Genomic DNA, 66,652 nt, shown 5'->3' on the forward strand with positions numbered 1-66,652 from the left:
ACTTCAACTACAATCTCTAGTCTCAAGTTGGTGTGAACAATGATCAGCACACAGACGAGCAAGTCTTGGCCCGGATATCTGCCGGCTACACGAGAACCCTATGAATAATTGCTGTAAAATACATTTTGTGCCATTAAATAGCACACTTAACTTAAAGCTGATAAACTTTTCCTGCAATATGTAAATGTATTCTTTGTCAGGCAAGACAGAAAATGTATCTGCCTGTACCCATGAAAGTCATTTCCTGTGGGTGGTTTAGAATATACATCAATAGCACAAATGTCACCACAAGTTTCCAGAGTCAAGGGGTAAAATCTTCAGCGATTTGCAAGCGGAAGCTGTCAAAGTGGAACAACAGCTGTTTCCTTACCTTCTGAGGCATGGATCACAGATAATAATAGAGGTCCTAATAGACTCATAGACTAAATTAAGTGCATATCAACCAAAAGCATTGTCAGCTAGCAGCCAATGGTGCTAAAAGCGCAAACAAGAGGACCAGAGAGACCTCATTCTCTGTTCAGGTAAACATTCCTCCTCTATATCTTTACAAAGATGTTAGTTGTTTGCTGCTATAGTAATGCTTTGGATTACAAACTAAGCACCTTTAAGAAAAGAATGTGTAAAACCACATTATACAAACCAAACAGCCGTTTCCTGTTTATCTGATGCTGGTATCTTTTTTTATAAAGCAGAGCACTGCCAGTGTTGGGAACCCAAGATATCATTGCACAGTACTCACCTGTGACATCATAAGGACAAAATGGTGATCAAATCCCCATGAGAAAAAGACTGGATATATATAAAAGGAAGCAGTTGAACAGCAGCATTCCTTCTTTCCAACCACTGGATGTCCTCAGTAAGCTTTGTTGATTTATTGTTTTTTATTTCATACATGAAATACTATCCTTTACCCTCTCCATGTTCCAAATGATTTATTTTATGTAAAGCCCTCACCAGTTGCCTGTTGGTTCACATCTCAACGTTTGCTTACTTTCTTGATCTGCTGTGTTTGCCTTACAGCCTGCTTAAACCTGTAAAATCTGTGCTGGGGTTTCTCGGTTGGATAATGTCCCCTTACTTTGGCTTCATGCCTGTTTAGTGCCACTCCACATGTAACTTATACCCTCATATCACACACTCCTAGATACTGACATAAAGACCTTTAACATAACTGATGATTATCTTTTGGGTTTGGCCGTTCCTCAGTCCCTTGTGCATTATGAATATGTTTGGCATTGCTGACATGGAGCCAGCTGGTCACAGAGGTCAACTGTATGGAATCCCAGAAGTGACATTACGCAATGAAAATCCTTAGTCAAATTGATATTTCACTCGAGACGCGTTTGAGACACGTTTGAATGCCAGATGTGAACATCAGTTAAACTCAGCTGGATCCAGGCGGTGTGTGGATACATCTGGACACAAGATAATGCGTCAGATCGGGGCCGGGTGGGATAGATAGCCTCGGATCTGCCGCATTTTTTACCTATGTTGCCACAGCACTGGCCACTAGGTGTCCTCGGTGAGTTGACTGTCTGATAGCCTTTTATGAATGTTTGCAGTCATAGATATACCTCAATAGATAAAATCCAACCAATCAACACATGATCTGAGGGCCTCTCTCAGGGGACACTGCAGAACTATAACAAAAACAGATGTCATAATATTGCGCAACTTTTCATGCTCTATATATTAAAATGTCAGAATATGAGGTTAACAGTGTAGGACAGGTGGAAGTGATAACTCTGGTCCATTAAGGTGTCCCAGAACATGCAAGTTGTGAGCCTGCATAACCCCATGCAGGGCCGTGACACACACACAGGGAATGCGTGCTGTTAGCGATGTTGTGAGTTGCTGTGGTCATGTACATTTACTCAAGAACGGTGCTTTAGTACAATTTTGAGGTATTTCTATTTCATGCTTATTAACTCTACTAAACTACATTAGGAAGCCAGGATTGTACCTTTTACTCCACTGCATTTAGTTAGTTAGTTACTTTGCAGATTTATTAATACAAAATCTAAAAACAACTAATAAAGTATTGTGCATTTGTATAGATTAAGCTACTCAGCAGGATGTTAACCCTGCCTTTACCAGCTCCAACATACATAATGCTACACATTAATACATATATATCATAATCCAGTGATATGCTTTATATTACTGAGCGTGCATTGCTGGTCGTTTTTTGCACTGTTGGCGTTGTTAGCACCGTTAGATGCTACCCGGCTCAGCCGTTGCTATGTTGAGAGTGTGGAGGTAATATGTATGCTCTGAATCCTGTATTGAGCCCCTTTAAACCAATGGGACACGGACATCAAGCCCCCAGGAAGACACCGGGCTTTGAAGCAAATTGCACATAGTCACCAAAGCGTGGAATAAGATAAGATAAGATAAGATAACATAAGATAAGATAATCCTTTATTAGTCCCGCAGCGGGGAAATTTGCAGGCTTACAACAGCGTAGAATAACATCTGATCTGTCAAGATCTGCCAAGTGACCCCTCTTTGCCATAAAAGACTTCTCCCCATAGTCTTAGATTGGAAAAGTCTGTAAAACGGTGAATTCTTTTTTGAGCACCTTTATAACTACTTTTACTTTTGGTACTTTTTACTTGTAACAGAGTATTTCTACAGTGTGATATTAGTACTTTGGGTAAAGTAAAATATCTGAGCACTTTTTCCACCACTGCATGACTGCTTTTTGGTGTAGTCACCAGTTTCCCTAGAGGTTACACTATTTGAAGGCCCTGTGGGCTAGTGCTACACCCACACAGGTGATTTCACTTGTTTTGGAGGAATAGTGCTCAGAGTGTGCAGAGTGTGTTTGCTGGACATCTTCCTCACTCTCCTGTTATCTGTGTTGAATCAGTTACGCCTTCATCATTGTTATTGGTTCATGGAGTGTGGTGACCTCACATAATGCCCAGCAAAATGAAACAGATTGTTGTATGCCATAACAGCAAAAAAACATGCAATAGGCCCTCCTCTCATGAAATATATATGAATAATATAACATATCATAAGTCAACTTTAAAAAGGAAAATGTGTGTGTTTTGAAGTTGTATATCAGAGCTTTCTCACTGACAAATAGCAGGCAGCTGCAGCTGGAAACATTGCTGCAGAGCAGCAAGATTGAAAACACTACAAGCAGGTTGTGGGCGTTAAAAATAAAACTATCAGCTCTCTAAATAGAGTTGGTGGAAATGCCTCTGATACAGCCTAAAAAGCTGGATCAGGTATCGGCCACTATGCTAGTCTATGCAACAATCCCATATCATCTTATCTTATTTTATGATGTCATGTATCAGCTCATTTACTCTACTCGGCTACTCACTGCTAATTGATATTTTTTCTTAGATTTATTTGGTTTTCAAAATACTGTTACACTATTGTTTTATAATGTTACTGTACAGTTATTTCACTGAATTGTGGCTACATTTTAACAATTAATTAGAGGAATTATATATTTCTAGAGATGTTTCTTCAAGTTATGACGGATTGTCAAACTAGATAACAAAAGAAATGTCTATGGCATTCTTTATCTGTATGCATTTGTCCATGTGTTACTTGAGCCAGGCCAAACAACAATGATATCAATCATATCGCTCATACAGGGTTTCAGTATACAACTGTTTATGGGACAGTTCACCCCAAAATGAAACATACGAATAAACGTATACCTAGCTAACGTTACAGCTCAGCCGAGGAGGACGCCAATAATGTTTACATCTCGCACTGTCATGAACCTCTACTCTCATGAGTGGATGAATTCATTGTTCTGCGCGGTGATACGATTGACAGTTGTAGTTCGGTAGAAAGAAAATAGTTCCGATATGCAACTTCAAGTATCTGCATTGGGAAGGAAACAGTTGGTGTAAAAAATGTTGTGTGCTCATCAATGTGAGTGTCAACTTTTACATTACACAGTCATTTTAGCCTTTGTAATTATCAATATATTGATTATTGCATCTGTAAAGTTCTCCATGATAGAAAACTACAGTCAAAGAATGCCTAAATCCTTTTAGAAATGAACCAGTTCCCTCTGGTCAAGAATTATGGCATCAGGTAATATATTACCATCCATTCTCTTCAGAGAAACCTTGTCAAAGACCGTTTCACTGTGATGACTCAGAGACAATGTAGCCTCAGGCTCATTCCTGTTAACCCTCTTTAATCTCACTTGTTAGGGACATGCTATAACAAGGTAGCGCTGTGTGCCATTTTTGGCGCCGCAGTGACTAAGAGGGCTACTCCTTTATGTAAAATGACTCTTCCATGGGGAGTATTGTTTTTTTAACCACACTTGAATATGTTCATCTAAACATCTGGTATTTGATTATGAAGTCACTCCTTTACTGCAATTAGCTTGTGATTCACTCCCTGAGAGTGTTTCGTTATAGCAGCCTGGTAGATTGCCTTGGTACTCGCTAATTCAGCCCAGACAAATGTGTTTTTGTTCATCTCATTGTGAGTACCTTTGTTTTTGGATAACAAGGCCTTTGGCCTGTTGGAGAACAATCAGAAGAATGTTTTTAAAGTGCACATAGTTATGTCAGACTTTAGTCCATTACTCACTAGCTGCTTGGCCAACAGACACACTGCTAGCTGTTGATAGGCCTGTTTGTAAATGCTACATGCTCAACTGCTGTGCTTGAGAATTAAATACATTTTTGCACGGCTGTGGCGTAGTGGAGAGCAAGGTAGTTCTCCAATCAGAGGATCGGTGGTTCGATACCCGGCTTCGGCAGTCGATGTGTCCTTGGGCAAGACACTTAACCCCAAATTGCTCCCGAAGGCTTGCCATCGAAGGCTTGCCATGGATGATGAATGTTAGTTAGAGTCTGATGGTGGCACCTTGCATGGTAGCCTGTCATCAGTGTGTGAATGGGTGAATGATATGTAATATACTACTGATTGTAAGTCGCTTTGGATAAAAGCGTCTGCTAAATGACTGTAATGTAATGTAATGTAACATACAGTAGTATGAGTGAGTGCTTTAGGTTATATCCCCCTGTGGACTATTTATTGGAAAGTCAATGGAATGGGGACTACATTAGTATGGTCTGAGGGGATATGCTACATAGGACTCTTAAGAAACCACCTAACAGTATAATTAGAAATGAGGCTAAAAGTGAAATAACTAAATGGACACGTGTTATGTTGCCTTCAGACAGTTCAGTCATCCACCATTGCTCTGGACTGACTTCCTGTCAGTTATCCTGGTTGGCACAGTGTGACCCTTCAAGCCTTAACAAGCTTAGGGTGGACATTACACCAAACAGAAAACAAAGCAAGGTATAAAGTTCTTTGACCGTTCTCTCATACTGTATCTCTGTCTAATGGTATGCTTTATTGTAGCAAACTGCGCTCATTTGTATTTCCACAACACCCTATTCAGAGCAGGAGGTAACCACAACAGCGCCCACACTGTGTCAGCGTCATGGTTAACTAACTGGCTGGTACAGTATTTGTTATTTGCTTTTTGCACTATTTTTGAAGCCCTTTATCTGACAGACATGCGCTGTTTTAAAAAACTAATACAAGTCAACAAGTCCAGTAAGTAAGCAAAGAAACTGGTATTTCCAACGATAGTCTTACTTACATAACAGTTATACCAAGTGGAATTACAAAATCTTTCCTCACATTAAATGTTTTTTAGTTTTTTTTTTAAAACCTTGTTGACAGACAACTGGCCAACCGAGGTGACAATCAAACCACCCCACCCAAAAAACAAGATTTTGAAAACTTTCAAAGTTCTAATAAAATAGTGAGAAAATAACCAATAAATAGAGTTAAAATGAAATGAGTGAAATCAAAAGTCCTACCTCCCTCTGTTACCATGACTGTCCACCAAGATGGCCCCGGTGATGACGGCGATGTTGGTTGAGTGGAGAAATCCTTGAATGAAGGTGAGACAGCATCTTGTGGATGAATGACAGGAGATGAGACGATGGAAGCACGATGACTCGAGTTCCAACTGAAGAGCTCGACAAAAAACAGCCAACACACGCGTCTAGTTTACAGTTGCTCATCACATGTCCATCATAAATGTCCGTTGACATCTCTTTAATGCAGTCTGCTCTACAATATCCTCTGTAAAAGTAGAGTTCCCATTTCAAATTTTTAGTTCTCTGCTAATGTTACTAGCATGCTAAATGAATAGATATCAAGCTACAACCACTAGCGTACCTTCGCCTGGAGAGGTCAACTCTCTGTTCAGTGTTGAACTCGAACTTGACCTTTATAGTTATTAAGCTCTTCACTTTCATCTAACCCCAGAGCTCTCCCACCGGACTGAACCTTTCCGTCTATGGCATTGAACGCATATGAAAAAAAATAAAAATAATAATTGTCTAATAAGGGAGAGAGTGCGACTCCTAGCAATATGCAAGTGCCGAGGAACGTGCGTAACTAAACCGCCGCCTTTTTTAAAAACACAGTAACATATTGCCATTTTGGGATTGAACCACCCTGCTCACACTATTTAGGCTATACATGTAATGTGAGAATTTAGGTAACATTAGCTACCACTGAACATACAACATGAGCATTTTTGGTAATTTAATGTGCGTTTCACTTAGCTAAAACAAAAAAATCCCAACCTCTGGGAGAGAAAAAATGCCAGCCAAGTTAGTTTATCCTGTCCGGGATATCTTTCATTTAAGATGATAAAGATGTTTTGCAGACGGATAGTTATTCTTTTTGGCGCCGCAGCTAGTGTGTGTATGTGCTTGTGTGAAACATACTTTCCTTCAGTGTGTCAGGTTGGCCTTCCCACATTAACTAGCCCACTTCAGGTCTGGAGGACTGCTGATTAGGGGTCCTGGCAGCAAAGGGATTATCATGCTGGGTCAGACTGTACCCTGCTGGTGTCCACAGAGGAATGCAGGCGAATCAACCAGTCAGCCAATCAGTCAGTCAGTCAGTCAGTTGATCATGCACTGAGTCGTCCCATCTGCCAGCGAGGCCCTCAGCCAGTCATCAGATGAGATTAGCTTGGCTTTTTTCTATCAGCATCAGTTCCTCTGGAGGAACTGTATGTTCCTCTCTTCTCAGTGCCGGCTCTAACACAGACAACATGATCATATCTGTGCTGGACGACAGAGCAGAGGACTTTTCTGACCTATTCTGTCTGTATTTCAGCAACACGGTCCATTCTGTTTAGGCAATCATAGTTAATAGATCCGGGAATTTTCATACGGGGGTGGGGGGTCACACGTAGCACTCTGTTTTGCGCCGGGTTACAGCCGTAAATTGAATCAGTGTAACTTAAACGTTTGGGAGTTGGAAAGAACCAAAGCTCAGAACGACATCAGGGGCCGAAGAGGAAAGAAGAAACACAGGCGTGGAACATCCACACACACACACACACACACACACACACACACACACACACACACACACACACACACACACACACACACAGTCACACACTGACTGTCAGATATTATACGTTAACTTCTATACTGTTAATGATTAAACAATAAGGCAGATGATGTAGCTGAATGAGCATGTGTACAGGGGGCAAAAATGACAATCGTAGCAAGGCGCATATGGTATTTAAAAAACAAACTCCAAAATCTGGTACATTTTGTCTGTCGCATTTTTACCTTTTTTGCTAAAAACAACTGTCTGTTGCTGCTGGAAACAAGGTTGAGTGAACAGAGACAGTACTTGCTGTCAAGGAATTTTCCTTATTGTATGTTAAACTTCCCTCATGTAGGTTAAAGGTAACTGTCTGTAGGTCAGGTCAACTGTCTGTGTGCCTGATAAGGCCGAGCTGGCTATGGCAGCTGGTAGGCCAACGTCAGCTAGACACCTTCTGTATTCGGTTTAGACTCAACAGGCTGGCGCCTGGTTGGAGACGCTGGATAAGAGAGACTGTACAGAGGCTATGTTGTTGCTAGCACAGCAACGATAGATGTATTTCCTTGTTAAGATCTTATATCCAATAGAGACCTCACACATGCCAGGCTGATGTAGAACTAACCCTATTTGGATATAGCGTAACTTAGCTGGTCTGGGGAGGGTTAAATACTGTGCTCAAGGACACCATCTTCAGAATTGGGTAGCAGTACGCTGTGATTCACACGTGGTGTTTGCCTGTTCTCCTTGATCGAGCAACAAAAAACAATAAATGTTACTGCCAAAACTTCTTCTGTCTCGAGGGAACTAGCTCTAAGATTTCCATCACACTTGCCACCAGAAAACCAAAAATATTTGCAAAACAACATGAGAACGCTGTGTGGAGCTGATCAGGAAATGCAGTCAGGTGTTAACTATCTCCTCTAGGTGTAAGCCTGTGGGGAGATCATGGGTTCCTGTGTGTGTGTGTGTGTGTGTGTGTGTGTGTGTGTGTGTGTGTGTGTGTGTGTGTGTGTGTGTGTGTGTGTGTGTGTGTGTGTGTGTGTGTGTGTGTGTGTGTGCAAATCTGTCTGTCTGTATGTCCACAACTAAAATCGAGTACTGCCTGAGCCATCAGCCCAATAAAATATGAAATACATATTTTATTAACTGTTTTATGCCCACATTGACCGCTGGGTCCACACTCCTCTTAAACGGCTGGTTGGCCGCAAGTGAGACCAAATTTTGGCCTTTGTCGTGGCACAACAACTGACACCCATAGAAAAGTTTGGTCTCATTCTGAACCAGAGCAACTTCAGATCCATTCTATACCAGATATGTCTTGATCCACTAAAGCTAGGCACAATATAAGATGAGCAAATCCCTGTATTTGTTATCTCTGCCTCCATCTCGACTGTAAGGGAGGCAGGAGGGACTACTGAGTGAGAGAGACACACACCTGGTTACCTGTAGGTTCACTGGTCCAGGTGGTGACCCCCTGCTTGAGTCAGAAGATGATACGTTCAGTATTGTATTAGAAACACCAGAAAAAAACGAGATCTGCAAGACTTAAGAAAATGGCATTTCCAACAATGAACCCTTTCAGCTTTGAACAATCATTGAGCTTTCCCTCTTGTGCCACTATCAGGACAGACTTTACATTCAAGCTCCACTATATAGTGTCCTATAGCGTCATTCAAATGAACCTTTAGTAAAAAGATATTATTGCGGAGATTGCTAATGGAATGCACTTAGATAGTCACCTTTCCAAAAAACCCTTTTCCACACTGTGCAAACACCTGCAGTATAAACTCAGTGGGCTTGCGTGTCAGTTCCAAAAACACCAGCGGGGAGCCATCTCATGACATTTCCCACCTATAGGAGGTGACAAGCCATCACTGTAGTCCTTTGAGTCCCGGGCTGTGAAACCTAACCCCCCCAGTGGGGAACCGCTTCACTCTCTTTCATCCACCTCGCTCTGGAAATGAGAATGACGTTCCTCTGGCACAGGGGAAACAATCCCCCACCTTGGCGAGTGCAGAGGTGCAACGCCGAGAGCCAATTGGCAAAATGAAATTCCAGTAGGCTACGTGACGAGTGGGAGGCGAGAGGCCAGGCTGTGTAGCCTGGGGGGTGGGGGGGTGGGGGGGGGGGGGTGCAGCTAACAGGCTCATGTGTCCCCGTCCAAACCCCTGAAAAAAACACAATCTACTTTAAGATCTGAGAAGACCTGGATAAAGATTCAGATCTGGTCTCAGTGGAATACAGCTGATCTTGTGCTCGGATGCATGTGTTTTTTTGACGATGTTGTGTGTGTCAGATTGTCTCCAGACACCTGTAGCACTTCCTCACTCACATGATCAGGTTATCCATCTCTCTCCAATCTCAACAGAGGAGGTTTTATTCAAACAACAAGCGTGGAAGAGGAAGCTCTGCAGCAGAAATGAGAACAATCCAGCGGAAGTGCATGTGTGTGTGTGTGTGTGTGTTCATGTTTGTATCTCCCAACAATAGACCTGTAGGTATGTCCCTCGTTGTCAGGGTGATAATGTCTTTTCCTGCCTGGCTGGAAGATGAAGGAGCTTTTTATCTGTGCAGCCACTGGAAACCTCATTTCCTGGTCCAGTTTTTTTCCATGTCCCGGCTGCCAGAGCTGAGTCTACAGGGAGAGGTGTAGAGGACTATGGGAGGGACATGGACAGAGGAAAGAAGGCGAGAGGACAGAGACGGGTGGAAGCAGAGGAGTATTTACATAAAAGCAACTTTATTTTTATTGACTCATTTGTTATTAATATATTTCAATTTAAATAATTTGCCACAAAGCAGAGGAATAAAAAAAGAGTTTGTGTGCCGGGTCTGAGGTTTAACTTCACATGGTTACGGTTCTCAGGATCGCAAATATCCCCAAAACACTTCCAGCTGCTTTCTGTCTGGATGCACTTGCTTTAGATAATCATGTCTCTGATGTCTACACCTGTGTAAGAGCAGAGAACCAAACAAAGAGGAACTCTCTACAGTCATGTTGCCGGAGCTAATGACAATGTTAACGTGCTGCTGTTGAGTTCTTTACTATAGCTGGTTTAGTCCCCCCCCCCCCCCCATAGAGCCATGCAGCGAAGCCCCTCTCTCCTGTGTTGATGACTTAAGAACAGAGGGGGGAAAAAACAGGTGGTGAAAAAAAGTTGTGCCAGGATAATTTTGCATTTCTGTTTGAGTCCAGGGGAGTTTTTATTTCTCCAGAAAGAGAACATGTTTTGGGAGTTAGCAAATGATGTAACATTCCTATCATGTCTTTCTTTTGTATATGCCTTGGCTGTCTGATCTATCTAGAACATGAGGTAGTGGCTGCTAAACAGCTTCTTGTTGCTGATATGGGTATTACAACAAAATACAATAACATCAAATAAAATCAGCAGCCAAATGTACTTTTCTTTGTTTTTGTCGATGAAAGAAGTCACTTGGAAATACTATCCTGGCAAAACTTTTTTTCTACATTGCAGACCTTTATTAACCACCTATTACACAAACTTTGATTTTTTTTTTTCTTTTTACCAGCACAGCAAACAAAAGAGCTCTATGAGTCAGAAAGTAGCTCATGATCAAGTCTGAAAATGCAAATATCGAAAGGCTCTACAGGAGGTGCAGAAACTACAAAAAAAAAAGCTGAATAGTAAATTAGCCCTAATGATGTCATGGAGTGGCCATGTTAATGACAAACCCAGTTTAACCTGCATGGCTTCTAGCTGGATTTGATGTTCAGAGGAAACGTTCTGTTCTGAGCAAAGTGAAAACGTGGGAGCATCATCAGAGCAGCAGGGTGCTGATGACGGGTCCCATCTTTGACATTGAGCTGGAAAAGAACAGGCACCAACATGCATCACTATAATTCAAATGTGGCTTATTTATTTATTTATTTATTGTCGAGAGGCATACATTACAGTGCAAACCATTCTTTGGCAAACGTACAATACACATGTCATGATAGGTACTATTATATCCACGTTGACCACTGGTGAAGGGGCGGTGTAGGTAAAGCATGTTCAGTCTTGCAGAGCAGTGCATTCCATTGACACTTGGGAGTTTTTTTGGGGGGTGAAAATAAAAATCTGAACTTATTCAACAGATTTATGAAGGTGACGACTGGTAACTTGGAGAGCTCACAGTGCTTTGACAGGCAAACCTTGGGACACTTGCCAAAAATGCATTTAGCCTGTAAATAGGAAAGAGACAGTCATTCATACACAAACGTTTATGATTATATATCAAAATACTAAATCCATTAAAACGCACACACCAGGAAATAATGGAGAGAAAAAAAACACAGTTTGATGTACAAACCTCTCCAGTATATTTAAACATTTGTTATGAAACCTAATAACCAGTGCGACGCCGGCCAAGTAATCTATCTGGAATCCCGGATGGAACATTCTGGAGAGCATTATTTCTGTTTGGTGACAGATGCTCGCTCAGGACGTCACCGCTTAAAGAAAACAGTGGAAAGGAACAGAGCAGCTGCAGCCTCTTCACCGCAACGAGGAGACAAACAGGAAGACAAAGACGCGACTCCTGTTGCACTCAGCGGGCCAGTGCATGGGGAGCAATGGGTGGTCTAAGTACAGTACAGGTGGAGGGCCCGGCTGACGGGGGTCAGTGGAGTAAATCTCACAATGGCAGACGGGAGACTTGTTTTGATTGACACTGTATCCTAATCATGAGCGGCCCTCCCCCAACATCACCCTCTCTTCCCCTCTCATATGGCTTCCATTACAGCGGAATGAGGGTCAGAGCGCCGGAGAGGCCTGCGCTCCACACATGCTCTGCCAAATGACGTCACCCTGGGGGCCCCCCAAAAAAAAAAAAAAAAAAAAAAAAAAAAAAAAAAAAAAAAAAATCTTCAACATGGCAAAGAAACATGAGCGGGACCAGCATTCCTCACCTCTATCAACACTGCAGGGGGAAATATCCAAATGCTGAACACACAGGAGGGAGAAAGAAAAAAAAAAAGAATAGATAAAAGCGGGAGAAGTCGGAGTCAAAGTGGATGCTGGACGAAGGAATGCGTGAGAGCGTGTCCTGGTCTAAACTGGAGGGGTAGAGCTGCAGGTCCACCACGGCAGAGAGGAACAGTCATGGTAGCACTCCTTCAGTTATGTGTAGTCGGTGGACTCAAGACTACACAGGAATAACAAACAGTGTGGAGCAGGCCACAGGGACAATACTGCTGTGGTAGAGCTAGCAGTATCAACATTCATACTTAGTTTCATAGATAGACATGTGCTATTCGGTCACTGGAGAAAGAACTAAATCAGACATTTGGCTTCAGGAGACAGAATGAAATACCGGGTCAAAGTTCAAAACATTACAGTGGTACAAAATGGATCATCTTTTACTGCTTTCTGAAAGCAAAATGAAACTTGGAAAGGGGCACAACAGTGCAAGAGCTGGTTTGAGTGTCCTGCAATGGGGAGTGCTCGGCGGCTCCACTTCACTCAAGTTCAGGACAGGCCAGCAGAGACGATGAGGAAGTCCACTAACAAGCGGTCCACGGATAGAGGAGCAGTGATCAGTAGACATCTCTCCTATCCTCTATCCTGCATTACAAACATGTTCCTAGGGCTTCACATTATCTCAAGCATTTTAATAAAAAAAATGGAGGGGGTAAAAAAACATATTCATAACATGATAAAAAGCACCTTGGATAAAAGATGAAGTAAATCTATTCATACAAAGTCTTTTAGTTTGAAGAACACCATCCTCTCAATTGTGATTTATCATAAAAAGGCATATACTGAGTGTTTATAGGTTGCTTTGCGTACAAAAGACAATACTTAAGGTTTGTATTTAGTGATTAAATCAAGAATAAAAAAGGGGAAATAGCACCAGTTTTCTGCATCTCTAACCTGAGAAACTTCTGTGAGACAACAGGGCTGCCACCTTTCAATCTACTTCCCTTTCCTGCTGGTCGACGGCATGTGGCCCTGCGTTTTTTGGTCACCGTGTGTTATTGGCAGGAGAACAAACACAGAGGCTGTTTGTTTCACTTCAGGAGCCTCAGTGGGCTCCGAGCAGGGAGAAGAGGTTTGTCCGTCCGTCGTGTTTACAATCCACCTATTCATCCGTCAATCCGTCCGCCCATCGGTTCAGAAATAAATCCATTTAGTGATCTCTGGCTGCTGGCCAGATTTCAAACCGAGCCTCAGGCTGCTGGCCCTGGTGGGGGCAACCATCCAAAAATGAAATCACCCCCTCCCCCAATAAACAAAAGTAATCATACAAAATGAAACAAAAAAAAAAAAAAAAAAAAAAAAAAAAAACTGAGGCTATTGGGTCTATGGAGGCTATCGGTGGCTGTGGATCGGCACACCTTCATGAGTCCCATCCGCTCTCTGGATGTCTGAGGGAGTGTGTGACTTCCAGCCACTAGAGTGTGTTCATGGTGGGGGGTGGGGTGGTGGTGGGGTGGGGTGGGGGTCCTGAGGGTTATTAGTGGCGGGTGTCCGCATGAGGCCGCTTCTCAACATCAGCCTGTTCACGGCACACTGGGCAGCAGGCGCCTTTTAGCTTGACGGGCCGTTTGCACTCGGCTGGTGGACAAGACTCCACAAAGCAGGTCACCTGGGTGTCCTGCGGGTGGGAGGGGAAGGGGGGGGGGCAAAAGAAGGGGCAACAGGTCAGTTCACTTATTAGATTAGACTGGATGGAATGTTTGTGATCTGGCCAGCTCCAGTGCAAATACCAAGATGCAGGAGGTAGAAAAGATGAACAGAGCCACTGCAAAGTATTACATATATAGCAAAAGTAAAAAACACACATCACACTTATGTTTACGGTCAGAAAAATGTGTCTCAATAAGAAATATAATGCCTTCTCAGATGTGTATAATGTGAACATAAAATGATTTCAGTGCGTGGTCATGAGTTGGCCCTGTCTTGTTTGGCACAGAACAGAGAGTGAAACGTTCTGCCTACAACTAGTAAAGAGCTTGGCGACATGGCTGAGCAGAACAATGATGTGCTTTGTTTCAGAGCAGCAACATGATGTGTTGAACCAAACGATTCTCTCCCAGACAATCCTTCTCATTGTGCTTCTCCCTGCCAAATCTAATTAGAAGAAAAATCCTCCAATTACAGTGAGGCGTGGAAGGTGGAAAGAGATAGTTTGAGGGAAGCCGAGTGGAAAAGAGAAAACATAACAAAGAGAGAACTGACAGGTGTGCCATCAGACGTGGTGGGCTTAATAAACTGCGAGAGAGAAACGACATCAAACCGTAAGAGGGACGGAAGGGGAGGGGTGAAAAAGAATCAGAGGCTGCCAGGTTTGGCATGGAGCTGCCGTCACCTCTGCCAGCAGTTGGCAATGAAGAAGTGTGAAAGACAAAGAATGAAAGGCGGAGAAGTGGCCGGCACACACAAACTCTGTGGGAGACTGATGCCAGGGGGGAGGGTAATGCCAGGAGGGGCTGGAGGAGGAGAAACACTAACAGGAGAAACTGGGGCATTTAAACTGGGCGGACCTGGACGGCCGACGTGGGGATCTTAAAACCTGATCAGTTCCTGTGGAAAGTGAGCGGATCAGAACCGTGTGTTTGTGTGGTGTGGATGAAGCGTTTGCACTGCACATTGATTTCTATGGAGAACCTACTCTGCATTCACATATGGTGCAGGAGTCCTTTTTCCAGCGGTCTCCATCGGTCCGCTCACGTCCCTCACTGTCAGTGCAGTCGGTCTTAGTCAGACGGGCCTCAAGTCTTTTAATCTGAAAGGACACAAAGACACGAGTGTTTACTCAGAGGAGCAGTGGTCTGTGGTCACCTCCACATCTCTCTCTATCTGTCAGCACATTCTTTCAAACCTTGAGTGACATACACACGAGAATGTGCACACTAGTACAATATCAAGAGCAAGATAATGCCATCTTGACCATATTACATTCATGTAAATATACAAAATTCCAATCTAAAAAAGTAAACACAACAATCCTGCATCTTCTAAAAAAATAACCATGGCTCGATAGTAAGTAAAAGAAATGAGGACAGCAAACAGCAAAGTGTTCAGCCTTAAAAAAGTGCATATTTAATATTGGTTGCATTTGTGATATTGAGATATGACTGTAAACAACGTTGCATGTGCGTTGGTGCGATTACTCGGGGGCTGTTTTAGAGTCCATGGTGAATCAAATAAAGTTATTGACTGTGGGGTGAATTGTTTTACTACCCCTTCGACATCAATAACAAATGTGAAAATTGATTTATTGGTCGAACAACCAGATGAAGTATTTAGTGAAGTCTTGGGAGGCCAAGTATTCAGGCCAAGCTGGTTAGCTTCCAGTTTAACCCTATGCTAACATGAATGGGGATCAAATATATCAGTAGTGGACTGAATTGATCATTGAACAATACATTTATCTGCAATTTATCTGCTGGTAACAGCTGCAAAATAGGTAATGACTGAAGCAGAGGCGTAATTATGAATTCCACCGCATTTCTTGGCAAGAGGCGCCCTCCATAGCTGGTTGAGCCAGAGATGATTGGTTGAGGTTGACATCAAGTAGTTAGTTTCCAATTGGTCAGGGCCTAGGACCTGAACAAATCAGATTGTACCTTGGCAAGCATGGATGCCTGGTCAATCGTAGTGCTTCAATGCTACTGATAATGCCAGGGGGAGCCTATGATGTAAGCGCATGTTTAACTTGGTTGTGATTGGCCAGTGAAGCCAACACCCTGTCATGCGCATCCCGAATGACGTGGTTTTAGAAACAAATCTGTGATTTTACTTTCACCGACTTTAAAAGGCTGCAGCTGAGCAGAAGAAAACGCCAGGCTGGTGATATCCGTAGCTATTAACTGTTCTGCTGACATGTTGATGAAAAACATGTCAGTGTGTGCGGGGCTTGACTGTGTCAGTGTGAACGGAGAGCGCAGGCATCCACCACGTTCAGAGATGAGACTCACCTGCTTTCGTAAACTTGTGATTGTCTTCTGCATGTCGGAGACAAAGTCCTGGAAGTCGTTGACTGATGGTTCAGTGCTTTTTTTGGAGGTCACAGTAACATTTGCAATACTTTCTACAGCTTCCTCCACCGGGCTGCAAAGACATGTACAAAAGTCTTGATTGAATCAAATGTATAAACATCTTGATTAGAACTTTGAGGCTAGAAAGTTGATGCTGAATTAATGCGTCAAACAGAAAACTTTGAGTTCAAAGCTTCAGATTCAGAGTGATCGTTTCAGTAACATGATGGTCACATATTGTCGCCACAGTGTCTTTCTAAGCGCTGCGGTCCTTCAGGTGAAACAGTAGTTTGGGATGCGTGTCAGGCTGGGTTACCTGGTCTCCTGGATGCTGTTGGCAGAGCTCTCCTCTCTGTAGCTGTGCTCAGCTGATCTGCGTCCTCTGAAGTGGTATGACAGGGCGTTGAACTGACCCTTGGTTCTGCAGTCTGTTGGGTCCAGCACAATACAACACACTGGGGTTCAACAACTGAGACTGACCAGAAGAGGAATCTTTACCGTTGTACCCGTAGACTGTATCAAATGTGGACTTCACTTCTATTCTGTTCTGATGAGCCGTTGTGAAGCTCACAGTGGGTGGCTCCGGACGTCTCCATCTTGGCAGTGAAGTTATATTTTCTTACTCAGTAATATAAAATAACAATAATTAAGAACTTATAGACCACACAGAACACGGTGCTCCGTCTCGCCTCTCTACGCACTATTATTTTAGTTCTGATCATCGTGTATCACTGGAGCTATATTTTGCATGGTTACTTTTAGTTTGTTTTGTATTTGTGGAACACCTCATACAATTGTTTTTAAACTGCTATACAAATAAAGTTATTATTAATAATAAAGGAAACTTGTGCAGAGGAATAAGGTTAATGTATTCCTTTTCTGCACTGACACACATACAGTCAGCCACCATAAACAAAACAGGAAACCATGACCGCTGATGACACTTTCTCTCCGCTTCAAAGTTCTGATGTGAGACTTTGAGGCTTATTGTACTACCATGACTCACTCTCAGGCTGCCGTCACTGCACCCAGATCAAAGGGAATAAAAGACACACACACACACACACACTATCACAGAACCCTGTTGTACTCTAGAACACACCTGGGGCATGCTGAGCATCAGCATAGAGCAACAGGAGACAGTCAACAGTAAAGCTGAGGGAGGACAGATGAACGGGACCAGGTCCAGTAGTCAGGCTGCTCCGCCTCAGAGTGCCTTTCATTTACCAGATCACAGTCAGTAAAAGACAAAGACTATCTAAACACAACAGGACGTCCTATCTGGTGCTGATAGACACGCAAGAGCACACCAATGCACGCTCCTGTCCTGCCTGCACACACACACAAGTTCCCAGTGGTGTCCTCTCTCTTGAAGGACCTAAACACAACTGTGAACCAGCCTTACAGACTTACAGACAGACAGACAGACAGTGCCCCCCCCCTTCTCTCTGCCAGGAGATTCTCGGTTTATTAGCTTAGCTCTTCCCTTGTACATTCTGTCGAGGGAGGTTGAATAGCCTGGGTCAGAATCTGGGATGAAAGGAGAATAATTAGGAGGCACCATGTGTTGCTTATTAACACGATTGTCTCTTGTTTTTTTTAATCCCTGAACCCTGTAGCTTGTTCTCTGATGACAATGACTTGATGAAGCTGCCACATTCTATTTTGGAAGGTGAGCCCTAAAGCTAGACTTACACTTTATTTTATATCACAAGAGTCTACTGAAACCATTTCCCCTCCAGCCGCTACATCACACAAGAATTCATCCATCCTGAATGCAACACAAATATATTCTGAGTGAACGATAGACAAACGTCATTATGTCTCTAAAAACATCCTCTTACCACCCAGAATCAACCGGAGCCGTTAGTAAACGTGAAAAACTATCACGTCATGTTGCTCCTGCAAGCCCTATTTACAGGCTCAGGAGGAAGGAAGGGTTCATGTTAAGATACTCAAGCTCATTCAACAAAGTTTATCTGATGATTGCTCAGTGTTTTAATGACAGATCATTGCTTGGCTCTCAGTCACTCTTATCGATTCTAATCTCAGCCAATTTATTTTTCCTCGACGCATCACATCTTCAATAACTGATACAAACTAGCAGTATAAACCCCAATGCTGGTTTAGTATAGCAGCAGGGGGTGCCTCTTCATTCATCTCCTTTTTGCTTTGTCAGCTGCACCCACGGGTGAAATGTTTAAACATCCAAATAAAAATCTCTTCCCTGCTGTTAGCGGGAGCAGTCTGTGAAAAGCACAACACTGGTTATGTCAGGAGTGTGTCACTGATGTGGCGATCCAGGCATTTTACCGCATTTGACACTGATTTCAAAACAAAACAAAATCCACATCTGACAGTAGGAAGTGTTCTTTTCTCTCACGGAAATGAGCCCAGACGATGTTTCTTTACAGTCAAATCTCCTTTTCGTTACGAGGTGCTGGAGCCTGAAACTGTGTTATACTTCATCTCTGCCTCCAAGTTTCACACACAGTCAAGCAACAAGCACACCAGTGACATCTATTTGACTTCACCTTGCCACTGTAAAAAGGGGCTGCCCCAAATGACAGCATAAAAACAAATGGTTAGTGTGAGGCCAGGCTGCCTTGAGGAAGATGTTATCAAAGGGAAACAAAGGGTGAGGAAATTGTTCGACTTTAATTTGAACAAATGGCCCCAATACTAGACCAGTGTCAACTGAAACGTCTAGGCAACTTCCTGTGCTGTTACACTATGTTTACTTACATCTTGAAGAAAGGCATTTTAAAGATTAATCACGATGATAAACGAGGTGAGAGGTTATGCTTTTCAGAATAAATCACCGTGTATAGAAACTGACCCTTTTACAGCAGCTGTAATTGATATTTGCAGCTCATTTTTGTAAATTGATACTGCCATGAGAGAAGTTTAGAAGGTGAAACTTAACATGAAATCATGAATTTACACTGCCATGTTGGCTATTGTGAACCAATACACAGTAACTGAACAATGTGAGTAAGAGAAAGTATGCGTCGTCCTCTACGTGGAAGAACAGCGGTTTGATTCCTGGACCCTCCAGTCCGCATCACATAGTGTCTTTGGGCAGGACCAGTGTTTGCTAATGATTAGTTTAGATCCTGATGAGCAGGAAGCCCTCGGGCATCATTGTGTTATACAAATGCAAGAACATTTACTTCCTCATACTGACTTTGACACACACGCACACACAGACGCACACACACACACCGACTTCGGCTCAGTACAGCTTGAGACACACATGATGGCAGAGAGAAGAAAAAGATCGAAAGTTTGATATATTTTACTCGAGGAGATGCGGTTAATTGTCGTTGTCTCAAATGCAAAAAAACTCAAAAGTACCGGAGGAAACACCAGCAATCTGTCAAACACACAGAACATAAACGTGCTGAAATGCACAGTAGCGACTGTCTGTGAGTACGAGCACAAGAACCGGTTAATAAACCAGGCTACTCGCTCAGCTGATTGTTGAGCTGCGCCTGTATTTTAAGGATTTTGGAAATGTTTGTAGACTGTCGGGCTGAGGCTGAAGCCATGACCCAGCCCGCCCCCCCCCTCTACCACCGCACCCCCTCCCTCCCTCCGCCCGCCCTCCCTCTAACACCGCCCCCCCCCCTCTACCACCGCACCCCCTCCCTGTACCTCCGCCCCGCCCTCCCTCTAACACCGCCCCCCCCCCTCTACCACCGCCCGCCCTCCCTCTAACACCGCCCCCCTCCCTCTAACACCGCCCCCCTCCCAGCCCCCACCCCGCACCCCCTCCCTCCACGCACCCCCTCCCTCTACCACCGCCCCCCTCCCTCTACCACCGCCCCCTCCCTCCCGCCCCAGCCCGCACCCCCTCCCTCTACCACCGCCCATCCCGGCCCGCCCCCCTCCCTCTAACACCGCCCGTCCCGGCCCAAGTCCCTTCACATTAGCAGCTCCAAGGCAGCTTTTAATAAAGCAAAGTATATTCCTTTTTAATTAATTGTCTTTTTTTCCCTCACAAAATAATCAAAAAGAACCGATAAGTACTATCGATAAGGAACCGAACTGATAAGCAGTATTGATAGTAGTGCTAGTATCCATAAATCCTTTAATCCCTAGTCAGGCCCATCTTGTTATTGACTGAATCAAACAGACGATGGTGATCATGTGATGTCTGAGGTTGTAGGTTGTAGTTTGTGGTGTTGTGCCAGACTGCTTGATGCTTCCATGCCATACAGTGTGAGCATTTGAGCTTGCTCTCACCTTCACAGCAGTCCTGCCACATGCGCAGGTCTATCTGAGGGACGTCGTCACAGCTGCCGTAGCCGTGGGGCAGCTCGGCCACCCTGAAGACGTCCTGCTGGACGCGTGTGATGTTGTCCCCGTTGTCGCACAGCACCCGCGTCAGAGAGGCCTGCTTCAGCTGTGTCAGCTGGGCAGGAGAGAACACGCCCGGGTTTTCATACCAGAACCTGGACAAGACAGACGGACGGACGGAAGGGAGGCGGGATATTTTTATTTCTCACACTTTCACGTGATGGAGAAGCACCGGGTGTATTTGACATGATTCCTAAGAAATACTGCCAGAGCAGAAGCTTTATAGCCTCAGAGTGTTCTAGTGTAATCCATATTATTGATTGGTCTCCTCACAAAAGGAGTGACCGTCTTACTGTACCTGTCTCCATCCTGCAGGCGTTTGAACTGGGTTGCCAGCAGACACATGAGGGTGGGCCCCAGTCTGCTGCCAGGGACCAGGTCTTCAGCCATCAGCGCGGGGAACAGGTCGATGTTCAGAGGAGTGCCATACAGCCTGCCACACAGGAACGATGTGAATATATTACAAAACAGATTTATCATGACAATGTTCAATATAGCCCACAGATAACCTGGTCTCATTTGTTGTATGCTGGTCTAAAGCAAAGGTAGGAAAACAAGTCAATAATCGGAGTAATCATCTTGAGTGTGTAATAACCTCTGCAGTTTCTCTCTGACGTTAGGATTCTTAATTTCGTTCTTCAGGTCATCAAAGGTCTGAGCTGAGGTCAGGTTGCAGAAGACTCTGTAATCATTGTAAGGTGGTATACCGTGGTCCCTTCCTCTCTGAATATTCATGGCAGCCAGGTCCAGAGCCACAGCGTGGGCCATGGAGAACAGCCTCTCCGTCAGCTCCGTATTCAGCAGCTGTGTGGAAACACGCATTTTGCCAGCAACGCCAAAGAGCCCACGGAGCAGCGGGTCAATGCCGCCCTCGTTCACGATGCGGAACGGCGAGAAGAAGGCCCGGTGCAGGGAGATGTGTCCCTGGGGGATAGGCTGGAAGTCCTGGTCTAACCGGTACAGTATTGGGTTGATGAGGGTGTGCCCAAAGCGGAACGCAGCTGTGGCGAAAGAACTGAGGATGCCGGTGTTAATATTGGGGTTGTAACCGGCGTATGTCCCCATCATCTTCATGCCTGCCTCACCCAGGATCTAGACAGGAAAGGGAACACAACGGTCTTTCTTATTTATCATTGCTACTTCACTATTACTTTTAAATGCCTTTTTTTTGGTTATAACTATGGAAATAAAGAGAAAAAACTAGTTTTTAAAAAAGAGAACCTTACCTTTGGCAACCAGTGCCTGTAGGTGATATGCTGCATCTGGGCCCCCACTATCTTCCTGGCCTCGTGGTAGATGGTGTCCCCGTCCCAGTGGGGGTTGAGTCTCAGTAGCTCCGTAGCTATGCGGTTGTGTTCCCTGAACCACACCGTGTGCATGGCGGTCAGACCTAGCTGCTCATTGGCACGGTGATCTCCAGCTAAGAAACATGGGATTGGACTCTCATTTTCATCCTTCATACACTCAGTGGGAGGTCCAGCAGCAAAGGGCAGGAGAGGCTTCCCTGTCCGCTGGATGATACCTTGCCGGAGCAGACCCCTTTGGCTGGCCAAATCTCTGATTTCCTCAGATTCATGGCGAGAGCTGCCATAGACATTGGAAGCGTCGATGTAAGCGGTCAGCTGGTTGATCTGCTCTCTTGGGTACACGCTGTTCATGAGGAGAGAGGTCATCCCGCTGCCGCACACGGGGCTGGATCGGACGAAGAACATGCAGCGAGCCCCGCTCCGCAGCTGCCGTGGGTCGTTGGCCGGGAAGTGGATGGGGAAGCACGGCGGGTCGTTGGTGCAGACCTGAGTGCACAGCTGGCCGTCGGAGAACCTCGACTGGCTGAGGGCCGCCACTGTCAAGTCCAGGTCGTGGTCCAGGAACTGTCCCCACTGCATCAGCATGTGAGTGTAGCGGTCGTCAGGAGTGATGGTCTCCGTTCCGATCATGGTGGTGGACACCAACCTCGGCAGAGGTAGCCTGTAGCCATTGTGCAGCAGGTCAGTAGCACCTCTCGGCAGGTTGAAGCCGTTGTCGTAGACCGACTTCAGGAGTCGTTGGAAGGCCGTGAGGGACGCGCCCCACATCGGGTGCTGCAGGTTGTTGCAGGTGCCGTCGTGGCTGCGGTACTTCTGGTGGAAGCAAATGTCGGAGCAGTTGTTGAAGCGACGGTGGGCGGTGCAGCCGGACAGGTTGGCGATCACATCCAGAAAGTGAGGGGACACCAGGTCGTTGTAGCGGAATGCTGCGGGAGAGCAACAGAAATGACACATACAGAGGCTGGATAAGGGTTAAAATGCCTAATCTAGGTAAAGTGCATCACCATGCAAGCCTTCATTTAGGATACACAGTAGCCTAGTGTCTATTACTAATTATTCACATACATGTATTATATCGTTTTTTTATAGCAGACAGAGATTAGCAAGCACCTCCTGTCTTGAGGGCACCAGTTTCAGTGTGTCGCTAACCTGCCCTGACTTGCTTTTGATATGCGAGAGCTCCTCTAAGAAAGCTCCAGTGTGCAGCATATCAAAGTGTGAATGTGGTGTGTTATGGTGCATGCGTGAGAACAAGTGTGTGCGGCACACCTCAGTGAAGACTGGGTGACACTTCCTGTCTGAATGGCAAAACCTGCTACCGGCTTTATCCCCCTCTCACCCTCATTCTCTCACCCTCTGTGTTAATGTGTCAGAATACAGAGGTTGGGCCAACGGTGTGGTGTTGCCCTCTCAGACAAAATAGAGATACGATGAAAACAGCACGTTTGTTTCTGCTGACGGGCAGAAAGCTGTCCGTCAACACTTGTTTGTTGGCATACGTAATGAAAACACTGTCTCTCCCTCTCTTTGTTCATATTACACACAGCTCATTTCTGCTTCCCCGTCTCTCTTTTTACTCCAACACTAACTTTCACCTTTATGTTTCCCCCTTGACGACATGAAACTCTTCACTTACATAATAGCAATCCTCTCCTTCTTCTTTATAAACATATGTTCTTGTTCTTGGCTTCAGGTTAACTTTTCCAAAGCACCACATCTGAGACACCATCCCCCAGAACACAGACTCACAACCAGTCAATTTAACCTTGGTGCTGTTAACGTTAACCCTCTATTACAATGAGTACTTTCATGCACCATAAAGCCATTTTCTATGCATGCAAAGGAAGATGCTTATGCACATAAACATCCAAATCAACCTATGCTCTGCTGGTCTCCCCACACGCTTGCATAAATCTGTACGACAACACGCACCATCTTAAAATGTGTTGTGTGCTCGGCAGTGATGTAGGTTCAGTGTTGTGTGGTGTTGGGCTAATAAAACTGTTTACGGGCTCCTTGTCAACTGCTCCACGATTACGTCTACGCCTCGGGTCATGCTTAAGATAAAATGCCATACAGATGGAGGGTTATCCACAGCCAAAAGTTGCTCACAAAAACATGCTAATCCATTGAGTGGTTGAGAATTGAATTACTGGTTGCATGAGACTTTGCTTAAGAGAACTGGATGGGAGCTTCTTACTGAATCCACAGAGAGACTTTAGTAGAATGTTGTCTGTTTGATGGCAAATGACATTTCCATTTGTCCTCCGAATAGCTACACCTGTTTATCCTTGAGGGTTGCCGGGGACAATGACATTTGTCAAAACTAATACAAGCTACATCGGAATGTACTGCTGAACTGAAGACAGTCTGAATCAGAACTGAACATTGGCCCATATGAAAGACGATGCGTTCACTTACTGACATACATACTGAAGTGCAATTGAACTGTAATCCAACCGTTTATTTTAGGAAAATAGTGCACAAATCACAAAGTCAGTGACTACACATCTTTGAACTGAACTGAACAGGATTACAATCTGCAAAGCGTTTTGTGATTTTTACTTCAGGACAAGTCCACAGAAAACAAGATCAGATCCATTTTGTCTTGATGAGGTCACACTTTTCCAAACGCAAACAACCATTAATCATTTTCTCCAAGCATTAGGTTGATCCAGTGGTTATTCCCCATGCCATGAAGACAGCATAATCAACAGCAACGGTGTGCCAAAGGCTCCACCCTGTAACACCAGTAAACCAGAGAGCGGACTCCCATGGGCCCTCCGAGGCTGTTCACACCCTGACGGGAAGCAGCGGTATTTGGCCATCTTCAGCTGCAGAGCGTGCAGACACAGGATGCCTGAAAGGACAGAACACTCTCCATCCAAGTGATGCAATAAAGGAAGCGGGTTGGTGCTACACAACAGCTCATTGTAAAAAGTTCTCAAAGTTTGGTTTGTGAAGGAACGTAACCTCATTGGTGTCGCTCACTAAGTCCTGATTCTTAATTTCACCAGCATCCATAATCTAAAGAAAACTTTATTATAAAATTTGACAATAGTGAATGAAGACGACAAAGTCACGTCAAAAAGCTGTCAAATTGCTCGACAATATTTCATGTAAAATAAGTTCATCATGTTGGAATTGGGTTTATAGTGAAATGATTTCAAATGGCAGGAAGAGGTAACTATGGACTGAGCTTTCCATAACTGAATCAAGCAGCAGGTTCCTGTTCACCAACTTGGCTGGTTGACTGCCAATGTTCCTACTCAACGTACCGATTTGATTTAGGCAAAAAAAGGTGTTCATCTACAAAGTCTCAATTGACCCCTCTAAGTACCGCCCCTTTTCGCTCTGTGCTCCAATGAGTAAGCGTTGAACCCGGCAAAACCTCGGTCAACTTTCCCCTTTCCTGTTATACTTAGATATGCTATGTCTTTAAATGGTCACTTTACCATGCAAGTACCATCACAACGTATATAACATAATTGTTCTTCTTTACAAACATCGGCTTCACTTCATTAGTCCTGGCGTACGGACACATTTTACACAGCCAACCCGAGGTCTAATTCTCATACAATAGTTACAGCCTCGCACAGCAAAGTAACAAAAAGGCACAGCCCTTTTTGGTAGCCGCTCAGAACATTTGGTCATTGGACTCACCGGTGCCGTTGGTGTCGACCATGAGACCCTGGTTGACGTGGTTCTGGATGAGCAGAAGGGTCTGCTCGAAGATCTCCCCGGCACGTGCCTGCTCCACTGTGTAGGGGTCACGTGGATACCGGAAGAGAGCTAGCAACTCCCCTGGGGTACGAGGCTGACTGGAGGAATGAGGGACAGAGACACGGTGTGAGGGAGCGGGCGGAGAACCAAAGAGTGATGAGGGAGGAGAGGCTGTGGATATGATACAATGTGTGGAGTCATTTCATCTTCAAATCACATTCTTCTTGGTACATTTGTTTAGAGGGCTGGAAGAGCAGGCGGGGCTTTCTCCGACACTCCAGAAACATGTCTTTGCTGCAGCTAGAGCAGGTCAGCGAGTTCAAACAAGAGGAAGCTCAAAACATACACAAACATCTTAGTCCCTGCACTCATTGCTGAGTCTGTGTGCATGAAGAACGTGCGCTGTTCCCTTCTGAAGTCTACAGATTTACGACTGCTTTACGGTCACCTCATCTACTTTTTTAACCATGCACTTGAGAGTTCAGCAAACCATTAAGACACATGCCAATCCACAGGTGTCCTTCCCAGATCAAAAACTAAAAACAGAACTATGTCATTTGGCAAGCACATTTACATTATGACATAATGCGCATGCAAGCCAAGTTACTATTGAAACATGAACCCTTTATTTGACATCTTAATGGGTTTCAGTTTTTTTTTGTTATGTAAGTTATGTAACTTTTTATTGGATTGCTGGTACAGCAACAACACATATATTCATACATATATTCATATATTCTATGATAAACACAGAGCATTCATGTAGATATACAGAAACTGTAATGATGATGTATATATATATATATGTATACTTAACTTTATCATAGATTTTTGTTAGCGTTTATATAAATTATTTCGGCTGTACAGTAGACAACACGGACATTGGTGTGAACAGCTGTTGGCAACACCGATTAAAAGTGCGTGTACATTTTTATTTTTTCTCTGTGGGAAAAACGGGTGGCTTCTATCATTTGATAATTTAGAAAAGCTGGCGTCAAAGATGCAATTTGTTTCTATAATGAACAGCTGTCGTCGTCAACAAACAACACTCACGGTTTAACTGTCTGACACTTAGCAGCAGTGCAGCCAACGTGCTTTTCTTCTGATGCGCTCTCATTCTCTACTGTCGTTCTGGTTTTTCCGTTATATCCAAACCATTTCTGAAGACCCAGGTGCCATCGGCCAAGGAGGAGGCTGCATCTTAATCTGTGATCGCCATTAAAGAGAGCTGGAAATCCCCTCATCTCAATTCAGGTTACCACTGGGAGTTCATGTGTGCATTTCTCCTCTTCATGTGTGTCTTTGTGTATGTGTTTGTGTATGCATGTGTGGGCAGAGTGCATTTGTGAGCATGCCAAGAAAAACACAGCTGCTAACCACATCATTCAGCAGGATGGAAACACTTATGAGCAATACTGAAACCACCTAAAGTACATCTCTAACAGTGACAGACCGAATGAAAAACGGATTAACAAAGACTTCAAGACACAATCATTTCCTTTAACAGCCCCAAACTGATTGGGTTGATGCGCAGATGAAAAAGAGATCGCTGAAGATGTAATGAAAAGCAGTTAGAAAGCAGTCGCAAATATTGACTGCAGCTGTCAGAGTAACTGACTAAATGTCTGTCCCTAAGGAAACGTCTTTTGAATGGAGCATTCTGGACTGCATCTTTAAAACTGCAAACCCTGTGCACTGAAACAGTAAAGAGCAGCAATATTAGCAGCCCCTCTGAATGGCCACGCTCTTTCCCTGAAGGCTCTGACTCACACTTAGAACATGCAAGTCATGTGCCAAGATGATGTGAGACAAGCCATTTGTATCCTAACTGAGGCCCCATGAGCATGTAGCTCTGGACTGAGTCTCTACAGAGCTACATACTTCAATTAGTCCAAATGGAAAAGGACTAATGACATACTGTAGCCGCAGAGTGCTGCTCTCTTTTAATTGGCTACAATCTACGTCAAGGATGTATTAGTTTTAGGACATTTACATTTAAGGAAATAAATCTTAAAGTTATAATAATATGCATCTGTATAAGAGCGGCCTATTTTAATTTAAAAGGTATATTATATGTAAATGAATAGGGCTGTAGACTTAGTGGCTATTAATAGCAAGCACAAAGCACTGGCTGTGCACAGGATTCTCTCCATCGCAGACATTGTATAGTAAGAGAGAATGTACATTACAAACCAGAATCACATGACTGTGAATGATAAACTCCCATATTTGTGAATAAAACCCCCCAAATTGTGTGCAGTTTCTTTCCGATATTGTACAAAAGCATTCATAAGCCAAATGCCTCGTTCTCACTGCATGGTCCTGCTCAACTCAACTCGCCCTGGTACCAGGTCCTTTCCTCCATTTAGTTATCCACAGTGCATAGCACCCCCTCACTGTAGGCACACTATTCCTCACTGCTTAAACATAATGAACAGCATGCTTTTCTGATTGACTCACTTCATGGGACTTGACTGTAAGGACCCCAGAGTCACCGAGCGAGTGTTTGCTGTGAGTTTCTTGTAACTTACCCATCAAAGAGACGTCTCCTTGTTGACTCAATAGCGCTGTCCACATTACGGATGGCTTGCTCTATGGACGTGCTCACAAAGGTGTCGCCCTCTCTGCTGACTGCAGGAACTGTTGTCACACACAGACAGAAGTATAAATAAATGAAATACGTCTGGAGCTAAGATGTTAATGGGGCATATATACAAAGTTGATCAACATAACTATTTCATTTTCATTAAACTGCTCAATTAAAGGTTCATTATACGATATTTAGGGCATGAATATACCAGGAAACAACTCTTATCTATGTAAAGATATAGTGGAGTAGTGTTTACCTGAGCAGAGAGTGGCGTCACTCTACCTCTCTGTGTGTAATCAGAGCTACTCAGTGCTTCTTTTAGTGCACGTGAACGTGTCCCACTGGCTAGCTAATAACCACCGCTCTGCACTGCTCTCATACGGCTTTTACAGCTGATGATGATAGATGAACTTTCTTATTGGGCACCCTTTAAATGTTTTCAAATATGTATACATATTTTTTAAAGTATCTATGCTATTTACACTACCGGTGCCACTGCATTCTATTCTCTAACACACACAAGGTTATCAGTGATCAGGAAACACAGCTTAGGTTACTAAAAGTAAATGAATCTTTTATGGTGCTGCACTTCCGCTCCTGAGTTTGCAGTGAATACACTTCTGGCACAGTTCTTCATCTTAGTGTGCCATTGAACACAGTGCGATTGCAACAAGAGGACTTAGAGAGTCCAACAACAACAGAGCACATTGATACAAATTACAGTTCACCAGCAGAGTGCTGTGCTCTGACCTGGGAAATCTCAGCAGGAAACACCAGCACACGCTGGGAAGAGCTGACCTGTTACACAGCTAACAAATTATTTTACAACTTTCCTGCTTCACTTAGTCTTCTTTGTACCTCCATTAACACTTCTGTCAGGATTTAAGCTATTCAATTGTCAGATTTGACAACAGGTTTATATACAGTACCAGTCAAACGTTTGGACACACCTTCTCATTCAACTTTGAAGAATGTAAAATATAAAACATATTCTGGTTTGTTGAGCATTTGTTTGTTTACCACATAATTCCATATGTGTTCCTTCATAGTTTGGATGTCTTCAATATTAATCTACAATGTAGAAAAAAATAAAAATAAAGAAAAACCATTGAATGAGAAGGTGTGTCCAAACTTTTGACTGGTACTGTATTTTAAGAAAAAATTAAGGTTTTATCATTCATTTGACCAAATTTGCTCCTGGATTAATAGGCAACATACCTACTTGCTTGCTAATACCGTGCACAAACTGATCCTGACCCTAAAGCAGAAAGGGAAAATAAGACAACCAAAGTTCTTGGTTACGAGCTACCAGCAACAATTGATCTTTACCTGTGACAGTAAGCACCATGCTGGCAACCTGGTAGCCGATGGGATTGCGGGCGACACACTCGTAGCGTCCGCCGTCAGCGGTGCCCACGTCCTTCACCTCTAGATAACCCTCAGGGCTGATGTGGAACTTGCCACTCTCTGTAACCTGAACACCATCCTGGGAGAGAGAGGGCGGGACAAAGGGTAGAGGTTAAGAGCCTCACAGGTGGGACCTGTTCTGTCCGTCCACAGAGCTGTTTAGTTTACATTGACAGAAACACGAATAAATTCAACATGCTATCACTGAGTTACCACATTGTCATTATTTGCATTAACGAATACAATGACAAAATGAGCTAACCACACACCCTTCCCTGGCCCCAGTCCCTTTTATTTCACTGTTCTCATTCAACCGCTTGTCTAACCCCGTGACCTCTGCAGCGATGAGGTGGCAACAGGAGCTCTATCGTCTAACCTTGTTCCAGGTGAGGACAGGTTGTGGCTGGCCCTGAGCGCTGCAGGGAATCTGGGCGTCCTGGCCAGACTCCACCGTCAGGTCCCTTGGAGCATTTGTGAAAACAGGCGTTACTGGATGAGTTAAAACATACACACACATATGCATGTGTTAATGATTATGCGCTGGTGCTCAAATGACTGTACATGTAACAACTGCATTTTATAGTTTCATCATAAGAGACATGAATCCCTAAGATCAATCTTTGTTTTAGAGTCCTGAATATGCTCATAGAACGAACACACACACACACACACACACACACACACACACACACACACACACACACACACACACACACACACACACACACACACACACACACACACACACACACTCAGTGTTTGTGTTACACTGCAGTCACTATTTTTCTTCCCTTTATTACAGAGCAGCAAAATGTCAACATCTTACAGTCTGCGTGGAGTTCATGGGGACATGAATGCAGACTGTATTTGGAGAAAGAAATAATGCATTGCTTCATGTGGTAGCAAATAGCGCAATGGGCAATTGCTCACAGTGGAACATATTTATGCTGCAATTCAGAGTGGTTTTCAATTTTTGTCCTTATTTCAACATATTGTGTCAGCAGTGTCTCTCATTTTTTTTGTTTTTAAATTATGATCTTGACCAAATAGACGCGATACACACTCGCATACACTCTGTCTTTTTTCAATTACATGAAGTAAAAACAGCCGTTTTCCATTCGTGTGCAGAGATTGAGTTGGTCAGCAGTCACCGAGCCCGTCCACACACAAACAGTGTTGAGCATAGTTAAAGAGTGAGTCATTGTGTTATACTGTCTAACATTCATGATACAACCCTTCCACAGCTGAGGTGTTGGGTGGGAGAGGATGGCTGCTTGCTTGCCCCCCCCACACACAGACCAATGTTCAAATTCCTTCATGGTTCCCATGTAGCAGCCAGCAGTGAGGCACCTGGCCATGGGAAAATCCCACAAGTTCTAGAAACATTAAGTGGGGGAAGGAGGTGGTTTCATAGTCTAACACTAATTAACTGCCTTTAAATCAAAGTTGAACTTTCTAAAACACAGGGTTCACTGCAGCGTGCAGCACACAGCACAGTTAAAGCTGCAGGCAATGTGGAAGCTGCCTGTGCTGTAACCCTTTCAGCTACCAAAAACAGCTCGGGTTATCAAGAGGGACGGAAATCTGCCTCACCACGTTAGAAAAACCACATCCTGCCAATTCCTGCTGCTTTTCACTTTCTTCTAATGCTTTGTCTATTCCTCTGCACAGCACACTCTTAGAAGAAGGCAGCGATCATACACTGGCAGCATGGTTGTGGGCTCGTACAGCGCTTTAGCAGTGTGGGGCCATTATGCAACGTGTACTTTGTGCCATGTTAACAGCCATTACTACATGGAAAAACATGGTGTCATCACAGGATTACAGACTGCCATGCTTTCCTGTGCTAAATCAAACCTGTAATTTCACCTACTCACACACACACACACACACACACACACACACACACACACACACACACACACACACACACACACACACACACACACACACACACACACACACACACACACACACACACACGAGAGAGAAGCAGTGAGACACACCAACTTATAAATGCCTTCTTCCGAACAAAGACGGATTCAAACCCCTATGCCCATGCAGAATGAATAACAGGGCAGTATAATACATTATAGCACATTTACAGAATAAAGATGTAAAATTTGCCCACACAAATCTCACACACGGCCATATATCTTTCAATGTATACAGGCATTGTTTAAAAGAAGATTTGCATTTGAACTAATTTGTCAAATTAGCTGTGAATGGAGAGCAATGCACAACTCTTCACATTTTACCACCTAACACAAACCTCCTCCTCCTCCTCCTCCTCCTGCACAAACATGCAGTGTTTGACGAGTGCCTTTCAGCAGCCACATATTTCACACTGATTGGCTTCCATGTTAACCACTGCAGTGGATCTTCAGCAGCAGACGAATGGCTTGATCCTTCACTCCCACTTATTTCTGCTTCAAGTACACATGGTCAGTTTGAAGCTTCACCCTAAACCCTCACCTCTTTGCTGGATGCTGAGCTGCACGGCGATGCGCACCGTCCCCACGGGGCTGACGGCCTGGCACTCATACTGGCCCTCGTCGTGGGCCGCCACCCGGGTGATGCGGAGAGTGCCGGAAGCCAGGACCACGTGACGGCGGTCTAGGGGTAGCGGACTGCCCCCACGTGTCCAGGCAATCACCGGCTGGGGGTAACCGCTCGCCTCACAGGAGAAGTCCACCGTGTGACCCTCCAAGACTGACTGGTCCTGGGGAGTGACCGTGAACTGGGGGATCGCTGGGCGCAAATCGGGGAGAAAAAGAGGTTTAGTTTACTATGAAAAACAAAATGTGGCCTTATAGGTGCCTTTACCTGCCATGGCAGGCTCAGGACACATTAAGGGAGCTGTATTATAAGATGAAATAAGATAAGATAATCCTTTATTAGTCCCGCAGCGGGGAAATTTACAGGATTACAGCAGCATAGAGTATAGTGCAAAACAAGAGACATAGTAAAAGAAAAACAAGATAAAATAAAATGAAATAAAAAACAAGTATTGTAAATAAGCAATAAAAAAACAGTAAAAAAAATCCACAATAACTGAAATATTATATGTACAGACAGAAAAACTATTATACCTATCAATAAATAATAAATAAATTACAAGTGATAACAAGATTCATGTTTCAACCATTTTATATTAAATCCATAATTTTATATTAAATCTATTAAATTCTGTTTCCCACCTTGTACGATGATGTACGCCGTAGCGTGTATGGTATCAACATTATTGGAGGCAAAACAGGTGTACTGTCCCCCATCCGCCTGGTCCACATTCTGGATGTAAAGCCCTCCGGAGGGGGTGGTGTTGATGCGGGCGTCGTTGGGCAGGGGTGTGCGATCGCCCTTCGTCCAAGTGACCCGCGGTTGCGGTTGGCCTGTGGCGCTACACTCCAGGGTCACACTCTCTCCCACCAGCACCTCAGTGTTTTGGGGCTGGATCACAAAACTTGGCCGTGCTGGAGGAGAAGCATGAGGCGAGGAGGGGAGAACATGGGAACGGGGTTAGATTAATTAGGTGAGAGGTGACCACATATCTCATCTGGGTTTCTGCTTTTAATAACTTAAGGGTATTAGGGAGCTAGTGATAACCGTAATACATGTTTTTAAAAGAAAGCTGTTGAGAAAACATTTAGTCTGCAGTGTCAGTTCATACACAGAGGTCACCTAATTCTGTCGATAACTTTGATTACTGCCAAGCAACCTCCTACGTGTATCACACAATCTGGTGGAGTCCTGTCCATGTTTAGCCAGTGATTACAGTGGAGCCAGAGGAAATATATACACAGCTAGAGGCCTAGCATTAACAATCACACAGAGACAGGAAATGAACAACAGCTGCTCTCAGAAAGTGTTCCTTAACAAGAGGTCGTCACCAGGGCCATCCGTCACCCAGGCGATGACCCTCGGGTCAACTGGAGACAGCCGCGCTAATCAACCCCAGCGGCAGCTATTGGCACTATGACTGATTGATGAGTGAGAGACAGAGGACGGAATGAACTTGAGTGTGTGTGTGTGTGTGTGTGTGTGTGTGTGTGTAAGTATGTGGAAGGTAAAATTGACATGAAAGTCAGTGGGCTTTGCTCACTGTGAGACATCCTAGTTATTTGACCTGCTGAACTAGGGTAACCTAGGTGCTACCCACAGTGCAGACACTTTGATTCTGATTGGAGACAGAGATCATATCATGTTTGTCAAGTCTGACCAGCAGAACTCATCATGTTGTTCAAAATTTCGTGAGTCTGTTCCAATCCTTGTTAATAGATGTGAATACAAAATTTAACAAATGCAGTAGGTATAAGTTGGACTGGACAAGTTCTGTAGTGAATTTTCTAGAGAGTGCCAGTGAGTGCTTTAAAACTGGATTTCTTTTCCAGGTCAATCTGTGTATTAATCAGCCTGGACATTGACATAACTGATATTTCTGCATGGCATGTTGCCCACTGCAGCTTTAGCCGTTAATAGGTTGCCCGTGATGTGCATAGGTTGAGGTTAAAGGCAGACACTTACAGGGGGCTCCAAAGTAACGCAGTGTGACCTGTGAAGTCTTGACCTCGCCGGCCACGTTTTTGGCCATGCACTGGTAGACTCCCTGGTCCGTCTCCCTGGTGTCCTGAATCATCAGAGTCCCGTCTTCCAGCAGGTTCAGACGACTGTCATCACGCATGTTCAGAGCATTGCTGTCAGGAGCGCACAGAGAAGCACATCACAACGGATTAAACAGAAATCATTAACATACGCTTAGTTTCTAAACTTACACTAAATCATTATTGGCATAATCCCAACATTTCTAAAATGGGAAATGCAATGTCCAAACTTGGCAACTTCTGTTTAATTCATTTCAAATGTCAACAATTTATGGGACTTAAACACATGTATCAAATCAGTTTTAAAAATAAAACTAGCTAAAAAAAGCCAATAAAGCAGATTTTGGTTTTAACTAGAATTACCGCGTCACAGTTGTATGCCTCTGCCAACCAGTCAAGTATCGGATTCATCCATGTCTGTCCAAAATGTCAACACTTGAAATTGTCATAATTAGCATATAAATTCTTGAGTTATGACAATGAATGTGTTTGCTGAGGTCACAGTGACCTTTTGACCATAGAAAACTAGTCCGTTCCTCCTCAAGGCATTCCTGAGATCTCGCGTTCAAGAAAACAAACCAAAAAACATATTGAGGAACATAACGTCTTTGGTTGCTTAACATGGTCGTAACATTAGGTGTCTTACTTGTTCCTGAGCCAGATGATCTGTGGTTTGGGGTTGCCTTCAGCCCTACAGGTGAAGTAGACAGTGTTCCCTGATGTCACATCGACATCCTGGGGCTCTGAGGTGATCCTGGGTACCTCTGCAGGAAAAGGACAGATAGAAGGATGGGAAGGTAGTTGTAGACAGGTTTAAATTCACATCCATTCATTTGGATGTGCCTGTACTGTGTGGTGAGTCAACCAGTCTGTCTGCTGAACCAGGCCTCTAGTGAATCTGTTTAGTCTCTCCAATGGTGCTGGCTGGGTGGCGAGTCTGAAGCCGGCCATCATGTCTAGGCAGGTCTTCAGAAGTAGTTTAGACAAACAGGAGACTATCCTCTGGCTATATTTCCTGAGCCACCACATCCAAAGAGTACAGACACTATCAGTTCCTTGACCTGAGCTGCCCCCCCCCCAGTTGAAGGGGCTATTAGTAGCTCTCTTGAGTTAGTACAAATCCCTCCTGAGGAAATCATGGATAGCGTCTCTAGTGTAAGACACAGACCATGCCGTTTGAGTGTCTTTCATCTCCGTTGGCCACATGTAGTTCTTCCACAAGACCTTACAAGCATGTGTGTACTAACACATAGACGCTGAGGCAAAAAACATGCCCTAAAAGAAAGTCGAGCTCCCACACTCATCCATCGACATGCAGCACACACCATGTACATATGGTAGACACATTTCAGAACTACTCTTTCAAACTCCAATCTGCTAAACAGAGAACAGTCCACAGGGTGGGGGTTACATATGTGTACACCAGCGGGTAAACCAAACCCAAACTCATAAGAAGCTTCTGAAAATTGAGACCGAGGATATAAATCCATCTCTCCTCTTACCAAATGACTCCACATTAACACTGGGGATTGTATTTGCAGTTTAAATCCCGTTTGTGGTAACCCAACCTCCTTCGTGGTCCAATGAGGAGTCAAGCCTGGCTCATCAGATACCACTTGTGCAGGGAGAGGGGCACTTCATCTCAAGAAGGGCGGCTGTTTGGACAGCTGTTCCACCCGCCCTGCATTGTTCCACCTCGTTTACAGGGGGAACTTCATCTGCCTTGCTATGCGGACAGATGAAGTGGAGGGAGGAACACTGAGCAAGTATGGGCAAGTTGATGCCATCGAATTAGCTGCTGATAATTAAATGTGGCTGGTTCCAGTCATCTGCCAGCTGGCCTGCCTGCCTGGCCCAGACTAAAGCATTCACTGGGAGTTGGAGGAAACACACAGCTAAGACAGTTGGATTTACTGCAGGAGCTAACCGCCTGTTATAGACACCAAGTGAAAATGTGCCAGACAGACTTACAGTGAAATGTGGACTTTCTTTTCTGCTTGCAGTGTTAAGCAGCATCAGTGCACTTGAACATGTAGTTAAGCTTACTTTCTTTTGGCTTGTAAAGCTTGCAAGTGATACTCCAGCAAAAGTCTATCTTTAAAAACATATTGTCATATTAGTCATCCTATTAACAGTAAATGTTATTCTTCATTGCGGTTGGTTGTTATTCTATTTTTTCTCATTTTGTTTGTATATCTATACCTCCTTACAGTACACTTTTTCAAAAAAGAGAAAAAAAAAATCTAAACATCACAAGAACAACCTTAGCATCCCACCCAACATGGCACAATACAGCTTTTTAAGTGTTACAGAAATCTCACAAATCATGGAAAGTGAGGAGAGGTTATCATTTGATGAGCTCAGAGGGAGATACATATTGACCATTATCGCTTCACTTTCATAATAAAAATGTTGAGACTATAATTAAGAGACTGACAAACAATGCAGGATTTTAAACTAAAAAAAAAGGTTGTCTTAGGTCTGTATAGGTTGATGATTTACTTCTCCTCCAATTTCAACATTCAGCCGCAATAGTAGCGGTTTTATTCCCCTCTGCAGATTGGTAAATAATATTGAGGGAGTCTTTAGTCATATCTGAGTCAGTAAGATACATAATTATCCAATTAAAAAACTTACAGAGCTTAAATCACACCCCATCAGACTCCAAATGTATCCAAGCTGATCTGATCTCTGCTGGCAAGGTATTGGTTAAGAAGGTACCAATACATACATATGATCCCCAATACAGATCATTTCCCTCATGGTATGTGTTGTTAGTGTTGTATAGCGTGTTGTTCTGTAACTACACCCTTTATAGATGCAAAACTGTGACTGAAAAAGAATGACATGACAAGGCTGTGGACGCTCCATCAAACCATTCCGCCCATCCACGCGAGCATACATATCATACACCGATTAAGCAGCTGCTGGTGGAAAGATACTGGAGATACCAGAGGCCAAAAGGGGGGTACTGACTGACTTCTACCCAGATAAGAGACACGTCTGGCTGTAAATGAAGAATGAAACAGCCTGGTGCCTGCAGATCTCAGACACAAATAGAGGATACACCTGTGTCTGTACATGTGAAACAGGATGACTATGCATACCTGCTATTTTCTGGCAGGAGGGCTATAAGTTCTGTATGTGCACCGAGTTGTGGTTAGGAAGTGTTGTATAGGAACATAGAAACCACATACATGCTGCTGGGCGACCACGTGTGTTCCATGTGGCTTTACATATGCCTGCCTAGATTTGAGTTTCTCTCAGTTTCAAAAGTTGCCCCATGTCAGACTAAATGAGGTTTCAAGAAGGAGGCTTTTAATAACCCAGTCAGTGCTCTCTTTAAATGTTGCCTAGTTGACGCTATTAAAGTTGCAGCACATTTAAGTTGTACAGCTGGCCCTGGTGTGGAGAGGTGGCAATACAATAGAACAGCTATAAACAAGTTTAGAATTAAACTCATCAAGTAATAAAGTCGCCCCCGCACTAATCTAAACACATGACTGTGCCTGTTTGGAATGTGCCAGCAAACATTCCATGATATTCCGGAATTGTCATGCCCAGTGGGAAGTCTGGATATGTTCTCCGTACCACAGTTGAGCTCCTCTGCGGTGAGCGTTGCCACCGATCTGCCCTGCAGGCGGCTGGGGTAGTCGCAGGTGGCAGCAGCCTGAGCATTGCCCGACTCGGCGTACTGCTTCAGCAGGTCAGCCAGCCACAGCAGCTCACAGTCACAGTTTAATGAATTGGAATCCAGTCGCCTGAACACACAGACAACATGCACAGACACGCAGGGAAATAGCAGGTGAGAAATGGGCATGTAGTCCATCAATAAAGCATATATATATGACATGTAACTGTGGAGTTGTGCATGTCGCTGTCTTGTGGAAATCCTCTCTGGCAGTAAATTAATTCAAACCGTTCTGGCATAGCCAGGCTCAGCTCAGCCCAAACACTGGGGCTCAGCAGGGCCATATTGGAAGGCTCTCTGGTGCTGCTGTGGGAAACTATCTCCCTGCTTGGCCTCCTCCTATGGTAACTGATCCAGCTTTCACTTCGACCACAATGTCACCCTTATCCATGACATGCTTTCAGAAAATCTAACTGCCAGTGTTTTAGATCTGTGAAGCTCTTTTTGATAAAGTGTGTTGTGAACAATTTCGATTTTTAGTCACACTTATCCTTTCGGGGTCAAAGTAATCCTTTACATATCCTCCAACACTACTGCCATGAGTCTACTGCAGTTTCCTTTAGTGTTTTTTTAAGCGCTGGCCTGGGATCTAACACATACTTAAAATGTAATTTGTGCAAAGACAAGAGGGGTGGAAAACAATGGGATGAGGTCAAACTGCTGATTGTTCTTTACTGCCTGTCGGCTGGAGGAGGTCAGAGTTTGAAGCTGTGTTGACCCCAAATTATCATATGTCAGGGAAAATTGGGCATCTTTTGTGCAAGATCGATATTCATTTTTCATTTTCTTTGCTTTTCTCATCCCACCCCACCCTACACAGTCAGTTCCAATATCCACTAACAGAGAATAGTAACACTATGGGAAAGACAGCGCTGTTGGCCTTGAGATAGAAACCACCTCGCTGCCAGTAAACGTGAGAACAGTGTAGTGTGGTTACGGGGCATGTGACTGACATAAGGCCCCAGTTGATACTGGGTGTCATGGGGATGAGATACAGGAATTGATAGAGACATTCATCCTGACACAGCCGTTTCAGGGGTTGTTGAGGAGATTTCCACTTACAGCCGCTTCATGGCCTGAAGATGAGAGAAGGTTCCCGGGACAAGCTGGGTGATTCTGTTGTTGTGCAAAAACCTGAGTGATAGAAAATTAAAAGTAAGTTGTAAGATGTCAAATGTAAGATGATTTATCATCATAATAGCTTTATAGCTAAAAGAGCACCCAAAGACTGCATTCATTGAAGTCAATCATTGGCTACTCAAACATGAGCAACTTGTTGCATTTGTATGGATGAACACTTTTCAGAAACAACAATTTTGAAAATGATTGACCAAACTAATAAAATAAAAGTACCGATTGCTAATATCATATGTCAATTTTCAAATGGGACAAAAAACATGATGAATTTCCCAGACACAGCTTAACCTGATGACCCTGGAGGCTCGTATTACTAAGCTAAAAGCAGAAATCAAAACATTTTCCTATTTATGTAACGCTCTGCCTTAGAACATTCCCCCCAAAACTATTCAATCTTAAATCCTACACAGTGGTAACCAGTGTGTTAGATTAAGGGGGAAATCATTGGCAGAAATGGAATGTTATATTCATAACTCTGTTCTATTAAGTGTATAATCACCTAAAACTAAGAATCATTGTATGTATACATAGGTTGCAGGCCCTCCTCACGTAGTCCCCCACGTTGCACAGCCATGTTTCTACAGTAGACCAGATCCGACAAACCAAACACTGGCTCTAGAGAGAGCCTTTCATGGTTTTAAGTCACCTGATGGCCACCGTCGTTTTTTCCGACCGACTTGGAAAGGGAGGGGTGGGAGGAGGGGTATTCAGTTGGTTACAATCTGCAACCTCACCACTAGATGCCACTAAATCCTGCACACTGTGTCTTTAAATTTTGAAATCAAGATAATCTTTGATGCAGCTTGTCATCTTCTATCCCAACCTGTAGGACTCGATCTACAGGTACGCTCCCTGGACAGCTAACAAAGTGACTGCTTTGATCGTGACCATGGAGATATTCCCCAAACAAGCCGCTCAAAGTGTGCATCTGGGGATTCCTTCCCTCCAATCTCCGCCATTACTGGCAGGTGTCACTCCTTCTCTCCCTCTCCAGTGACTGGGAAGTATGGATAAATTGGGCAGCCAAGGGCACATAAACAGGGACAATGAAACAGGAATTTAAGGACTTTCTTCAAGCCTTAGACATCTGGTGGAGAGTTTTAGAAGTAGTGGTGACAGGACATCTGTACTTTGTCAAGTAAGTTCATATCCAGAGTGTTTATAGGCAGCACAAGGGACTAATGGGCTACATATAAGACATGATGTCAGTCTGTACGTAAGACAACTACAGCTTTAAATTATTTACTAAAGTAGCTGATTGATTGGTTATTGAAAAGGACAAAAGCATGTTAACGGAGATATTATTATTGTGATCAGGGTGAAAAATATTACTAGTCCTAATGAATTTAAAATTTAGCACACATTAAGATAACCTTAGACAGATTTCCCCGAGACAACTCTACATGCAATAAATAAGGATAATTGACGTTAAACTCACTATCACAACCCATGACAACATTGCCAATAAACAATACTGCAGTATATAATCAGTGATCTGCGTTTAACATCATGTTCAATGTGACATTCCTATCTGTGGTTCCAATTAGTTCAGCTCTGTGTTTAAAGAGGCCAAGATGTGTTCTCAGTCCTCAGTCCAATCCTGACTCATTTAGTTCCGCCGGTCTCTTTTTCTCTGACCGACTGTCCCAATGTGAGTATATCTGGGGTCAGTACAATAAGCAAAGAATTGCAAACCCAATACATTTCCAGACATAGGAGTCATCTGTTCAACAAATAAACATTTGCAATATCGCACGGCAGAAAATTAGCTTCATGGGAACTAAATAGAAGTCAGGGATTCAACTCCCAGAATCTGCGCTCATCACCGTGTTACTGTCTGAAGCAACGACAAACTAATCTCTTTACTAGTCTCAGAGGCTTGTCCGAGGCATTTGGCTGTACTGATTTATACTGCAGCGGACATTTTACCACAGTAGGTCATTCCAATGTCTGCCTGAGTTGACACTTTTAATTCCATACCAAGAACATCATGCTAGTTATTGCTTTCTGGCTTCCATCAAGGGCCCTGGTGAATCCAGCGGCATCGTTGGATCTATTAATCCATTGATTTATGTCACCGTTTAAGTCTGAAACCTTTTTTTTCTCCAACGATTGTGTTTGAACTGCGTACAGTACATTTTGTAGGAATCTTAAACGAATGGTCAGACAGAATGAACTTACAGTCGTTCCAGCTTTGGTAGGTGAGTGAATGATTCTGCATCCAAAGACTCAATGTTGTTGAAGTGCAGGTACCTGGAGAAGAACAAAGTGTAGACAAAGCACAGTAAAACTGGATTAGGGCTCCCTGTCTGACTAAATAGAAGTGCATTGTCCTGGTAGGCCCTAAGAGATGGAGGTAAATGAGAACACTGACATCTATCCATCCCTGACACTTCATATTTCTGAAAATAACAGCCTCAGAAACGGTGATATCTAGTTCAGGGTGAATGTGGCCAGACGGGAGGAGTTTATACATTAGGCATTCATCTTAGACAGTTGATATACACGGTCTGAAAATCTATGGCAGAGGTTTGAGAGGAGGTTTCCCACAGGTGAAAAGCAAGCACGGCGATCCTCTCATGGAATGTAAACAGAATTTATGCCGCCAGAAGCCTTTGAGCTGAGAAAACATAAATCAAACCATAGGCTGACCAATAAAAGGTAAGGGACATGAGAGATCCAACTGATGGCTGAATGGTAACTGCAAGTTCAGCTTCAGTTGGGTATCTGCTTGTTTAGACACGGAAAGCAACAGTCAAAGCAGCTGCAGCGGCAAAACAGACGCACAGAGAAAGACTAAAAGCAGCACAGAGTGTAAACTAAAATCCAATACTCTTGTAGATGTCTTCCACACATAAAAATGTATTTTAGCTTCGTCTGTAAGAACATCTCAACTGTTGATTCTTTGCTGTATATGTAGAAGCTGTACTGAACATTCAACATCATGATTTGGGTGTGCCTGTTATAGAGGAGCCAGCACAAAGTACAGACAAGCGAAAAAAACAGAAAGGTTTAATGAAGACAGCAGTAAGATGAGTTTGGATTCCTTCCTCTCCCTCTAGGATCAATCAGCATCTACCAACTGTTACTTCATTACACTTTCAATGATATTTGTGATCCACTATAGCTGTTAGTTTAGACAGAGATGACATGACGTTGTATCTGTATTAAGAGGACTAGAAGTAGGGCTGCACAATTGATAGAATATTAATCACGACCACCATCTTGGCTTCCTAAAACTAAATGAACCTGATGGGCCGTGATATTGATGTTTAAAATGCGAGCTCGCTTATAGAAAACTCTGCTGCATATGAAATCAAGCGCTTCCTAAACAGCCAGCCGCCAGAGGGGCGATCCAGATGTTTTTGGCTTCACTTTTGGGGAGCTGTCATCCTGCCGCAAGCAGCCTGTAAAAAAACATTCTTGAAAGAGTAGAAGAGTAGTATACTGTGTACTACCTGATCTAGAGAGCAGACGGACAAAACTAAACTGCACTGAATGCGTGCAAGTCTTTTTTTATTGATGCAAAGTATTTGGATGTTTCCAGGAATGTCAGACAACATGGAAGTGAAACAGTGCTCTGTTAATTCAAATGTAGTCCATTAAAGAATATTTTGTATCTAAAATCAATGAATAATAGTTATCTAAATATTGACTAAAATAATTTTGATTATCATTTTGGCCATAATCGTGCAGCCCTGACTAAAATATGTCCTACTTTGCCTTCACGTTGTTCTGTCGCTGTGTGATCCTCCTATGCTCCCTAACATAACCCACGGGCATGCTGATGACATCAACATGTGAGTGGTGGTGGGTCATATATGAATGTAAGTGCATATCCCCCCCAACAGAAGCATGGGACTTCAGGCTGGGGATGCAGAAGAGCTATCAAAGTACATAATCTGGCTCGGAACTTTAAAAAAACACATTAAAAAAAATGAATTGTCCATTTGTTCTCTTGTTTATGCGGCTGCAGAGAGGTGCAGTGAGTCATGGTCTCCTATCGATTTACTACAAGGATCAATTCTGCTCACAGTGGTCACACAAGTTCTATTACAGATCTGAAAACACAATTTGTATTAATAACATCAATCAAAAGTAGCTAATGTGTTTTTACTAGTCACACATGCACTGGTAAAGTGTATAACAATACAACTATTGTTTTTTTGGGGGGGGAAAGCAGCACAGAAGTTTCTGAATGTCAAGACGTACAGGAAGCAGCTGAATTTGATCACACAGACTTAAAATACACAGTAGCTTTCTGACAAATAAACACTTGGAGCAGGTTACAGCAAAGTGGAGCAGAAGAGGAGTTTCTGCAGCAGCAGGAGAGACGCAATGTGGCTCTGACTCCAGCTCAACACTGCTAGCACTACCAGCAGCACACGCCTGGATAACATGCAGCTTTGAGCTTTGCATGGGCGTGGCCAATATCCTGACCACAACACATGCGACTCATGCAAAAGGGGTCAAAGAGGGTCAGCGCGGCATACAAGGGTGGGTGCACACACGGCATGCATGGTGGCGGTGGAAGAGTGGATAGAGGGGCGCACGTGGAGGGGGAAGGTGTCACTGCAGACCTGTGAAAGGCCTACAGTCATGTCATATGGCATTCTTAACAGAACAAAACATATGATGTCAACATCTGTGACATGCCTGTTACTATAGACCGTTTCGATGGAATTGCTTTTCTATGCAACAGCTTGGGTCAATGTTAACTTCCTGCCAGCTGATGTCATTCAGACTTAGTGAAACTGAACTAGGGCACAAATGGATTATAATTCTAACAGTCTATAGACCATTTCACAGTTGTAAACATAAACATTCTAAATGTTTCAAAGGTTATTTCCTGCTGTAGTGTATGTGAATGACAGGAAGTAAACATGGACCCAAACTGTTGTATAGCAATGCAATTCTGTTGAAACGGTCTATGAACTTAAAGACCCTTTTACAGCTGAATTATCAAAAAATATGCCGGCATCTTGTTGCATGTTTGCTTGTCAGACTTGATATTCCAACAGTGGACTCAAGTTCTACAGAATTCTGACAGGATCACGACTGTTTCAGAGCAACAGGTGTCAGTTTGACCAGTGACCCTGTTAACGGGTGACTTTTAGCGTCTCTGGTTGCTCGTAGTTACTTATGGAAATGGTTGGCGTGGATGATGAACACAGATGAGTCTGTATATAAAGTTGATCTGCGTTTTTCATGAGAACTCCTGCATGTTCTGTTTGTATTTTCAACCGCTGCCGTCACTAGTCATCAGTTAAAATGGTCACACTGGAGGCGCTTTTGGTTGCAAGCTATAAAACGTGTTGACTACCACTGGATTTAACAAAATGCTAGAGTTTTTAGTTTTTAGAGCCTATTTAAAACTCAATATGAGCCTATGGTGGTGTTTGACGTTCTGTACAAGACTACAGATAATGTAGCTGGATGATCTGGTGACTTGTTTGCTCTTAACTTCTTGCTGCTATAACACCACACGCTTCCTTCAAATAAACAAATATATGTGGCCACTAAATATTGGGCCCCTTGCTAATGTATTCTACCTAATCGCTTATAGCAAGCTATGTAACCTTTACATAGCTTGACCAGCTATTGGACTCCACTGTCCTTTTGTTGCCAAACTGCGTGAGCACACTTTTGTACGTCATCATTGTAAAAAAACTGTAAAAGGGTCTATAAATCACATTAGAACATGTAGACCTCACCAGGCTTCATGGAATGTTTATAGTCAATCTCTGAGGAAAAGGTGGGGAGGGTGGAGGTGTTCCGGTGTACAGACAGAGAGACAGTAGGGGGGAGGAGCAGTTGGACGAGCAGAAGGAAAAAGGTGGACGAGGAAGTTGGTCACTTACAGTTGCTCAAGAGAGACAAGCCCCTTAAATGCTTGTCTGTCAATTGATTGGATTTCATTCTTGTACAAATAGCTGAAAGGAGAGATAATCAGTACCATTAGTAACACACACACACACACACACACACACACACACACACACACACACACACACACACACACACACACACACACACACACACACACTCACACACAGGATCATCTGAATTCTGCCTGGTTATTTTGAAGGAAAGTAGAGAGGATCTGATCAAAATACTGATATTAAGATTGTTTAGATGCCGTTTTAAAATGAAATGTATGCTACTGCTTGAACGGTGTCTTTGCTGCAGACTTACATTTATGTAGTGAAGCATAAACTACACTACCCTGCTTCATTTACATCGGCAGAGTTAGCAATGGGTGGGCAAATCTTTGGAAGAGTGTTACATTACAAGTACAGTATTTTCACACAGATGTGCTTGAATAAGTTAAACAAGGAATTGTTATAAAATCATTGTATTTGGTGTTACATTATTATTACAGTAATCAAGGTAATATAGGCAAATAAAGGTATTTCAAACTTATTAAGATTCAATTACTCTGTATATCACTGATGGGATGCATTACATTCAGTTAATGACTCCTAATAGACGAACATTCACATTCCAAAATCAAGATTAGGTATTTTCACATCTCAGGAAAAATATACATGTGCATCAAATACAATCTGTATTCAATGGACAAACAATAAGTATGACATCATAGATTCCTTGTGTGTCCAATCTTTTCTCTTTTGTCAGAGACTTGAAGTAAAACGCAGCCTGTATTTTAGCGTTTAGTGTTAGCGTGTTTTCCCTCCGTCATCCATGTTAAAGAAATGTGATACTAGAAAAGCACTGGCTTAAAGCTCTTCACCTTTTTATCTCCCATCTCTCTGTTCCACTCTCCAGAATTCCACTCATGATGAGACACGGTGAGAGATACAGATCTCCTCAGTGTATGGAGAAATAAACATCCTCTCTACATCACCATATGTCCTTCTCAGTGCTATACCTTCTCGGTGTAAATGAGGTTTCTTACTATGGCCGATGAAAGGTTTATACCAAAATAAACGACTGAAAGTGACATTAACGAAGAAAGGACACTGGCTTGATACATTGTACTCTACTTAGAAACGATTTACGACCAAACCAAAACTATTATTACTCAATTTCCATTCAGAGCTATTCTGTACAAACTGATGATGGCAAACTCAGATCATTTAGTGTAATGAGTTTACTTTGGTGACACTGGAGGAACCACACGTACTGTCAGGAACCATGTAAACGGTTCCTGACTTAAATCTTTGGCTTCCCTCTGCAGGAGGATGTGAATGAATGTGGGACACAGCGGACTGCAGCCTTATGAGTGTGTGAGTGTGTGTGTGTGTGTGTGTGTGTGTGTGTGTGTGTGTGTGTGTGTGGGTGTGTGGGTGTGTGGGTTGGGGGGAAACTGGATTTGGAAGTTGTGGGTTTAAATCTCAAGGGGCCTCGCTTTAATGACTAGATATCCTTTAGTGGTACTCCTCATTAAAAAGTAGACAGTACGCACTTTAACATCCTGACTTTAATTAGAAAATGAGCATTGCTGAAACCACACAATAAAAAAAAATCAATAAAAATTCCTCACTGTTTTTGTTAAGTTTTTGGTTTAAGAGGATTTTTCACGACTGCTACTGATCACGTCATTATACGCTGATGGACAATGGCAGACGGATGTAATGCGACTGAATAATTAGAGAAAGATCAAATAAACAGTGGTGGGTTCCCACAATGAGGAGCGTTGACCTCTGGTTGACTTGTGTGTGGAGGTGGTCGTGGGAGAGAGAGAGCGGCTGTGCAGACGTTAGGTTTGGAGGACGAGGAAGATGACAGGGAGTGGACTTAACAGGGGTCCAAAGGAAGTGAGGAGGTGAGGTGGGGAGATACTATCTAGCCCCCCAGCTATAGACCACTGAAACAGTGGGAAGGGGGAAGGCTGGGGGGGGGGGGGGAATAACTTATCCTAATCACAAAGGCTTTAGATCAACTCTGCTTTTAAATGAGAGGGGCACTGTCATTTAAAGAGCTACTAAATAGCCACAGGACTTTATTACAACACAAGAGAGAGGATGTGTGTGTGTGTGTGTGTGTGTGTGTGTGTGTGTGTGTGTGTGTGTGTGTGTGTGTGTGTGTGTGTGTGTGTGTGTGTGGGGGGGGGTGTATGGTGGTGTGTCAGTGAGCTGAAGAGAGAAACTAAAGGAAAGCCCACATCTGTTCTAATACCCCCCTCCTCCTCCTCCTCCTCTCTCTCTTTTAGCTGATAGACATGATCTTGTCTCACGAGTGCAGTGCTTGTCCAAGATATATACGCTGGGCAATGATGTCACAGTTAGTCTCGCTACTTCTTTCCCAGGCCTTTATCAGTAGTTCCTGCTAATATCTATATCAATATTTTTGCTTTATCAGCATCATGCAGACGCCTAGCTTTGCCTTATCAGAGACCACAAAGAACACAACGTCATCTTCAGTCTTAAAATGTAAGATTATTCTCACCAAACACAAACTAAATCATTTAAAGCTTATTCACTAAACCCTTCCTTATCTCCGAGTGTTGTCCCGCCGTCAGAGTGCTGCATGCATGTCCTCGTATCTAACCGAACACAGACTGTGCTCTCAGCTCAGCGTAGGCCAGAGGGATGATAATGTCAGAGACTAACAAAGGGAGCAAACCCGCAATCCCACACAACAATCTGCTCTCCACCCTGCCTCCAGGTGGAGACTTCCAGACACATAAGTACAGAGGAACAGACAATTCATTGATGCCTTTTTCCGAACACTGAGCTGAGACATTTTCCCTGACTGAGCAGTTTGGCAACATCAGCTGTCTATGTTTTTTAAAGACGTGTTTCATCATGCTTCCCCTTCTGTTGACTCAACTCCTTTAACAGCGACCTTTTGCCTATCGGGTCTGACAGAACAGAGATGTTGCCACATTGTCTCAAAATCTATCACTTGAGTGCAAAAGCAAAAACAGAATTGACATGGGGGCAACGTACAGATATTTGAGGTTTTCCAGATCTTCAAAGGCCCCCCTGGGTATCCTTCGTATATGATTGTTGTTGAGGAGGCTGCAGAGGAAAGAAAATAGGGGTTATTTTGTGATTACAGGATGGACAGTGAGTTTGATCTGGTCTCATTCTAAGCCTGCTGTGTCTGAGTCAGGACAAGATACATATAACTTAATTCACAGTTGTTCATCTTGTCAGCTTTGTTCTGCAGTTTAAAAACCACTAGTGCTATGATTAAAATGTGGGTTCCTTATGGTTAGTTATCCCTCATATCGTGTAATGCTTCATGAAGCCTAACAGGAAAAAACATTATTAAATAAACAACAAACTACAAGCTTCTGAATACAAATATACACAGCAACTTGAGAGAAGGCAAAAGGCTCTCCCCTTCAACGGACATTACAGACATATTTCTGTCTGTATGACAGTAATATTGGTCTGTGTGGTTCAAAGACTGATAGAATTTAGAATGTGTTATTGTTCAGTCTGTGGAAGTGCAGCCTGAAACAATGAAGAGCTGTTCAGGATATAAAGCCCTCAACCGGCTTTTCTCCTGCCTTAAGGGACTTTTCATTCACCTTGAAACCAAATGTGAAAACACTAGGTCCATGCCATGCACATATTCTGTTGTTAATTAACTATGGATATAGAACTGGATCTACACAGCGTTACAATAAAAAGTGCTTTTATTCTGTTGGTTTTTTTGTCATATTTATTTAGACTTTACTCCGCAGCAACCACAGCAGACATGGATGAGAAAGCATCCCAATAATGTTTGCAAATATTTGAATGAGGTGAAGTGTGTTTGATTTATTCCTGCAGTCAGTGGAACAGTCTGAATACTGCTACATAAGTTAAAACATGCGCACAAGGGTTGCCAAACTAATATGTTGCCAGTGAAAAACACAGAAACCCCCCCAAAAACATTTCTGCTCTAATAGCTTAGCAATGCGCCATCTAGCAGGCTGGACATATGACAAATAGCTCTGTGGGTGGAAGTGGAAAAAGAAAATTCCTCATAGATTGCAAGTTGACCTACGTGTGTGAAAGCACAGCAGAACAGAGGGAGAATTTCGTGTGTGTGTGAATTTCGTGTGTGTGTGTGTGTGTGTGTGTGTGTGTGTGTGTGTGTGTGTGTGTGTGTGTGTGTGTGTGTGTGTGTGTGTGTGTGTGTGTAATACAAACGGGACTTACCTTACTAGGGTAAGTGACAATTGCTCTGAGTGCTGTTTTAAGAAAATTGTCTTGGTTCATTTTTAATAGTAGCATTGACTTGATTTCCTTGCATGTTCATACCAACAGGATGTTATTACTAATAAAAATCATTTAGGAAACAATTTCATACCAAAAAAAAAAGAAAGAAGGTAATTATATACAAAGACTTACAGTGTGTTGAGGTTCTTTAATCTTCTGAAGGAACCTGGCTGTAAATCCTTGATTTTATTGAACCTCAGGTCTCTGTGGAGCAGAAGAAAACATATTTATATTAAAGGAAAGTATTTAGTATGTTGTAGACTTTGAAGTGAATACACATCAGCAAGAAGGAGTCCACAGCAGAGCCTTCACAAAATAATCCGAAAGGATATTTGGACACATTACTCATTTCACAAGAATGCCTCTGTCAAGCTCCAACCATGTGGGCAGATTTATTTAACATTTGCCCCAAAGAGAACAATCACAGGGCTAGTGGCAACAGTCAGCAGGTCTCAGTGTCTTTCTCCTTTAACCTCCTTATTTAAAGAGGCTGTGTTATGACAACAATATGCTTCCACATTGGCACGTAACTCCGCGTGCCATGGAAGTGACAAGCTAAAGACCCTAATACTGCAAACAGCCCTGTGAAGGTGATGTCATTCCTTAAGCCATGTGGCATTACCAGCCTTAAAATGACAAGTTATGTGAAACCAGAACGTCTCATCTGAACATTGATGTAACGTTTGTGGAACTTAGGCTGTTAGTCATCTGATCTTCAACTAAGACATTTGCTAAATGTGTCTCTAAAAGATGAGTTCTAGAAGTGGAACCAGGCATTCACATGATTGGCATTTAGAAACAGTTTACATCATCAGTCCCTCACTATTCCTAAAAGCATTCAAACTCTCTACAAATATGTAGCTGTGTATACCGACTACCACGGTAGTCCATTGCATATTTGACCCAGCATGGCATCCTGAGAAAAAAAAAGTCTATTGAAAACACTTTCCCTGGAAACACAACGCAGATTTATCACAGCACTGAAGAAAAGGGAGAACGACATCAGCCTTTCTCCTCCTGGAAGCCCGACTCCCCCAGTAAGAGCTTGAACTGTATCCCAGTATTCTTGTTAGCCAATGAGCGTACAAAGCCAATGCTCAGGGTCACACAGACATTATGTACTCCAAAGATTATGCAAAACCATCAAGACGTCAGGGTTAAGAGACCAGTCATTCTTCAGTTTGAAGCAAAATAAAAACTGCTTTTTGTCTGTTAAATGATGTTTCAAAGCTTCAGCAAATAGTTTGAGACTTTATTCATAATGTTGACATTCAAATTCTGAATCAACATTTGAAGGCTGCATGTCTATTCTTTTTGTTTAAAGCTGCTTTTTAAGCACAGTTGCAGATAAAGACCAGACTTCACTGATAATATTAGTCTTATACATGAAGAAATAGACTCCAGTACAGTAAAGTCCAAAAGTCTAAATTTATTGATAAAAGATACAATTTAGCAAAAACTTTAATAGAAGTTTTGAGTGTAAATAAAAATGACATTCTGAACAGCCCTACCAGGGACACAAATTTAATTTATGTGCTGTATTTTTTTAATGGCTTAGCATTAATCTAATCTCCCGTTAAGCTCATGGGCAAAAGAATGCACTATAGCGCAATACTTTAAGGAATTTCTGATTCCTCAATATTTCTGTAAAAATGATTTGCTATCAAATCATTTCATTGCCTGTGAAATGTTTATAGGTCACTGGCTCTGCAAAAGCCTTCACATATGGATGCAATCAGAGGGAGTCCCACTTTTTTTCACATGCTGACTTCCTTCCATATAGACAGTTTGCGTGGAATGTCCTTCAGCTGTGACGATGTTGTCGTTTCTGGCACCACCTTCAGTATGTGTGTGAGAAGCTTCACTATAAACTTCTTATTGTCAAGATAAAAGAGTTTGCATCGACAGGTTTAAGAGCGCTGAGAAAATGAACTGTCAAAATCATGTTTAGTGGAGAGAGGGTTGAGGGTGTTTTTCTATGGAAAGATCAGGGATCACTGCTGGGTGGAACAGGGACAGCACCCTTAGGAGAAAACACCTCTCTCACCTCCCAAGCTACGGCCCAGGGTGCAGAGTGCACTCCCCCGACATGCTGAGGCAGGGGCTGTCCTGCCTACCTGCCTCCAGCTAAGACAGATAAGGTGAGCAGGAGGAGGAGGAGGAGGAGGAGGAGGAGGAAGAGGGGAGCAGTTACGCAGCACCCATCACAAGTGCATACATGAAAGCACTGTTTCTCATCCCTGTTGAGGTCAGTCTAGTAAAATGAAGGGTCGCACTTGTTTCACAGGATTCATTCAAAGCTTTTTTCTTGAACGGGCTCAAACTGTCCATCCTGTCATCACATATATTCACACTACTGTCCTGACTTCACTCACTAGCTGTTGCTGTGGGTGAATGTACGTTTGTTAACTGAAGCATCGGTCCTGATGTTGAGATGACTGCGTTTCTTTGATGAGAGGGCTTAATAAGGCCGAGCCGACTGTTATCTGTGGCAGCAGGGTGTGTTGACAGCATCAGCACCGATGTGTCCCACAAGTGCTCTCATGCTTGCAGTGAGTGAGACTGAAAAGTGGCTTTTGACTCTGAACGGTGCTGTGTTTTTGTGTGAGTGATTGTATTGTCTATGGATTTGTTAATAAAAACCCTGTGTGTCAAATCCTGACCCTGCTCATCCACCAAAACCCGGAGACAATGAATGTGCTTCATGAACTCGTATGATGACAAGATCAGAGAAAAAATGCCTTTTTTTCCCCCTGATACTAATTCACAACATTATCACTATTACAAATGCTCCTGTTGCGAGCATGCGCAAAAATTGTTTCACGTATAAACAGGGGAGTAATGACTATACTTTGTCTGAGGAACAAGATAAATGGTATATGAGGACATTTAGTAAACAAAACATTGTTCTACAGGAAATCGTTAATTGGCAAAGATTGCTGAACGTCTTGTGATATTTGTACCGGGACTTGTCAAAACTCCCATTAATGTATTTTGATGGCACCGAGCCAGAGGGAACTATAAAACAGCAAGGTTAACTACCAAGCCGAGGGGCTGACAGACTATTCTGGGTATTGCCTAAACACAAAGCCTGAGAGTGAACCTCTTCCCCGGCTCAGTGATGACGCAGCCATGGGAACGTGACAGTTATAGCATCAGTACAGTGAGGGCAGAACAAAAGATCATTTTGCTTTCTTTCTGAAAACAAAGTCATTTGACATTTACACACACTAAGGCTCATAACTCAATTTGCCGCGGTGATAACAACGGAGCCAAGATATGAGAGGGGAGTGATTTTAAAATAAAGAATGTCATGAAGATCTACTCTTGTACTTGAGTTTTGAACTTTACTTTAAAAGAGACTGGAATCCTAATGTTATCACTACATTTCCTCTGTTTGCACTGCATCTTTTTTGGCATAAACTAAAGTCAAGCCTTACATTTATCAAAAGATAATTAGAATGACCTATTTAGAGTTGACAATGCTGACAATTTGCCGGCAGTGGTGGGGCACGCTGTGTCTGAGATAGAACTGCAGGTCCAGTGAGTGCACTGAGGTGATTCAGGGACAGACTCACTCACACAGGAAACTTAAAGTGCTTATTGGTCAACGTAGGACGCACATTTAACACACTCTACTCAGACTATGTCCACATTCCGTACAGTTTGCGTCTGAATCTCTTCTTCTTTGTCGTAATGACATAATACCTTTGCTATATGATCAGCTACATCCACATTTACACATTTAACCAGATTAAATGTGGACGTGGCCTGGGGGTTGACACATTTACTACACTCACTTTTATGCTAGTTTCTCATGGAACATAATACATTAACAAAGGATTCACATCAGTTGAATTTGAGCTCAATACAGATTGTTAAGTAGCCACCAAAGAGCCCACATAGAGAGAAAAGCATACGGCTCCGTCTGCCAAAAGCATCCATGCTGCAGCCCTGTATCTGATGCCCCACGAGCTCGTTCTGAACTTTATGGGGATGTTTGCCCCAGACCCCCATCAATTGGTAATGGTAACCATAGCGACAGACAGCTGTCAAATAAATAAGTGATTCATTGAAGTTAATTATCACGTCTGTCAGTAACATTGATAACAACCGTGTGCTCCCTTAGAACAGGCACCTCAGAGGTTTGACACAATAATTGAAATTGTTTACTACCAGGATCGTGTCCTCGGCAGGATAGTAAAGCCTCTAAGGTTGTTAAATAACGCTCTGGACAACAAGGGAAGAGCCGTAAATCTGTGTGGCACAGCCAGGATATCTCTTATGTGTAGTGAACCTATGACCAGCTGTGCCGCCTACTTTCAACAACAATATGTGTCCTCAAATTCCTTCACATAATGGTGTAAATGAGACTAATATGGCAACCCCAGCATCAAGAACAGCAGGCAGCACCAACAACCACACATCATCCAACGTGTGCACAGTTTTGGATTCACGGATGAAGACAAAAATCTCCAACAAATCCTGTGTTTTTATATGTGGCAAATGTTACCTGCTGACTATTGTCCTGGATCCATGTACGTATAGGCCTGGGTCATGTTGCTGCTCAGAAATGACGGTAAGGGATATGAAAGATGAAGCGCTAGCACGAGCAAAGATATCTGGCACTGCCACTGATTACCACCAGAGTTTTAAACCGTATTTACAAAGTAAACGGATTATAGCTGCGAGGAAAAAAAAATTCAGAAGAGGTTTCTCTAAATCTTCTTGTCTGAGCCAGGAGGACGAGTGAACCTGGCTGCTGCCCAACTCAACCAGCATCTGAGTTCCATGTGTGGACCTCTCCTCTTGTTCTCTCCCCCTCTAGTCGGGGGAGTCGTTTGGCTTTGTGACACATGCCCAAGTGGGCTTGCCAAGGACTCTCGGCCGTGCATGAGTCATTCTTAAACACGAACATGGCCGGCTCCTAGCTCGGTTAGAGGAACAGTGAACCAGGATCTCCAAACATGGCTGCGATGGTTCTCTGCAAAGCACATCCTGGATGGACAGCAAGAGCCCATCAAAATCCTGCACAGCCTTTCCTTAACAACTGTCCCATCTAGGTTTGCTCAGAAGTATCCTTTATTCAGCTGGGAATGGTAAACTAGTAGCTACGCATTAATGGTGATGCGTTCAGGACTTTTCTTAAGCATTTCAGAATTGTCATACTGGGCCTTCTGGGCCTTTTTTACCTAGTTCTGACTGGCATGGGAGAGTTCATCATTTTGACACTGGCCAATGTACCATCCAGGCCACAGCTGGTACCACTGCTCTCCACAGGAAAGTCAATCCCATCATTTTCAGACAGTGCTTTTAGGTTGTTTCATCAACTCTGTCCACAATTACAGTTCCATATAGATACATCAGTTAGTACGTTGGCTTACAGCACTGGCCTGTGGTCTGCACTCTCATTAAGGTCATATCACGATAATTCAATAACAGATCATTTTGAATGTATACGTATGTTAGGGACCAAGCAGTGAGGCAAAAAGGAAAAACTGATGAGCTGCTCCAGGATTTAACCAGTCCTCAGCCCTCACTTAGGCCTTTTGCTCCACCAGGAAAGGACCTCCCCCAACAACCACGGTAACTCAAAGACAAATAAATAAATGATTAATATAATATAATTATATGTGAAACCCTACAGTGTTAAAACAAGGGAACTTCATCTCAACAATGTAAGGTTAAAAGCAATAAACAATGTGATGTTGTTGTTTGGGTGTGACTGCCTGTAAATGAAATGAACCTGTGTAGGTAGCAAACTCAGAGAGTGTGAACTGGGATCATATCACCATGTTTGGCTGTGACCATCACAATGTACCAGACTGCAATAGTGGATTCCACATCAGGTGCAGGGTATTTGTAATTACCACTACCTTACATTGATATTTAGCAGACAGTCTGTATGACATGTTCTGAAACACTTTACAAAGTACTTCATGGACAGTTTATACAGCTAAGAAGACAATAAAAAACCCTCAGTACACAGAACACAAAAAACACTATACTACTCTAATTTTGATGAGACTCACCATGTGATTCCTCATTTTTTGTGTTCATTTCTTAGAAGCTGCCTAGACCCTTCACGAAAACCAGTATTGAAATGTTATCACCATTACTATGGCTAGTGTTCTCCTAAGTCTTCTCTTAAGTTCACCAGCTGTCCTGCATTGGATGGGCACAGGAAGGGGCCAGTGGAGGTCCTGTCAACAACTATCTTGGGCCCAATCTCCCTGTGCAAATGAGTGAAGCTTTGGGGATTTCTGGCTTTGCATTCCATAATGCTGCAGAGACTGAGCGCCTCACAAAGCCTGACTGCAGCAAATTCCATACAATGGAACTCCACTTTCCCTCCCTGACTCAGGAACACTGCTACTCACTCAAACCAGGCCACTGTTTTGGGCCATGAGCCGGGTGAGGGGTAAAAGACATTTTAGACAGAGAACAATGGCTGGCCGCTGACCACCAGGTAGTTCTCCATGAAGAGATCAAAGGAGGCTGCCAAGTAAATGTGTCTGCTTATCACAGTCATTACCAGGCAGAACCACTCTGTGCAGGAACACCCTTTGACACTGGGACACTATCAACCCAGACTTAATTCACTCACCAGCCTTCCTGTGCCAAAACACTGGAAAACAACTGGACACTTGTTCCATTTAACACTGCCGTTAACTCAGCACACACAGCTACTGGACTGAAAGCTAGCATGGAACAACTGCACCTTCTTAACCTTCTGCATCATCTGTAAAGTATGCATGTTTGTTTACAGTAACTGTTTTAAAGATCCACATTCATCACAGTATGCTAGACACTAGAGATGCACTTATCCCACTTTTTAATTCCTGATTACCAATACCTGGGCTTTGGGTATTAGCCGCTACAGAGTACTGTTACATACCGGTGTACATTGGCTTAAAGTCTGTGCTGGAATCACACGATTAGAATAGACAATAACAGGCCGCTTTGTGAACTAGTGCATTTACAGATTCACAACGGACATGTTCCCAGCAGTGTAGACATTTATTGTACGCATTGGTATAGAACAGCCCAAGGGTCACAATGTTGAAAGTATTTATTCTTGTTACATAACATGTAATGCCACACCTAAAGCACCATAAAAACAAGATAAAAAGATATTTCAAAATGACAAGCAAACAGCCCAGATGTCTAAACATGGAACACAGAGTTACTGCCTTGTGAAAGAAAATGCATGTGTTACACGAACTATCTTTGATACTGCATGTCATACAAAGACGCAGGACGCATGACAAACTGAGCACTGTCTTCTCATTCTGTTACTATAGTTACTATCACTGAGCTAGTTCGCTGTTAGCTGCCAGTGGGCAGTGGAGTCTCTTTAGGTGTCTGGCTAATAGAAAGCTAACAGCTAATGGAGTGACAACACTACACAGATTAATAATAATAATAATAATTAAGCCTTTATTAGTCCCACAATGGGGAAATTCGGTTCTCTGCATTTGACCCATCCCGGAGGAGCAGTGGGCTGCAATGAAGCAATGGGGTTAGGTGTCTCGCTCAAGGACACCTCGGCATGTTGCCTGTAGAGGGGTTCGTACTTTCAGACTGGAGTTAGAAACATTTGACATCACTGTTTACATTTTAACAAACTTCTGTCAGTGATGAAAGTAACCAGAAAAGTGTTTGTAGCCCTAATTGATTACAAACTGCTTTATAAAACTAAACAATACCAAACAGTGGTTAATTCAGATATATACTCTGTATCTTTTAGCACATTTTTTTCTATAAGGCTAGCAACATATAATGTAATTTCCTCTATATTGTAAATTTTGTATTACGCCACTAACAGCTAACAACTGTAAATGATAATAGAGTAAAGAAACAACATTTTCATTTTGGGATGGTTTACATTCACTTTGGGACCGTGTTGAAAATACTTAGTCCGGAGCCCTGCAAAGATGTAAGACTTGTCTTGTTGAGCTTTTTTCTTGAGCTAATAATACCAGAAAACTGTTCATATTTGATAGTGCTAATGTAAAAGTAATCATTTATCCTACTCCAGCAAATCCCTGGGAAGATCTGCAGCAGTGTCATTACAGAGAGGAAACGCCATTCACTATCATGCCTCAAACAGAAAGTCCTCAGAGAAAACAGCTGAAAAACTATTTAGGCAGCACAGAACCTCAAGAATCTGGGGAAAAAACATCCATGTTCCTGTGTCCAAGTGTCATGTAGAAAAGCTCTTGGCACAAAGCCTACATGCAGTAGTACTTCTGAGCCAATACTTTGTATTCTCTGCTGCAGTGGCCCAGAGAAACAGAAAGAGATGTTTTGAGTTTCAAGAAGTTGAAGAAGACACTAAGAGTCCATGTTTAAAACTGCTCAAAATGTAATCATATAATCGTATCTTAAACATGATGCTGTATAGATGCATATATACAGAGTTACTGAAACCTAAAGTGAGTCACACAAGAGTTTTTTTGATCACAGAAGCTAAAGACACAACAAAGATTATAAGCAACACATGTCCCTATGCTCTACATCCACTAGTGTAAATCTGGGCCATGAATCGATCGATTGATCTGGATCTCACTCGGATGAAAGCAACTAAATGATCATAATGAAGGACATTTAATGACAAACGAAAGTGATTGAATTCATGACAGTGAGAACACAGCTGTAATCATCAACATCCCAACAAAAGAAGAATGTATTAAATAGATAAGTAGGAGTATATAACGTGAACAACTGCTTAACCTGTCCATCAGATTACACTACGTGTGAGCTAAAGGTTTATATGGAGGATCATCTCACACTCTTATGATGGTATCATATAAAATTCCTAGATGGCACGCTGCCAGGTGGAAGGAGGAATGCAGTGCCTAAACATATACAGCACATAGCTACAGGTCAAGAGTCTACAACGTCTACAACGCCCACCAAGGACTCGACTTTTAGGTGAGCTCGGGTGTGGTGTCTAGGACCTTTCCCACTGCAGACAACCAGTTATGGGTTGAACATTTTATACAGCAGAATGAGATGAAGCTGGGAAGTAAGTAGGAACTTCATTCATGTCCTGACATGACGGGGGGGGGGGGGGGTAAAGCAACAAGTGGCTGCTGCTTCAAAGCTGACCAGCATTAAAGCTTCTGGGAAACCACAGCGTGTTCTCCTGCTCCCATCAGCCCTCTGCCAGATTAAGACACATCCTACAGAAGACCTAAACAAGCCTTCCATTGCTGTGGTGACTTTCATCTTTCCTTTGGGGGTATCTGGGCTCCTTTGGGGGTATCTGGGTATCATGGGCTCCTTCAAGGCTGTGGGCTGACCCCAAATGACAAGAGGACAAGGCTAATTCATGCTGCTGTGGGACATGACGGCTGAGTTGCTCTTTGTCCCACTGTGCACAGGCTGAATGGAGCTATTTATAGGTCCATGCATTATGGACTGAAATGCACAACAAGATTGCAGAGGCCAATTAGAGACAAAAGGGTGCCGCATATTTGGGAGATTGGACGGATCTGGAGCTTTTGTTCCGTCGTCGCCGGCTACATTAAAAATGAACTTGTTTAGTCGGGTGACTGAAGCGGAGTGCTCCAGACAACCAGGACCACACTCACAAGTGCTTGTCAAGTGAGAAGTATTTCCTTCCTTTCATCTCAAAAGGGGGGAAGTCACACACGGAGTATATAACCTGTGCAACCAAACCCATCCACGCTCAATGATCGCTTTTCCGACTCCAGAGAAGGAAGCCGCTTTAGGAGCTGCTCCACATAGAGTCTCTGTCAGAATGTAAGGATCCATGGTTAAAAGCAAGTCTGTCCTGGAACAGGGATGTTTTCTGGATAACGATGACTGTGAGAAGACTCGTGTCTCCATACGGAGATGTTAACACTTCACTAGTTCTCCATACGCATTCTTTAATGTGGAGCCTGGCTCTCCACATTGCTTGAGGCTGACTTCACCAGCTGTGTGACCCTAAAAACCTGGTTCATCAACCCCTCCAGCCAACAGCTGGACTCACTGGCAGGTGTCAGAACTTTGTGAGAACTTTCCGAGACATAGTAATAACCTCTGAACTCCCACAGGACCTTTTTGTTTCCATTTTAACTTTGATTAGTGATTAAACTAAAGTTTTGTAAAGTTTGTGTTAACACTGTGAATAATCAGCTGTTATACCTTCACCACAGGCCTCAGATGTGGATACACATAAAGCACGGTGAAGCCTTGCATTGCGTTCCCGTGCGGTGAGCCCCGGTGGGCTGGTTCCCGTTAGGTTTAGGAGAGGGGTAAAAAAAAAAAAAAAAAAAAAAAAAAAGTCTACTTACAGAATGGTAGTCTGCGGAGACACTGCTGGCACGGTCTCCAGGTTCAGATGCATACATCTCACCGTGGTCCGGAAGCAGAGACAGCGACTCGGACAACAGAGTGCAAACTGCGGTCCGCTGGAGAGCAGCAACAAAGCCACCGCGAGGAGACACGGAGAGAGGAGCTGGCCGGCCCGCAGCGCCATTACGAGCAGTGAGCCGAGCTGAGCACAGACCGAGAGCTGCCCTCCTCACACACTGACGGAGAGGCAGCTCAGCTGGGGGAGAGGAAGGGGGAGGAAGAGAGGGGGAGAGAGGGGGGAGAGACAGAGAGAGAGACACAGAGAGAGAGAGAGAGAGAAGTGGGGCAGTGTGTTACAATCCCAGGAAAAGGGAGGCCAATGGAAAACTGAGTGTAAGAAGTGTATAACTCAACTTTATTCAGTGTCTGCTCACCAGCCATACTTATAGACATTTAACACTGTTTGGACCTAAAAGTCATTTGCAATTTTTCAAAAATTGGCAACAACAGTGGTTCCCAAACTTTTTCTGTCAAGCCCCCCCTTTGATGATATAGGAGCATTGTAAGAGTCAAAGCATTTCCATTCAGTGTTGTTTTCCCCATCCATCCAAAGATGCACTTTATGGTTCCCTCTATAGATAAAACAAGCTTTGTAAAAGTGTTTGATGTCAATTCAAACCAGATTTCTTTTTAGTTTAGGGGGTATGATTTCAATTTTGTTTCTTATTTATTCTCATTATTATCTACCCAAGATCTTCCTTGTTGCCAGTGTTTTGGTACTTTTTGTAAAAAGAAAAAAATAACAAGTTTAATGAAATCTTAAGTAAAGATGTAAAAAATGAAACACCAAAGTATGGTTTACATTTTGTACTACCTTGTCATTTGCAAGTGCCTTCATCATTTCAAGTGTTGATTGTAGAAAGAAATGTTAAATAGCAATAATAAAAATCAATTTCCAAAAAGATTGGACTTTAGATTGCTTTCAAGTAGTGCTTTCAGACATATTAATTGCATTACATTCTTGAATATATTTTCAAGTAAAATTAACTTCAAATGTTAAAATTGAAGTTAGGAACAGTGCAACAACTTACATTTCCCCCATTTAACAGTAGGTTTTTCAAACTGAATTAGTGTGCAAGAAAATAAAAAATCCTACATATAGAATAATGACTGATCAAAGACAAGATGTGCAAGTTACTCAGTGCTTTCTCTGCATAGATCACATAAGGGATTGTGGGAATTTGTAGCCGCTACAACTTCCCATAATCCCATAGTCCCGTTAAGTGACGTTAAATGTGTCATAGTCTGAGTGTTTTTAGCGCTGACAAACAGCTCGATTAGGGGACCTAGTGTAATTGCAAACTCTCCCGGAGGACATATTTGGATTTATGTCGATATATAGCTTTTTAAACGGTAGACATTTTAGGTTTAGGAACATAGACTGTAACTTTATAGGACATGGCTCATTTTCATCAAGGTGTCCCAACACTTTCCAGGCGGAATATTCAGACCCCAAAGGAAAAGTGTAATACAATACTCCATTAGCAAAGAACCCCATTCAAACTGTTAGTAAAACTACAGATACAACAGTATGTGCTTAGTGTTGTAGCCGATGTAGCTAACCCTAGACATATTGGACATATTTGAAATGCAATGGAGTAAAAACTATTAATGTTATCAATTGGATGTATAAAGCAGCATAATATAGAAATAATAAGGTTAGGGTTAGTAGTAGTATTAGTAGTAGCAGACCTATTTCATCATTAAAGTAGATCACCGAGCCACCTAGTGGGAACATGTAACGCAGTCATTATTAATGATATCATTTATGTCAGGTACATCTAGGCTTTTTCTGTCATGTTCAAACATCGGCATTGAAAGAGAAATATGACAAAAAAATGAACGAAGGTGTGCTTAGAAAACACATTTCACTTTACTAGCTTAACGTTAGCTTAGCTCGAGGGCCCCCTGCTGGCGGCAGCAGTAGATGACAACGGTAGTTATGCCGCGAGTGGAGAGAGACAAAATTACTAAAGTTAGCTAGCAAGTGATAGCGATATCTAATGATAGTTTACGATTACAGCAAGTAAGAAAAAAAAGTTAGGTTTAAGCAAACAAATATAATAAATTCATAGAGTCCAGAATTATGTTAGCACTTAAACATTGACTGCATTACCACTAGCTTATGTATAAGACTGTATTTCAAGGTATGACTTAACATTGTATTTGTTTACCACTCTCCCTCAATGAACAATGGAGGCTAATTCATGAGTTCCAACAGTGGGCTAATTATCTTTTCCATTAGCCACAGGTGTGTATAATTAGGTAGGCCAGTATACAGTCTGTGGGTATGTTGGCACTGGCGTACCAATCAGAAGCCGGAACAGAAGCCATGCCTGTATGATAGAGGCCTCTATGCTATGTAACTAGATGTTCATCAGTTAGATACGTATCCCATTAAAACCAGTTTAAATCCCGTTTTTTATAAAACAACGACATATTTACATGAAGACTGTCCACCAACACCATAGACTATACAGTCCTATACTTACATCATTACTACATCACAGCGGTCTCATGTTAAGACTTAGGGTTTGCTGACATCTGCTGGTAAGTGTAGGTATAATACTTTTGAAGGTACATAATAGGCCAACATTTATTATTTGATGGGGCATCACCACACGGAATGATTCAATTCAATTCAATTCAGTTTATTTTGTATAGCCCAGAATCACAAATTACAAATTTGCCTCAGAGGGCTTTACAATCTGTACACATGCGACATCCTCTGTCCTTCCCTCACATCGGCACAGGAAAAACTCCCCTAAAAACCCCTTTAACAGGGAGAAAAAAGGAAGAAACCTATGGGAGAACGACAGAGGAGGGATCCTTCTCCCAGGATGGACAGAATGCAATAGATGTCATGTGTACAGAATGAACAGCATAACAGAGATACAACACATTCAATGTATATGACATAAATGATTCATATAATAAGACTACTTATAATAACAGCAGCAATTATTATAGTAGAATTATAATTATGAAAATGAATGATGATAATAATAAATCCTTTATTACAATTCTCTGCATTTAACCCATCCCAGAGGAGCAGTGGGCTGCTAAGAAGCACCCTGGGAGCAACGTGGGGTTCAGTGTCTCGCTCAAGGACACCTCGGCATGTTGACTGTAGAGGCTGGGGTTCGAACCACCAACCTTGTGGTTGCAGGACGAGCGCTCTACCTCGTGAGTCATAGCTGCCAACACAGCTGTTGATATAGCATAATTTAAAATAATAAATTCAAATGTACCTTTTTGTGTTTTTGAAAAATATGCGATGTAAATACCAACATTAGATAGACGTGTTTGGCTTTTAAAAATAACATAACAGCATAATCAAAAACTGGTCTAGCTTTTCCACTGAATAAAGCTCCATGACGGTCTCGCTCATACTACACATGTCAATCAATGACTGACAGTCAGACCTGGTTTACATCACGGAGCTCCTCACCAGAATATTTACTTACAACCTATAAGTAGACTGGTATTTTATTTACAATTCAAGCCTCTACTCTGCAGCAGCTCACCTTGTGATTGGTGTATTATAACAAATTGGAACCCCACTCAGTATCAATCCACGTTGGTGTTCCTGCTTGTTGTATTGTGTGGGCGAGGGAGGTAATTGAGTCTGCCATTGCTGGCACGCTGCTGTGTCATTGTTCACATTTCCACCGCTAACAATTCTGTCCCATTGCTTTTGTTAGCATTTCCACAGCCTGACAGACTGGAAGCACAGATATACAGTGGAACCATTGTTTTCAGAATATTCTATGGACTGTGGTATTTTATTTACAGGGAGCATAGTGAAAATATTCTATTCTACCAATGTGCATTGGAGCATTTTCTTCTCACGGAGGCCATTATTGCCCTCCATCCACTCTTGTTACGGCTAGACAGCAGAGAGTTAATCTAAATCCAAACCAAAGGCTATTTAGCCTCCAAGGTCATATTTCAAGCCTCTTTTCAAGCTAATAAATGATGCACAGTACCCCCAAAGCTGTTCCACATCAAGAAGGATATCAGATTCATGAATTACTGATGGATTACAAATCATGTCTACTCTAGCCAGACTGAGTTGTCAGATGTAGCCCCAGAGGCTCATGTGAAACAATATAACACTATTTGCCTTGCTAGTTCAAATCATTCAGCTTCTCCACTCAGGGTTGTTTGTGAAATGAGGCCTCAGAGGAGAACAGGAAACATACACTCCTAGGTCAGCAAGATCAGATTAGACGTCTCCTGGTAAGGTGTTGGGTCAAGATGATGGACTGACACATATTAACATCCAAATCCCATCAACGGTTATTTAACATCTATTATTGTTCATGTGATAATTATCCTTTTAGACACGTTATAATGCTTAAAAATACAGTGTTGGGAAGAATTTAAAAGGCAAATAATTAACAGGCATGGATGGGTTATTGAACAGGCATAGGTGTCCCCATGGCCTTCACCTACAAAGTATCCCTCAAAGAGACATGTACCAACCAGGGAGAGACTGAAAATGAAAAAAAACTACAAAGAAATGCAAAATAGCTGCAAAGAAACACAACAAGACTCATGACTGTGAAAGGGAGCAAAACAACCACAGAGAGACACAACCTGACTACAAAGAGACACAAAGTAACTACAAAGAGACTAAAAAAGGACTAAAAAGGGACCACAACTAAATAGATGAAAAACAGAGACTCACAATGACTATGAAATGGAGCGACAGAACCACAAAGATACACATAGCAACCACAAAGAGACTCAAAATGACCTCACAGAGACAAAAAACCTGTGAATTAACTACCAGTTAATGTGATCCTGAACATGACTTGGTAATGTTTTCCTTGTTGGCGAGCTCTGATAGATAGCCGAGTTGCTCACTTACAGCTGAAGGAACATAGGAGAAGGTTGACATCAGGAAAATGGGTTTACATGTTTTACAGACTTTCCAGGACGCGCAGTAACCCTTTTTAATTGTTTTGCATAGTGATTAACATCACAATGATCATTTGAGGAGAGAGTACTAATCGGTGGATGTGTTTCAAACTTAATTTGGAAACATTAAGCTGCTTTTCGTCAGCATGTCACTGTGATAAATTCAGAAAGATGCACAGCATGAGCTGCACATGGTGTAGTTTGAGTTTGCTGACACCTGCTGGTGGAGTGTATGTTAACAGTTAAGCCCCTTGAGGCACATGTGTGATTTGTGATACTGGACCATAGAAATAAAACTAACACATTATGAATTGGTATGAAGACGTGGCTCTGCAGCACCAACCTGTAATGAACACACAGAATAAATCCTTTTACAGGCCTCTGGCAACACATTGTTTTTACTTTATTCAGAGTAAGATGTGTCAACATCCAGCATGACAAAAATTGTACAAAGTTCACAATTTATAAATGAAATATCACAGCAACTTGTGATCTCACACATTTATAGCAAAATTAAAATGTCAACAAATCCATGCTGTGTAGTACAAAAATAAATCAAACTTCAGTTCCACAGAGAGCACAATAGTTTATACAAAATCCTTTCTTTGTTGATGGCCACTGAAAAACAACCTTGAGAATGAATTGGCTCAAATAAAATAATAAAACTCTGATGAATTCACAATAATTCATATGAAAAGTCAGCTTCCTAAATATGTGACAACCTGTTTGTGTTCCCTATAGATAGTCACAGATAACTCTATTCAGATTTGTTATTTATGTACCCACATCAGATGAGCAGCCGGTTTGTGCTTTAAAATCCATTTTTCCCTTTTTTACTGATAATGAGAATTAATTCAAAAGACTGGTACTAGCTATAACTCTACCGAAGCATTATTATATTGGCAAAAAAGCTGCAGACACGATGCTGTGGAAAAAGGCGTATGCAGTCATGGATGATGGGGTAGTAAGAGTCCCCCAGAGGAGGACAGTAAAGTACAATAGATGAGATTCAATCAGGTGAGCGACAAGCACCTTTTTGCATTAGCTCTCCAAAAAAGGCAATTCTGAACATGATCGCTAGCAACTAGAACAACAGAACGGAGGGGTGAGTACGCTCGAGGTGTATGGGCGCGCGCTGGATCGCATCACCCCTCCAAGGTCTCGTCTCACCATCTCTTCAGCTTTTTTTCTTTTTTTTTTAAAAACCTTGAACTGATTGACTATTTAATCCTTTGTACAGTGATTAGATATAAAGTGCTGCTGGGGGATAACTTCATCGTCTTAAAACATAGCAAAAATGAAAAGAGCAATGTTTTTACACTTGATAATAGCCGACCGTATCACTGCTATGGTTATAATCATCCGTCCTCTCCTGATTCCAAGTCCCTGTTCCTCCTCTCTCTCTCTCTCTCTCTCTCTCTCTCTCTCTCTCTCTCTCTCTCTCAGTGGTACTAAATCCACGCCTGCAGTGGCTCCAAGCAGTTGGTTGCTCCAATCGTGTGCCAAAGAGGTCGTCTGGAAAAAAAATTGCACGCCGCCGTACACAAGGGTAATATCTTCAAGGACAAGTGCAAATAGTCTACTGGCACATAAGTGGGGACAGTGACCCTGTAAGTCCCGCTGTCATACTCTATAAATACTCTTTACAAAACCCTCTGAAACCCTCCTTTAGGCTCTCGGGTACTGCTTTCAGTTTCTGTGAGAACATCAGAACATGGAAACGAAGGTGTCCCTGTGCAAAATCGTACAGAAAAAAAGTGGAACTCATATACTTTCCCTTCTAAAACTCAATGTCCAGGTTCCCTCCTCCTTTTTAAAAAGACTTTTTTTGTATTAAAAGATTTGTATAAAAATCAATATTTTACATAGGCTATATTAAAAAGATTCATGTTACCCCGCTATGCTTATAAACAAGAAATTGCATATACCCAACCTTTTTTATTCTTTTTCTTTTCCTTTGCAGATTGCATTCCGTACCTACTACGAACAGCTGATTTAGTTA

At 42.8% G+C, this 66,652-nt stretch overlaps 1 protein-coding gene across 1 annotated transcript; it reads right to left on the bottom strand.

Annotated features, from left to right (window-relative positions):
* Positions 1 to 13,792: 13,792 nt before the first annotated feature.
* LOC129103544 (peroxidasin) lies at positions 13,793 to 59,870 on the bottom strand. The gene is made up of 23 exons (XM_054614061.1): positions 59,664 to 59,870; positions 49,489 to 49,560; positions 48,091 to 48,162; positions 45,037 to 45,108; positions 41,357 to 41,428; positions 39,101 to 39,172; positions 37,939 to 38,108; positions 34,994 to 35,111; positions 34,271 to 34,440; positions 32,947 to 33,219; positions 32,222 to 32,497; positions 30,123 to 30,235; positions 29,669 to 29,825; positions 28,281 to 28,389; positions 25,690 to 25,847; positions 21,946 to 22,952; positions 21,315 to 21,811; positions 21,018 to 21,152; positions 20,606 to 20,814; positions 16,674 to 16,785; positions 16,298 to 16,430; positions 14,989 to 15,102; positions 13,793 to 13,971 (listed from the first exon to the last, which is right to left on the bottom strand). Exons 1-23 carry the CDS (start codon positions 59,846 to 59,848, stop codon positions 13,831 to 13,833), a joined length of 4,437 nt encoding a protein of 1,478 aa, XP_054470036.1. The 5' UTR covers positions 59,849 to 59,870; the 3' UTR covers positions 13,793 to 13,830.
* Between the last annotated feature and the right edge of the window lie 6,782 nt (positions 59,871 to 66,652).

The sequence above is a fragment of the Anoplopoma fimbria genome, chromosome 15 (genome assembly GCF_027596085.1).
Source record: "Anoplopoma fimbria isolate UVic2021 breed Golden Eagle Sablefish chromosome 15, Afim_UVic_2022, whole genome shotgun sequence".
In the NCBI taxonomy this organism is placed as follows: Eukaryota; Metazoa; Chordata; class Actinopteri; order Perciformes; family Anoplopomatidae; genus Anoplopoma; species Anoplopoma fimbria.

Excerpts from the sequence above, each read along its gene's own strand:
- LOC129103544 (XM_054614061.1), bottom strand. The coding sequence starts at position 59,848 with ATGGCGCTGCGGGCCGGCCAGCTCCTCTCTCCGTGTCTCCTCGCGGTG. Across the intron at positions 34,441-34,993 it reads ATCATCTGGCTCAGGAACAA|CAATGCTCTGAACATGCGTG; the intron begins GTAAGACACCTA and ends CGCTCCTGACAG. Across the intron at positions 16,431-16,673 it reads AACAGCATCCAGGAGACCAG|CCCGGTGGAGGAAGCTGTAG; the intron begins GTAACCCAGCCT and ends ATGTCTTTGCAG.